The sequence below is a fragment of the Ricinus communis genome, chromosome 5, assembly GCF_019578655.1.
Source record: "Ricinus communis isolate WT05 ecotype wild-type chromosome 5, ASM1957865v1, whole genome shotgun sequence".
NCBI classification, from domain to species: Eukaryota; Viridiplantae; Streptophyta; class Magnoliopsida; order Malpighiales; family Euphorbiaceae; genus Ricinus; species Ricinus communis.
In genome coordinates this window covers 5,639,046-5,711,134 of record NC_063260.1, presented here as the reverse complement: position 1 = coordinate 5,711,134, position 72,089 = coordinate 5,639,046, and the positions used below count along the sequence as shown (strand labels likewise).

The window sequence follows — 72,089 nt, the reverse complement described above, 5'->3', positions numbered from 1 at the left end:
GATATGGTCTAAACATGAGATGAGGAAAAATGTAATATGTATTATATTTAAGGAAAAAAGAAAAGGGGAAAAGAGAGAACTCATCAGCTCAGACACATAATTAGTTTGCTTAAATTTTAAATCACTTGATTGTTACCCAACATTTCTTTGAACCAACTTCAAAGTTTCATACACTTTTAATTGATGGAAGTAATTGAATATGATAAAAGCATAAACAATCAAATTTACTAAAGCATTTTGGCAGAAAAATTTGTAGCTGATACATAAGCACTACATCAACAAATAATGAAATTAGATGCCAGCACAAACAATAAAAAAGTATTATTCAATCTCCCAACAAAATGGTGCAATAAGCATTAAACTCGTACATTTTAAGCATTCTAAGAATACACCATTGCAACATAAGAGAATTCTTGTTTCTCAAGTCAAACAGAAATCTCATATCTCCAACGGAACCAAATTAGTCATAAAACATACATAAGAAGGCAGAAAAGTCCATTACCAGATTTTTTCCCTCGACAATAACTCGATTTTGAGAACGAATGACACGCTTAATAATACCAGTCTCACCTTTATCCTTTCCCCTGATTATGATTACCTGCAAATCTGAACAAATTAGTTAAAAGAGACAGACTAATCATCTGTAAAAGTAAAGAGGAAAAAATAGAGTCAGGATAGGATGTGAATTATAAAACTATTCTTACATTATCTCCTCTCAGTACTTTCCAGTGCCTGATTAGCTTTTCAGCTGCTTTCCAACCCATTTTCAACTGAGAAAGATATTAATAGAAGTACCTGAAAGTATCACAACAATTAACAATTCTTCTGCTATTAATTACAAAAGGCAAAAGATAAGAAACAGGGAACAAAAGAATTCCTCATACTTCAAAAAACTGCAAATACGAAAACAAAAAAATTGATGCTGTAAAAGCTAAAAGAATAGAAAGAGATGAGCCAAAAAACGAGTGCAAGAAAAAGAACCTTGAAAAGAAAGATCTAAGAACCTCTTTTTCAAGTAAGGGATTTTCTTCCTCTAATCCGTGTTGGTGATAATTCAAAGGAAATGGTTAAGAGGGTTAAAGCATTGAAATTCTGCCAGTGGCCTTGCAGTCGGCTTTTAACACCTACTTAACTGGGTTAAAAGGTATCAATAACTCTCCTCGGCAATCATTACTACAGGTAAGCATCAGTTTTTTTGGTGCAGAACTAACTAAACTCCTAATAAACCAAAATCGAACCAAAATGAACACTACAGGAAAGGAAACTGAACTAAAAGTCAAAACCAAACTGTGCAGTTCAATTTGGTTTAGTTTCTTGGATCTGCACTTCCTATCATTATCAATTCTTAATTCTAACTTAAATGCAGTTAGTATTCCAACATCAGGATCACTTAGGCTGAATTCATGTCTAAGTGCCTTTTTTTTGTTAAGAAAAAAACAGTAATACACTAAATAAACAGTAATATTCGTATACCTGCAAACCAACAAATTATATAAATTAATTTTGAGATGGTGATAAAAAGAATAAAATAGTCATCCAATTCTTCATATCCTAGTCCATAAAGCAAAATTGACCATACAGTATCGGTCTATATACAATACAACCCAACAAAAATTATATTTCAAGTATGTAATAGATAAATTCAAGCTTTGTACTAACAATCTCAAGTGACATAATAACATTTAGAAGAAGAAAAGAATAACAATTTCGTCATGAGTATATTCATAACTTCATGCATGAATACCACACAGTATGCAATGTATCAACAAAAGTAGCCAATGGAGAAGAAAAGAATAACAATTTCATCATGAGTATTTGCATAACTTCATGCATGTATACCACACTATGTATGCAATGTATCAACAAAAGTAGCCAAAACCCTAACAAGCTTTGTCAAAATAATTAAAACCTAATGCTCCAGAAGCTAACAAAGAATAAAATAATATAAAATTTGGACTAAAAATCCCATCATGTAAATGCATTTGATTACTTCCCCCATGGCCAATAACTGAGAAATCCATTAGTATTATTAAGATTTGGAAAAGGAAGTGTATACAACAATAAACAATCAAGGCCTTGTTTGGAATAAAAATCAATTAAATTGAATTCTTGCAAACTGATTGTCAACATATAGTATGATATCTTTGAAGAGACTTGTTTTCTAAGTTGAAAATATTGATTCTAGCAACTATAAGCTTACCAGTGATGAGGATTTCGACTAAATATGATTCGACTAAACTGAATTCTTGCTTTCAGTATTACAATTTTCCAAACACACCCCAAAAGTAGGCAAAGGAAGCAAAAGAAAGAAAAGAAAATTGAATCGGGAAATAAAGCAAAGAGCTTACTGAAATAGCAGAGCGAAGCGGGAGAGAGAGACAGAGAAGAGAGTGTGAGACTGTGGAGGCGCAGGTAGGGAACAAAGGAAAGGAAATTAAATTAAAATATATAGTTTAAAAAGTTTTAATTAAAGAAAGAAGGGAATTGGATTGGCAGGAAATTATTATTCAATTTATATAATCTTTAATTTCTTAAGAGATCTAAAAGAAAATTACAATTAATATATACTAATTAGATTTCTAAAGAAAATAGAAATAATTTTGTTTATAATTTTCTATAATTATAATAATTTTAAAGAAAATCGTACAGACAAAAATGCTGCAAGATTTTATTTTTATATATTTTTTTTTTGAAGTTGTATTATAATATTATTTTAATATTCTATTAGTATTTTTTAATATTATGCTATAATAATATTATTTTTATCATTTATTTTTTTCACTATTTCATTGTTATAAGAATTTAAATAGCTGTTAATAATTTTTATTTATATTTTTTTAAATTGTAATATAGTATTCTTTTAATATGTCAATATTTTTTTAGCATCAATTTTTTTAATAGAATTATTACAATATTATTTTTCTTTTTTATTTCTAGTCATTTTTTTATTGTTATAAAATTCAAATAGTTTATTTTTTATTATTTTTATTAAAATTTTTAAATGAGCTTGTTAATGTTATTTTAATTATATTTTCATGTATTATTAATTATATTTACTATATTTTTTAAAAAACACATTAATTGTTATAAAAATATATAATATTATTCAATTTATAAATATTAAATATAAAAATACAGAATAAAAATAATTAATCTATTTCATTTAATTAGTTTTATAAAATAATATTATTTCAGTATTTTTTAAATACACTAAAAATATCTTTATCTAATAAAATTCTGAAAAAAAAAAAGTAATTTGATTACCTGGTTTATTTACAGTGTTTTCGTAATTTCAGTGAATCTCCTGTTTTATGTAATTTCTAATAAGACAGTGTTATTGGATTTGTATGCAATATTAAATAGATGTATGTAATAAAGTAATTTGATTACCTGGCTTATTTATAGTGTTTTCGCAATTTCAGTGAATATCTTGTTTTATGTAATTTCTAATAAGACAGTGTTATTGGATTTGTATGCAATATTAAATAGATGTATGTAATAAAGTAATTTGATTACCTGGTTACTTTTTTGCAGGTTGTATTACTCCCCTAGTTGGTCATTAGAAATAAAAACAATTGTAACTGTATTGTTTTTCCAATCTTTTTTAAGATTGTAATCATTTAATCTAATCTAAAATATAAATTGTTTGGCTTCAATTTTCTTAAAATAATGGTGGAAGTTCAGATGGTCGTTGGTCTTGTTTGTCTAGTAAAATCATTGTTGGTACATCCAATAAATTTTGGCCTTTTTTATAAAAAAGGACTAAAGATGCAACTTCTATAGAGTCTTCAACTTCAATTTGCAATTTATACATGTAGATGATTGGAAAATAATTGTTAATAGGTGAGTTGTAATATTTTTTTTGAAATATATTGAGATGCATATATCTTGGAGTTGGGACCTTTGATTTTCTGAAGCAATCATCGCACCAATAATTGGAATCTTTGTTTTCCAATTTCTTTCTACAAATGTCACAAGCTAATTAGTACCAACCAAAAGTGTCGTTGATGCGCCTTATTCTCGCATTGACAATGAATGTTTGCTCTTATAGTTAAGTGAGAAGGTGTAATGCTACAAAATAATATTTTAGTTAAATATAGTTTTTATATTTTTAAATTACCTGAGTCTCAAATTCATATATGGTTTGCTTTATTTGTTCTATGGTTGTTATGTTTCTGAACATTTATGCTCTAATGGTTTCTCTTATGCACTAGGTGTTGGCAAAATTTTAAAGTTTTTTCTGTGTCTGACATTGATGTTAGAATTTGGTTAAAAAGTAGAGTTTTATAGTAAACAATATAAAATAAATCATTCTAACATGTTTTACCTTCTGCGCAATAATTTAGCTTCAGATATATCTAAATTGATATGGACTCGGCTAGCAGTCGTTAAAGAAAGTGTATATTGTTCTATTGTTTGATAACATTATAATTTAATAAATAACTAGATTGGGAAGAAGGAGTATGCATAGATGTCAAAGTTGTGTTGAAGGAGATTCCATAAATTTCTTTATTGTAGCCGCTATCAGAATGAAAATCCATTGTTCATTAGCATTTGTAATTTTAGTTGTATCTAATTATTTTGCTAAAGCATCTCATAATGTGGCTTTGACTTTGTTAGATCTTTTTTTTTTTGCACATATAAATAGTTTATGAAATCAATATTAAAAGTATATAATAATTGTTTAATGAACTTTATGTGCATATATGTTTACTTATTTAGGTGGTTACCTTTCCAGTAGCAACTCAAGTTCAAATTTTGTTCTTTTTCTACTTTTAGTTTGTATATCTTTTTTTTAGCTCATGGTCGTGAGGTTGCCTATGACATATGCAATCCATGTTAATTTTGATTAGTTAAAATTAAAAAGATGTTTTCTCCTTTATTTCTTAAATCTTTGTAGACGAATTTTGATTAATACCTGTTAGAATCATATTGTCATTGCATCTCTTAATAATGGTAGTATAATCAACAAACTGAAACTTGTGTAAAGGAATGTTGCATTCTGCTTCTTCTTGTCGAATTATTTTTGTAGTAAAGAGGAAATTGATTTTATAATCATTTGCAATGAGCCTATAATTTACCAATGCTGATCCAACCTTAAAGCTCTAGATGACATAAATCTTTTCCTCTTTCAAGTTAAGCTTGTGTCATTGTATTTGGCTTTTGTGATTACTTGCTTGAATTGTTGTGTTCTACATTAGGAGAGATATATGATTAATACATATACTATGTAGCATTAAACAATTGTTTACAGGATATCATCTCGAGACTTAATACTTCGTTATTGTTCTTGGTGTTGATTGCCTCCCATACTTGTAAAAGTCTTATCCTTGTTTGTCATCTGTTTCTATGAGGAGTTAGATCCTTTATGGAAGTGAATGGAGATTTTAAGGGATTGTTATGTAATTTTTTAATTTTTTTAAAGTATTATTGTTGTATGGATATTTATATATTATTGTGTTGGTAGGTATACATAAATATATAAAAAAAGTAAGATGAAAGGTTTTAGGTTAAAATATTATCTTATAATTATAATTATAATGATATAAAATGAAAAGGCTTGAATTCCCTTATTTATTGGTAAATATAATTAGTGATCATTATGAATAATAGTTTCTTAATTACATTTATCATTTATTATCTTTTAATTGGAATAAAAAATATGTCATTGATATAGGAATATTTATATAATGTTATATCCATAAGTATGCATAAATAAATGCTATGTAAGATGAAAAGTTTTTGGTTTAAAATTTACGTTATAAATTATAATTATAATGATAGAAAGATGAAAAGCCTTGGATTCAATCATTTATTGATAAGCATAATTAGTAATCATTATGAGTAATAGTTTCTTATTTTTATTTCATTATTTATCGCTTAACACATTCATTTTCTGAATGCTCATAATTTATTTTGTGCTTTTTTAAATTTATGTTTTCTATTTTTTTTTAAATTCTGAATTATTAAAAAGGACAACTTATCATTTATTTTTTAAATTATTTATTATGTTTCAGCCCATTTTTCTAATTAGTTATATTTATAAGGCTCTATGTATTAAGGCATTTAAACAAAAATTAATTAAAAAAGTATATGAAATGCTCATATTTTTTTAATCTAATTTGTTATTTTTATTATGTCATATATATTTTTGTAAATTACAACAGTATGGTTTTTAATTTTATTTTTCAAATTTTTAATTTTAGTTGATTTTATTTTTATGTTCAAAGGTACTGTTTTATTCAATTTTTTTTTATCTTTAAGTTTATTTAGTGAGCTTATTTATTTATTAAATTTTTAACACTTAATTTTTTGTGACTAATAAATATAAATTGCATATGTTGTAGTTTTAACTTATACCTACTTTATCAATAACCACAAAATATAAAAATTAAGAAGAAGAAGTATGCATTTAATGTGATGAGTATTAATAATGAAATTAATTACTTTGTGAACTTGAAGAGTTATCAAAGCATTAATATTAATATTACTATTTTTAAATATTTCAAAACTTTTCATTTTGTGAGTATTAAGTATGCTTTTAATAAGGTGAGTATTAATTATGAAATTAATTACCTGTAAATTCCAAATAAAGTAAATATTTTTTATATTCAATTGACATTGGGTAACCAATTTTTATTAATTTTCAAGTCTTCAATTTTAGTTGATTTTATTTTTATGTCCAAGTGTACTATTTTATCATATGAAAAAGATTTTAGCGATAAGCAAATTCCTACCAAAGCGAGACCTATCCAAATGAATGAAACCTTTGAAAGCCATTGTAGAATAGAAATAAAAGATTTAGAGAAAAAAGGGTTTAATTACCAAATCCAGATCCCCCTGGTCGTGTGCAGCCTTCTATATCAACAAAAATAGTGAGATAGAAAGAGGAACACCTATGTTGGTGATTAACTACAAACCTTTGAATAAAGCTCTAAAGTGGATTAGATACCTCATTCCAAACAAAAAAAAATCTTCTTCAAAAGCTTCATTATGCTTTTATTTTTTTAAAGTTTGTATATTTGTTCATCCATCTATGAGTTTTCAAAATTTTCTCTTTTCAAAACTGATTTTACTATCAAAACTGAAGAAAGAGATATTCAAATTTCAAAGCCTTTTGAAGAAATTTATCTTTTGAATCCAAAAATCTTCCAGAAGCATAAAGAAAAAGACTGTAAGTACATTCATATAGGCCTTGTTCAGGTAGGACTAAAGCCCCTTACCAGAGAAGGTCTAGATACTTCCATCTTAGCAGTCCTTAGAGATGCTAGGTTTACAAATTTCTATGATTCTTTATTAGGTACTGTTGAGTCAAGCCTTAATAAAGGACTAATTTCTTTCAATTGTTTTCCAAACATTACAATTTCTTTAAATAACAAAAATATTTTAAAGAACATTGTTCTCCAAATAAAAAGACAAAATTACAAAATGCTTGAAGGATCTATTCCAATAGCATTGGTTTTTAAAATACATTACAAAGCCATGATTTCTGCTTTTGGTTCGAAACACAAACTCCACTCACCAAAAGGAGAAACCTTATTCTTCCAAACAGATCTTTCCAAATCCAATGCAACCATTCCAAAAACTATTCAATGGAAGGATATCACTCTTCCAGAAGAATGGATCCTTGAAGGAGTAACCCAACCTGAATCACCAAAGCAAACAGAGCCAAATACAAATCTCAGAAACATAACCCAGTTTCCAGATGGGAAAGTCAAGCTTACATTCAATAGGAAATCAACTTCTTCTAAATTTTCTGATGATGATTCTTCAACCTCGACCATAGATATTTGAAGGGTATCAAAAATATCTTATGTTATTTATGCCCCTTACAAAGAACCAACTCCATCACAAACACAACCAAGATTTTCAACATCTGATATACCAAGCTCAAACACCATATTACAAAATGTTGATTACCAAAGCAATATCCCTATACCTGTTTACAATGAACCAAAAAAGGATGATGATATAGAGACCGTCTCTACCCCCTCTTCACCATCACCATCTGCAATAACCCAAAATCTAGAAGCAAAAATCAACATGATTTCAAAAGATTTTCAAATCAATATAAAGCTTTTACATGAAGATTTCTATTCAAAGAAAAACCATTCCAAAAAACTTTGGTTTTTTAAACATTTTTTACAAGAAAATGATAGTATCCAAGAAAGATACTATCAATTTTGCATACAAAACAGGATCTAAATCAAATTTTTTGATTGGTTTCAGATTTATTGCAAAAAAAATAGTATTCTTTATCCTTTCAAAGAAAAACTTATTAGTCCTGTTACAGTAAGGAATAAGACTCCAGAGTGGAAGGTTGGAGAAAACCAAACCATCTAGTCTGAACATCCTCCCCTTAAGAAAATAACAATTTCTTATGGAGAGAATGAAATAGAAGCTGCACTTTACAAATTAGTAGGAGAAGAGCTTGAAAAAAATATCAAAAATATTTTTCAGCAGAACAATTTCTCGAATACCTATTTTAATACAATAGGGAAACAACTTGTTAGGATAGAAAGCCAAATTCAAAAACCTTACAGTCTTCACCTCTCCAATTCTCAACACTAGTCATCCAAAAGAGATAAGCCAAACAGAAAAGCTCAAAAATCCAGTCTTCAAACCCTACTAGATCTCAAAGCCTAGTCAAGACCAATTTCAGAAGTAAACTGAGTTTGCTAGAGCAGTTAGGAAACAACTTAGCAAATTAGCCACTTCTGAGTCCTCCAAAAACCTAGTACCCGATACTCCTCAAAGCAGTAGGAATATCAGTGCTATAGATCAAGCCTAATGCGATGAATCTAATGATTCAGAGCTTGAAAGTGTCACCGAAAAACCTTCCAACATCAACAGATTGGGATGGCAAGCCCCTAGATTGACTTGGCAAACTTCTAGGAATACTGCCCCAGATCTAGGGATAGAAAATAGAAATAATATCCTCACCCAATCTAGATTCAATGCCTCTTCTGTCTATGAATGGAATATAGATGGAATGTTAGAATACAACATTCTTGGTCTCTTACAACAGATGACCATGGCAGCCAATGCCTACAAAACCCAAAGCGGTACCTCCGATAGTGCCATTGTTGAGCTCCTTATAGCTGGATTTTCTGGCCAGCTTAAAGGATGGTGGAATTACCATCTCACACAAGCACATCATCTCTAAATCCTAGGTGCCATCCAAACCACCATAAAAGGGATCCCCATCTTAGATGAGCTAGGAAATCCTATTGAAGATGTTATGTCAACCTTAATCTTGACGATTTTCCTCCATTTCATAGGAGACCCTTCTCTACTAAAAGATAAGAATGCTGAGCTTCTCAGCAATCTAACCTGCAAAAAACTTAGCAACTTCCAAACTTATAAAGATACTTTCCTGACCAGAGTCATGCTAAGGGAAGATTCAAACCAACCTTTTTGGAAAGAAAAATTTTTAGCTGGTTTACTTAAGATACTAGGTGAAAGGGTTAGGAATACCATAAGAGAAACTCATAATGGCCAGATCCCTTATGATTTCTACACTTATGGTGAATTAGTTAGCCTTACCGAGAAAGAGGGATTGAAGATTTGCCATGACCTTAAACTCCAAAGACAACTCAAATGGAAAAAGAAGAAGACTAGGCAGGAGTTAAGTAGTTTTTGTAACCAGTTTGAGTATAATCCCATAGAACCTTCCCCTACCTGCAAAGGGAAATGCAAAGAAGATTTTTCTAAATCTTTTAAGAAAAAACATTTTTTTAAAAATAGGAAAGCACCCAAAAACAAAGAGAATTTCTACAAAAGGCCATCCTCTTCTAAATTTCCAAAACAAAATTCCAAAAAAGATTTTAGCAAAATTACTTGCTACAAATGCGGGAAAAGGGTCACACTTCAAAGTATTGCAAGTTTTCTAAAAAGTTTCATGAGCTCCAAATAGAAGAAGAAATTTTAGAAAAAATTTCAGCTCTTCTTGTTGATTCATCTGAATTAGAATTTTCGAATAGTGAGGAAGAGTTCCAAATTGATGAAATTAAAACCTCATCCGATTATTCTGAATCAGAATTGATGATATTCCAAAGAATATTAATATGCTCACTAGGCAACAAGAAGCTCTTCTTGAAGCCGTCAAGCATATTAATGACCCTCATATCCAAAAATAAGTTTTAAAAGAAATTCTAAAACTGAAATCCTCGTCCCTTCCTCTAGTAAGAACACCTATGATCTTGGAAAAAGAGAAAAGGTTAAAGAACCCTCTCCCTACTATCTAAGAACTTCAAAAGGAAATCAAAACCATTAAAACAGAACTCAAAGAATTGAAATAAAAACAACAAAATGATTCTGTTTTGCTCCAAAGCTTGATTCTTAAATAAAATAGTGATTCTGATTCTGAAGAAGAAAATGATTTTCAAAATCTTGAGGTTTCTGATAATGTCCTAGAAAACTTCATTAATGTTTTAAAAGAAATAACCTCAAGAAAATATTTGATTCAAATAAAACTCATTTTTCCTGGTGATTTTCAAATAGAAACTATAGCTTTATTTGATACAGGAGCAGACCTCAACTGTATCAATTATGAGCTGGTTCCTAAAAGGTATCATTAAGAAACAAAAGAAAGGCTCACCTCAGCCAATAGTTCAAAAATCAGAATTGCGGGGAAAACTAAAGCTGCAATTCTAAACAACAATATTGCTCTAAAATTTTTTTTATTCTTACAAAGGATTTACAGCAAACTGTTATTTTGGGAACTCCTTTTATCAATTTAATTACTCCTTTCAAAGTAACTACTGCTGGTATCATTTTTAAAGCTAAAGATTTAAAGATTGTTTTTCCTTTTATAGAAAAACCCAAGAAGAGAAATCTCAATCTTATAAAAGCTCACTCAATTTATAATTTTGAGATAAATGCTTTGATTAAAGGAAAACAAACCCAGCTTTTCCACCTAAAACAAGATATGGGTTTAAAAAGAATCCAAAGCCAATTGCAAAATAAATTTGTCCAAAGAAAAATTTATGATTTGCAAAACAAAATTGAAAAAAAAAGTTTGTTCTGATCTTCCTAATACTTTTTGGAAAAGAAAACAGCGTATGGTGGATTTACCATATGAAAAAGATTTTAGTGACAAGCAAATTCCTACCAAAGCCATACCTATCCAAATGAATGAAACCCTTGAAAGCCATTGTAGAGTAGAAATAAAAGATTTAAAGAAAAAGGGTTTAATTACCAAATCCAGATCCCCTAGTCGTGTGCAGCCTTCTATGTCAACAAAAATAGTAAGATAGAAAGAGGAACACCTTGGTTGGTGATTAACTATAAACCTTTGAATAAAGCTCTAAAGTGGATTAGATACTCCATTCCAAACAAAAAAGATCTTCTTCAAAAGCTTCATTCTGCTTTTATTTTTTAAAAGTTTGATATGAAATCAGGATTTTGGCAAATCCATATTCATCCTAAAGATCGGTACAAAACTGCATTTACAGTTCCATTTAGCTAGTACGAATAGAATGTAATGCCTTTCGGATTAAAAAAAATGCTCCTTCTGAATTTCAAAAAATTATGAATGACATTTTCAATCCTTATTCAAAGTTTTGCATTGTCTATATCGATGATGTGTTCATATTTTCAAATTCTCTAGAGCAACATTTCAAACATTTGGAGATATTTTTCTATGTTGTTAGGAAAAATGGTCTAGTAGTTTCAAAGTCCAAGATATCTTTATTCCAAACGAAAATTAGATTTCTTGGACACTACATCTCCCGGGGAACTATCACCCCAATTGAAAGGTATCTAGCTTTTACTTCAAAATTTCCAGATAAAATTTTGGAAAGAACTCAATTGTAAAGGTTTCTTGGCAGTTTAAATTATGTCATGAATTTTTATCCAAATTTGAACTGTTTAGCAAAACCCCTACATGATAGATTAAAGAAAAATCCTCATGCATGGACTGATGAGCATACAAAGATTGTCCAAAGCATTAAAAAGCAAGTTTCTGAAATTCCATATTTACACTTAGCTGATCCATCTGCATTCAAAATTCTTGAAACTGATGCATCAAATTTAGGTTATGGTGGAATTCTCAAACAAGTTCAAAACAAAAAAGAATGCATTGTCCAGTTTACTTCTGCACACTGGAATGACACTGAAAAGAATTATTCAACTATCAAAAAAGAAATTTTTTCGATAGTTTTATGCAGTTAAAAATTCCAAAGTGACCTTTTAAATCAAAAATTTCTTTTAAGGATTGATTGTAAATCCGCAAAAGAAGTATTGCAAAAAGATGTTCAAAATATAGCTTCAAAATAAATTTTTGCCAGATGGCAAGCCATTCTTTCCGTTTTTTTATTTTGAAATCGAATATATAAGAGGAGATTCGAATTCAATTCCAGACTTTCTAACCAGAGAGTTCCTTCAAAAACATGAGTGACAATGCCAAGAAAATCGATAGCAAAAGACAAAGAGGAAAAGCCAACAACAAATATAAAAGTTGTTCAAAGCCCGAAAAATGATATTTTACCCTCCTCTTCAAAGCCTATCAGAACCATCAAAGCTTTACCCTTTTACATTTGCAACCAATGCAAATATTAAGCAATGTGAAAATAGGATTACAAGAAACGTAGCATATAAAAATGATATGTGTTTAAGTTTCAACTGATAGGCAATTTGTAGGCAGAGAGAAAGCTATCCAAGTAATTTATTAATAAATAGGGAGAAAGTGATCTAAAACCAAAATGAGCATGAACCTCTTGAACATGCAAGACATTTGCATTATTAACCATCAACTAAATTCCACAAGAGAATTGAATAGAATAGAAAGGAAATAGAAGAAAATAACAACTCATATCAATAATAATGTTAATTAAAAAAGAGAAAATCAAAGTAAGAGAAAAATATGCACTTGAGACTAATCAAGTGAAAGAGGAAAAAGGCAAAGACAAAATGTGCACAACGCATATAAATCCGTATATACCCAAAAAAAGAGGATTAAAGAAGAGAATCTATCAAAAACCATTTCAGATAGAGCAACTATGTACCAGAAAAAAGAGAGAGAAGAGAATCCAATAGAGTAACTACGAAAGGGAACAAAATACCAATAAAATGAAAAAAAGAAAACAGAACATACATACATTGCCCTACCTATTTCATTTTACACCCATATCAAATAGGCAAACAAACACAATGACAATACTTGCCTAGAGGATTCAAATCAATTAAAATCCATCTCCAGAAACTTGAGATTAAAAAATATCAAAGTAAAAAATGTAGCCACAAAACAACCTAACTGAATCCATGAATTCATAAAAATTCTCATTCTCATTCTCATATCTGGAAAACTGAACCGAAAGATTAAAAGAAAGAAAAATTTGCACACAAAAACAAATTGGCAATAAGTTTATAACTTTAAGATCCACCAAGTTAGTGTAAGGCATTAATAAAACTAATATGAAGCTTAGCAATGGCTCTGTTTCTTGTGCTGTTGGGATTTATTCTAGATGATAAATCCAGAAAAAAAAAAAAATGGAAATCTAAAATTACGTTGAATGATTAAAAGACAAGAATTGAAAGAGTAGAAAAACATTTAATTGAAGGACCTCAATCACTAGTAAAAGATTTAATGGAGAAAGAGAGAAGTAATAAAAAGAGAAAATTTTGGATAGATGTGTCTAAATTGAGAGAATTAGCTTTAAAAAAATAGAGAAAGGGTCACCTAGAAAAGAGGAAACATGTTTCAAAAAATTGTTTTCATATATATGTATATATATATATTAAAGATAGATGATAGATTATAATAGATTGATTTATTATACCTGCAATTGATTTATAATTTCATGTATATTTTGCAGCTGAGACTGACATGAGAATACATAAGAATGTACTCCTATTACTTCTAACTTTCAGGTTTTTTTTTTTATTTTACAAGTGCAATACGTCACAGAATATTTACAATGCTACAAACTTTCATCTCTCACAAATTTTTTGATATCCGCAAATGCAATGCCACAACGAACAGATTTTCGCTCTACCACCTGTCAATCTATGCATCTGTCGGATATTTCTTCCTACAATTTTTTCCCAGAAAGATAGATGTATAAATCATCCATTGCGTCACAAAACTTTGTACCCACTTATTTGTAGCATATGACCGCTGCACCCACAATCTTACAGATTAACTTAATGATATATCTCCCCCATTTAACTGGAATTATCAATCTTTATATAAATTATGAATTTTTACAAAAAAAAAGAAGAAAAAAGGTTGGAAGCCCAGTTCTCACAAAAGGATACTAATAAAATGCGAATGAGACCGAATCACCTAAATGCATATTTCTTTATGAGAAATAGCAGAATTTCTACACCCGGCTTCCAACGGAATTCAGTTGGTGCAATCACACCAAGGTGGTGTGTAACCTTATCACCCCATTCAATATCACCTTATCACCCCAATCAATATTCCATCACGCGCCTAAGGCGTATCGGACATCTCTCGAAACCTAGCAAGGGCCTTCTTCTGAATGAGAGTTTTGTAACTATCGCCAGCTTGTACCTCAAGGCTAGGATCCAATTTCTTCTGCTGACTCCCAAGTCCTGCTCGCTTTTCTGTAGCTTGTGCTTGGACAGGCTCTATCATTCCACTTCCATCCTTTCCCAATCCCTGTGAATCATATCAAACACAGAGAAACAAAAAAGACAATCCCCAGAATGGACATGTTAGAATCAAAGCTGCATACTAGCTGCAAGGAAGCACCAACCGAGCATCATTCACCTTTAGCATAAGGCTCTTCAAGAATAACAAGGCATTATGTATATAAGCAGAGAAAAAAAACATGCAGAAGACACAATTGCTAGTGGAGAAGGCATATCTAACCATGGTTCCTAAAATAATGTTCCCCATTTTCTCTCCCTCAAAAATTAAAAATTAAAAAAGCAAAGAGAAAGAGTGCCGTCTATAGCTGGAGTTTAATGCACAAGCCACAAGTGTAACAAGCATATGAGCAGCAGTCTACCATTAAATCAGCAATTAAAGAGAGCAAAAAGAACGAAATGATACCAAGCCTTCATGCCAGCCCATGCTGCGGAGCATTCGATTGCCCACATTGCTCTCATCAATAGCCTTGTCTGCTGTGATCACCTCATAACTCTGAGTATTGATGCTTGCATCTCCAGCTCCCCGTCCTCCACCCACACCAGGGGGGAAAGGCATCGAATCCAAAGAACCCTTTTTGAATGGCAAATCCCGATCTTCAAAGTTCAAGAATGATAAACACAAAGGATGCCTTACAAGTTAATGGCAGTAATGAGAGATACAAGCAAAGGAATGGATCCATCAACTTCGACAACTGAAATTCTCATGACCAAACTACACCTTGACAGGCATCACAGTAAGATGACAGATTAAAAGAAATGACATGTCTGTTGTTCCTAAAATGATGAGTTTGTAAATGCAATAAAGCGTCATCTCAAACAAATTGCTAATCGAACTTACTCAAATCTCCTCCAATATCAAGCAGATCATCTCCAACGGAAGACGATGAACCATACAAGCTCCTTCTTTCAGCTGCCCGATCCCTGTACATAGTCTGGGATTGCTCCTTGTTAGCAGAAGCAGAAGATAGTGGCATCTCAGAGAACCTCCTCTTGCCACTCCCAGCAGACATGCATGGTGCATAAGAACCCAATGCCGAAGCATCTGTCCTGAAGGGAGTCACAACTGCAGATGTATCTGCATTTGTCAATGAACCAGACATGGCAATGGAGGTGGAGACTCCACGGCCTGATCCTGAAAATGAAGTATCTGATTTCACAACACCTCGGCCTGAACCCCTTATGACACCCATTAGAGTCCCCCCAGAACTATTACTTACAGGTCTTGGCTTAACTGGAGACTCCAAACCAACAGCTTGTGCTGCTGGACCAGTTGTGCCTACTCCAGAAGTGGATACAACGCCCTCCTTTGTGGCGACTGCATCAGATCTAAATTTGCTCTTGGCGGATTGTCCAACTGAATAAGACTTATCATCAGCTAAACCAGATGACTGACTGTCATCAACAGCAACACGGGTTGCTTGCCCTTCGTGGCTCCTCTGCTTCCACATTGTCAATACATTATTCATTTTCTTCTTGCTGGCCAAGATACTGCTTTTTGAAGCAAGCTTTATTTCTTTTGCCTTCTCCTTTTCTTTCTTCTCTGCAGCTAATGCTGCTGTAGCAGCAGCCTGAACTGCGTCATGTAATGATGCAGCCTTCTCAATAGATGTAATGGTAGCAGCTGGTGCAGAGATAATTACTTTTTTACTATTAGAGCTATCTGATGGTTTAGAATGCTCAGACTGTTTATCAGATGCTTTATTGTCATTCTGATCTGTGCATGGTATATACTGCTGAGTTTGGTGGTCAAATGAATACCAAATCCCACTGTTACCATCATAGTAAAGACCTGCATATTATGAGAACATACAACCAGAATGTGAAAAGGGCATCTACCAAACAAAGATCCATTTCGAAGTATCGAACTTCTGAAAGATTTATACATTTCTCAAAATATTAATGAAAATATAGGCAAAATAAAGTTAGTGGTATGTATTTATAAGTATGAAAAACAAGTTTTTCATAGTCCCATTAGAACTAACTTATATACTTATGTTTCTTTCAGATTTACATTGTACGGCATTATCAACAAACTAAATAATTGAAAAACACCCTAAAATATAAAATACTAATATACAGTATACTGAAAAGAACAGTTACATATATGAAAATTAGATAGAAATAAATATAAACGTCATTCTTGTCTCAAAATTTGGAAGGACTATTAATTATCGAAGGATGGAATAGAGTGATGAAAAATTTTCATGCTTTTTTTCCCCTTCTAAAATCTTATTATGTTTTTATTGCATAAATTTATATTCACATTTGCAAATGGTTGAATGAATCGCATGAAATGAAATTTAACTTTTTATTACCAGGTTGAAATTCTATCAAAAAGAATATCAACAAATTTAAGTTATTTCCTTTCTCAATATATCAAGAGGCATTGTACAAAATCCAAGTTGCAAGTGCATGCATTAATTCTTTGGTCCATGATGCATGCTAAAATTATTTGAATTTGGTAGAATACATATTTAAACACTTGTATTTAGTGATTAGTCACTTTAACACCTTAACTTTCAATTTAGTCTGATAAACATTTGAACTCTGTTTTTGCAACCTCTTTTAACACTTTTAATTTTCATCTTAACCTAACAGACAGCTGAACGTTATTTTTTTGCTAACATTTAAACAATATACACAGACATGGACGTGTTGAATGAAGCCACATGTCGAAAAGTGTTCAAATATCACAAAAAAACAAGTTGAGGTGTCTATTAGGTTATATAAAAAATTAAGGTGTTACGTGACTAAAAGACCAAAGTTCAGGTATCCAATTATGCAAGTTCAGGTTGGCATTTGGCCATTTGATTTTTATTTCTACATAATACAGTGAGAGAGAGAGAGAGGAAGAGAGACCTGTATTTCCATCATAGTAAAATCCAGAAGCAGCATCATAGTAATAACCAGACGCTTCATCCCATACAAAGCCAGATTGTGGAGCAGAACCATCTTTCTGAAGTGCAGCCTCAACACCAGCTTGCTCCTGCCTAGTAGATTTTTCATCTGGGTTATACTCCTTTGGTGCCCACCCCACACCATCATACTAAAACCACAGCAAGAAGCAAAGAAAATAATTTAATCATCCAAACTAGGTTATCCAATACACAAAGCAGACAAACCAAAATAGCAGTAGTAACATACTAGCAACAATATTATCAATAGGTTAGTTCAATGGAAAGAAGAAAAAATAAAAGATGGAAAGATCTAATAAAATGATAACAAAGAAAACCATCATAAGTTGTTTGCAGGGTAATAAACATCATCCAGAGAGTGTTCTTTTCCATTCATTTAAGCACAGAAAATTATCAGTGATGCGTGGAGGAAGTTACGGAGAGATGTAATGCCAAGCACAAGTTTTAGTTGGACATGCTGCATCTAAGGTAAGCAATCAAAGCATTTGCAAGTGTTAAGTAGGAGAGCAAAGGAAGAAATTGGTAACACCACTTGCACAGTAATTAATTTACATGAGGTGAACATCTGAAAAATTATCATTTTCATTTAAAACAGTAAAATTTGTAGATAAGCAAGTTATCATGGACCAATTTCTTAATGTAAATGAATTCATTCCATATGCAGGATGGCAGCACCATTGTTGCCCTTTAATAATAGAATAAACTTCAAATAGTGAGAATATTATTTCAAATTACCTGCTGGGCAAAAGCTGCTGCCTCAATTGCAGCAGCCGCTAGGCTGCTTGACTGCGAAGATCCAGAAGCTCCAGACCCTGGACCAAGAATACTCTTCGCATATGCTACTCTTAAAATCTGCCCATTCTTCTCAAGAGTTGTCCCATTAGTTGCTTCAAGAGCTTTAGTGGCATCTTCAACCTGCAAGATATCAACACTTGTGTAATATCATATGTCAAATATTTCAAGCAAGCAACTTTTTGAATTTAACAGGGAGAACACACACACACACGCACGAACTAGAGACAACGCAAAGAGAGAGAGGGAAACACAGGAATAGGATGAGCCTGTTAGAAGAAGCTACACCAAATTTTCCAAAAAGCTTGAGGGAGCATATGGAATTTAGAAAGTTATTTTCACAGTCCAACATCATTAGGTACCCAAGCTGAAGAATCAGCTACATTCAGAGTATCTAATATACCCATGCCACAGGCCATAGCATCAATTATTATATAGATTTTCAGGATCCAGACAGGTGGCTGAAGTATGGTGCCACTCGCTTTGGGTTCCTCTTCTCCTCGTCATTAGATTGGATCTAAAACGTAGCATCCAGAAAATCCTAATGATTTCTATGGTTACAAAGGGTAATATTCCTTTGTGAATAAATCTAATGATCTAGGAAAAGGACATTCCTAAATTATTCAATTTCTGACTTTCAAACAACCATTAGGTTAGAATTTGTTATAAATAAACTGATCGACTACTTTAGAAAGAACTGATTATAAAATTCAGAGCAAGATGTGCAGAACGAAGATGGTAGCTAAGAGAAAATGTAAAGCAAAGAAGTACAGTCTATATTAAAATACCTAAATTAAGTTTTCAGTACTCATGTAATTTTCAGTACAGGAGTTCTAAAAATAGATCTTTATCAATAAGCTTCAGAGTTTTAGTAGGATAGGAAAAGAAAGGATAATAGTTAATCCAAGGAATATGAAAAGAAAGGAAATGAAAGGTTAAGGAGTTTCCTGTATTTGGAAGCTTTAAGGGATAAAATGGTATTTTAAATATTTTTGAAGTTGAAGGAGGGATAACTCTAAAGAAAGTGGGTTTCAAGGGATAACTAATCCCTCCTTATCCTTTTTGTTACACCTTAAGCTCCCAAACAAAGGATAACTCATTTCCCTTGCTTATATCCTTTCCTGTCCTTCCCATCCCTCTACCCGAACTAGCTGTACATGTATGATCTCTTGGATTTCATGTCCTACCTTCAATTAAGAATTGCATAGCAATCACCCCTACTTTGGCTGACAAAATCTACAACTTATTAAAGCTGCATTAGGGACTGCATTTACCAAGCCAGCTTTCGCAGAAAAAAAAATAATAAACAAAAAAATTAATTTAATTACTTTATGAGCTTCAAAAACTCCTTTTGAAAGAAGCGAATAAATTGATTTTTTTCCAAAAACATGTTTGATAAAAGCAGTCTATTAAAAAAAATCAATATATCAATTAAGTCAAGAAAAAGAAAGTTTAACTATACCCAACAAAAATCCCGAGACCCTACATAAAATTGCAAAGTAAAACTACTTTAACCATCAAAAAATTATGAAACAGAAATCCAAGTCGAAACTTTTTGTGCATAGCTCCAAAGAAAAAAGACTGCTAAGTTATCAAATCTTCAAATTAGGTGAAAAGCCTTTTTTTTTTAGGGAAAAACATGGCTAACAAGGAAGCCTTTTCTTTCCCCACTGCACATGGAAAACCTTCTTTTTGCCCATAGCTGCCCATGCTGAAGCAAAGACTATGTTTTAGCTAATTAAATAGCCAAGTGTGTTTTTAACTGATCAAGCCATGACACATTATTGATTCCAAAGCAACACCAGGAAGCAGCCAAAGATAGATGAATCTGGCTAGCAAGTTTCTCATTCTCTTTAGAACTGAAACTGCAAACATCCAACAGGCTATTGCATTTTGAAATGCACAGTGCCTTCAGTATTATTATTTCATAGTCATATTTTCCTGTATCAAGTTACATTTTAGTAATCATAAAATATTATTATCAGATTTATTTAACTCAAATTATCACAACTGTAAATTTATTTATCAACTTGTAGTATCAACATTTAATATTCCAAGATTTCCTCAAAGTACCTCATAGTACCTTTTTGGACTTATACTAGAAATGCAGAACAATCAAAAAATTCCTCAAGAACAACCAAAAAAAACTAATTAATGAGCTCAGCACCAGTAACAAGTGCACATACCGAATGGAAATGTACAAATGCGAATCCCCTTGAAACATGAGTAAATTTGTCTCTGACAAGACGAAGATCCTGGAAAGTAAGAATAATGAATCTCCACACATCCCAATAGAAGTTAAAATATTTTTCATTTCTAACAATTCAACATTTTTGTACCTTGATTGGAGCATGTTTGGAAAACTCATATCGAAGCATCTCCTCATCAGCATTTTCATCCAATCCACGAACAACCAAAACATGAGTTGGACCTAATTAAGTATCTATTAGCAATTACTGCAATCATAATACCTGAAACTTGCAAACTGAAAACAACAGCTCAAACCAACCTGCCTCAAATCCTTTTTTCCCTAAAGAAGTTGGATTTGACATTGCTATATCCGCTGGCGGCGCATCATCAGTTCTTGGCTCATTACACTGCAACAGAAGATAAAACAGATCATTAAATTATTTGATAATGTCAATCTTAATAATAAAATCCCACAAGCATACATGAGATCATTGTAATTACCACTAAGGTACCTGCCATTTCAAATAAATGCTCTTTTATTCCCTCAGTAGCAAAAAATGCAAGATTTAGCCCTCAGGGAACAGAATTATAAAACTTCCACTAGTCCTTATAATTCTTTTACCAGAGGAAAAATCTATATTTCAATGAAAATGAAGACATGTGCAAAGGAATGGAGAACTCCTCGGGGAGAAGGGGAGTTGAAAAGAAGAAAACATTAAATAGCGCAAAAGCATGTAGTGCTCCCTTATCATACTACATAACACTTAGAGTATCCACTAAAGCTCCTTGAATCATACCCCACCATCTTACTCCTTTCCCTATCACCACCCAGTCTCCCCCAATTTACAATGTTTACAACTATGCAACTCTCTCAACCAGCTTTTACCTGCCATCATAACCTACACGGTAGGGAAAAACCTTAATCCTTATGGACAAACAAGTTCTGATACCTAAGCTCTCCGAAAAACTTGTAGGTCTATAACTGGTCGAATTCTAAAAATGGATACCTAAGTTCTGCAAAGGACTTGTAGGTCTATTATAACCTATTTAGTTCTTGCTTTTTGCCAATGGTAGCAATAGACTAAGGAGCATACATTTTAACAAAAACGTAGTATTACTTAGGAGCTTATCAAGGTTCCGGTTCTTTTATCAAAAAATGCTGAAAATATATTAACCTCACCTCTCTAGTTTCAGCCCCAATCCAGTTTTACCACTTCGACAAGAAAAAAGAAAAGGAGAAGTGAATAAGCAACCTAGGGCTAGCTCAAGTGGTTCGAAGGAGGGGGCTATTGTAGAGGTGAAGATTGAAGCCCTATAATCTCAGGAAAAAAAAGGGAAAAGAAAAAAGGAGAAGGTAAAACAAACCTGAAAGCAGGATGTTCGGCGTGCAAAATTGACACAACCACAGATAGTGCACATCCAATCAGATGGCACTGTGATGCTTCTATGGTTCAAATGGCCAGATTTCATAGCACTTTCTTGACCGAAAGGTCCACCTGCCCCCCCAGTTGGCTTACTACTGAAAGACAACAGATCCAAAGGAAGCCAGAAAAGTTTCATAAGGCTTAACATGTCAAAGGGGAGATCGCAAAAGCATATTCATCTTAATATTACAAGTGCACAGGCATAGACAGGTTCCAACAGAAGCCAGAAATATGACAACTGAAGTAAGAGTACATCCAGATTTTACCTGTAAATGATTCAAGATATTTCATAAAATTACAGCATACAGATATCAACATTGAATTTTCATAATAGTGCAATACAGGATTCTATCACAGCTGCAACACCAACCATAATAGGTAGGAAAAAGAAATACCTATACTCAAAGAAAAGTTTCCTGCCATCCACAACAAGGCCATCATCTCCAATCCTATCCATCATAGCACAAGCTGCATCCTGTTTCAGAAAAAGGCAAAAGAAACCCTTGTATTCTATGCCATCATTAAAAGCAAACCGATGAGATAAATACTTCCAAGTGATGTATATGGTACCACAGAAGGAAAATCGATGAACGCAAATCCACGAGAAACGCCAGAATTTCGCTCTTTGATCACGCGAACATGGCGAAGAGGTCCCCATTCAGCCTGGTAGACGGCCACAAGGAAGAACAGTTATGAAAACAGAAAAGAGAAACAGAAACCCAAAGCGAGAACATAGACTGTGACATTACAAGAATCTGATACAGATCTTCCTCTGTTGTCTTTTGAGAGAGACCTTTCACAACAACAGTTGCAGATGGAGCCTACAGCAACATATCTCTCTTGTTAAAATCCTCAAATCCAAACGATAATCACTAAAAGCAATCAAAGATAGTCAAACAAATATACCACTGTATAACTCCCTCGTTGACGCTTCTCATCACGGTCTCTTCGCCTTTCACTCCTATCATATCGACCATCATCATAGCTGTCTTCTCGTTGACTTCGACCGTGACTTCGACCTCGTGGAGACCTTGATCTAGGACAATCATCACGTCCTCGGGAGCGGGACCTTTCATGTCTTCTACGTGGACTTTGATCTCTTTCCCGACTCAAATCTCTCTTATCACGTTCTCGCTCACGGGAATCACGTCGCCTCCAACTTCCATCTCTCCTACTGCCTCTCTCATAGTCTGAATCATAACTCTGACGACCATATTCATAATCCCTATCAGAGCTGACCTCCCTACTTTGACTAGAAACACGGGGCCTGTAATCATAATCATCATATGGATAGTCATCCCGATCACGACCCCCAAACCTAACAGGCCTGTCAAACCCCTGATCACGATAGTTATCCATATTGCGATACCCATCACGAAACTTATCAAGTTCCTCATATGAATCAATCTCCCGGTCACGAAAAGCATCCAAGTCATGGTATGAATCCATGTATGGCTTCTCATGTCTCCTTGAATCCCTATCAAGGGTATACTCTTCTTCATAACTTCTTCTTGATTGAGGCCAAAGACCAATAGCAGGAGGTGGTGGATAGCTCTCCCTTTCTATAGCATCTCGAGGAAAAGCATTTCTTGGGTAGACATTATCCCTTGCATATCGTTCATCATGAAACCTCCTCTCATCATATGAACCACCAACCCTACCAAAAGTAAGATAAAATTGGATAGAAGGGAAAATAAATCTAATATCATGCACTCAAATAAATAAAAAAGCAAAAATAGAAACAACAAAGAAACAAAAAGAAAAACACCATGACCAGAACAAAGGAACACTTGGGAATCATGCACAACTCATGTTGCTTGCAATAAAATATACCAACATAACTCATAGTAAATAAATGTATTCAATTAAAAACTTTTACCCATAAGCACTATTTAACCGTTGACATGATAACAAGCATTGGTCAACACTCACCGGTAGTTTGGCTCATGGACTCCACCGTACCCCTCCAAAGCCTGTGGATTCAAGAGAATAAGCTATGTCAGCAACAAATATCAATCATGATAGGAGGTTAGGCAAATCCATTCCATATCCTCAGTGCCCCACACAGCTTTCTCTTTATTTTTGTTTAACGATGAGATGCCCGAAAATAAAAAACGGACTATCACATGAGCCCTAAATATTTCTTGAATTATCATCCCATAAATGTGATTTAATAAGAGGAAACCACAATTACGCTGTTATTATCCCATCCTTGCTGTAGACCATAGCGACCAGGATTCATTTCTTTGCAAGCAAAATGAGCGTCCGCCAGCAAAACCCCCTCACTGCCTGCGAGTCTCTCAATCTCAGAATGTTCTAAATCCTTTCCCTGTAATATATGCACAAACAAACAAAGTTATATCACAGGGATGCAAAAAGCAGAGTTATACCATACGGATGCAAAAAGCACACGGCAACGGCTAGGGTACCCGCCCATTTAAAGATACTGAACCTAACTAAAATACACATACCCCAATATGTCCAAAATCCATTTAAAAAATTACCTTTGTTATTTGAACCTATCCCAAATCCGAATAGGACTAAGTGCATACTACCAGAACTCAATTAAAACCCGTTTAATATATATATATATATATATATATATATATATATATATATATATACACATGATGGGGAGGGGAAATTTTTGAACCAACTAAAATATCTTTATAATTAATCAGTAATTACTACCCTCATCCTATCCTATCCTATCCTATCCTATCCTAATTCTAAATATAATTAATTTAACTTTCTAATCCTAATAGAATTAATTAGTGATTAATCTCCTAATCCTATAATAATTTCACAAATATTCCTATTCCTATAAGAGCTTGATAAATTACTATATATCACACACTATATATACCTATGATAGAGTTCAAATAATTTAATAAAAAAATTTATAAAAATTGAAAACAAGAAGTTATAGAAAAAAAGTATGATACTTCCAATTTTATTTTATTGACAATATCAATTCATGTGTTCTTATAATTATAATACTTCATTAGTAGAATATTTACTATTTAATATTATATTATATACTAATTTATCAAAAATTTTATGTATAATTTTTATAATAATAATTTACAGGCGTGACGAGCAATACTACTATGTGTATGTGCGTGTGTGTATTAAATGGGTCGCAGGTACTAAAGAAAAACTAGAAGTTAAACTAATAAAACAAAAAGAAATTACAAAGTCTAAACTAATAAAAAATCCAAAATCAAAAGTTCAATATATTAATATAACCCAAACATATAATCATCATTTTTGTTACAAATCATCAAACACAAATTAGATGCAATATCTAATATTCCAATTCCTTGCATCTTCCAACTCTAAATTTAAGATTGCTGATCTACAACCTTTGAAAGAACCACAATTAGCATATTAAATACTAAAATTAGTAATAATAAGAATGTAATGAAATATATATATATATATATATATATATATAGAAATATATCCGCAACTTAAATTCTACATCAGTGCCTTTGTATCTTAATCATATCTGCAAATTGAGCTACAAAAATATGCACCAGTTCACTTGTAGGCTACATCTAATTTGTCAAATCCTATTTATAATGCAGTGACGCTCCACACAAATTTTGGAACATGCAGATTCTAAGATTTTACTAATAGATTGATCAAGAAAACAATACATATGAATATCCAGAAGAAATAAACTCAATTCCAAAACTTTGGACTTACCATATTATTGATTTTGTTAAAATAAAGAGAGCAAATAACTAGCTATTTGAATGATATAAAACCAATATCAAGAAGGTCATGACTCTCAGTATCTATCTGGGTTTTGACATGATCATCTTGACATTGTAATTATTTGTATCATGAAATTTTTTATATATTTTCTCTTGAAATTTTTGCAGACATTAATATCCAAGAAGCAAGATTTCAGATGAAGCTACTGGTATTCTATTCCCCACGTTTGCTACTGGTATTCTCTTGAAATTGATCGATACTAATAAGATCAATGGTGAAATTAAAACAAACAATACCAGATGACCAGCAAGGGTGCAGGCTTGAAGAAAGACGACCGGCGACTGCTACGAGGGTGGAGGCGACTGCTGCGAGGGTGGAGGCGACTGCTGCGAGGGTGGAGGCGGCTGCTGTTAGGGTTTGCGAGGGTGGAGGGTGGAGGCTTTGAGGTTGAGTTGAAAATAGAATTAGGGTTTGTAATTTACAATTTTTGTTATGTCAACAATACCAGATGACCAGCGAGGGTGGAGGCTTGAAGAAAGATGACCGGAGACTGCTACGAGGGTGGAGGCGGCTGCTATTAGGGTTTGCGAGGGTGGAGGAAAAGAGGTTAGGGGGTGGAGGCTATTATGAAATTAGAATTAAGATTTGTTCACAATTTGTGTTATTTGTGTTATTTGTGTTATGTTTTTTCCTTATGGTAATGCTATATAGTTTTAATTCACTTAAATTATATAAAATATTTTTATTTTATTTTATTAGTAATTTAATCTTTTTATATAATATTATTGTTTGTATATTTCTAAAATCTTAAAATTAAAATTTTATATATAAATTTTAGATTTTAACATTATAAAATAGGATTTAAACTATATAATAGTTAATCCTTCTATATTAGATAGTTAATAAATTATAATTCTATTAATTTATTTAAGAAAAACAACTTTATTTCATATTAGAATTTTAGTAATTTTATTATATGATAATTGATGAAATCTAATAGTAACTAATTATTAATTATTATGGAAGATTTTTCAAAGAGAACTATAATATCAACAAGTAGAATATTTTTATTATTAATGATGTAAAAGAAATATGTTTTAGAGTATATGTCTATTTCTTCTCCAATATTTTTCAAATTGAAAGATAAATATTTAGTTAAAACGTAAACTTTTCTTTATTGATTTTTGGTCTATGTAAAGCAACATGTTTTAAATATGTGTTTTTTTTTCCAAATAGCATTTTATATCAAGTAAATTCTTTATGTAAAATAAAGGATACAAGTGATAAAATTAATAAATACATAAACTCAAATTTATAGCCAACCTAGCTAAAGATATTAGCCCGACTAAAAACTTATTTTAAGAAACCATAAAAAATTATGGCAAACACAGACACAAAGAAGAGAAAGAGCCACTTCTATTAATATTACAAAAACTACCCTAATAACAAGAAAACTCCAATAAATACAATTGAAAAAATATCAATAAACTGAACTCATGAGTTAAACTTTAATTAAAACTAGAATGCCTCCAAGATAGGTATGGGAAGAGGTTGTCTAAGCTACTAGGGGAAGAAAAAATCTCAAACAATGGCACAAACATTGTTTCATATGTAATTGAAGCTCCCGAAGAAAATAGATTTATATATATTTATCCAAAAAGAACTCAAGATGATTTATTGTCTTGACTACTACATTAAAATATCTTTATAAATTCATACAGTCATGAAAATTCTTCTATTTTCACCATTTAAAGATCTTTTATGCAACACAGGTGAAAAAACGAATCCCATATTATCAAACCCTAAAAAAAAACGTTAAAAAAATTCTTCAAAAGAGAGAAAAACAAAATATTCATAGAGATAAAGACTAAAATCTAGAAAAAGCATTAAAACTAAAAAAAATTAGAAAAAAAAAAGAGATAAAGAAATTGGTCTTTAGCAAAAAATGGTCAAAAACCACTATCTTAAGACAAAGGAGAGTGGATAGTAGAATAGAAAGAAAGAAAACGTTCATACTTTATTAATTGAGTTCTTTATGCTTTGAATATGTTGGTCAATAACTATATTAAGTTCTCGTTCATTATAACTTTAATAAGTTAGTCTTATAGTAATTTATAATTTATATTCTTTATAAATATAATAAATTAATAATTATAATAGTTAATAATTTTTTAATTCGTCAAATATATTAATTATTAGAGAATTTACTGTATATCAATTGATAGAATTTCGCCATATATTTTCAAAAGCAAAAGTACAAAAGTGAAAGCAATTAGTACATTACATGTAGGGTGCTAAAAATAATTTTTCTTTAACGATATCTAATATTTTTTCTCTTTTTATTAATATGTGATATTTAATTTTCATTTACAGTAAAATTATATAATTTTAATTTTTCTTATTATTTTATTATATATAATATATATATTATGTCAAAAAAATACCTTAAATGATTGGTGGTATAAAAATGAATATGTGATTTATCTCAATAATAAAAAGATCTTGTAATTTTTTTTACAGTTTAGTATTGTGTGACGCAGTGTTAATTTTATTAAAAATTAATAAAAAAGTTATTATTAATTAGTTAAAAAAACTAATACTAATAAAGATTATCTATAAATATAACTAATGTAATATTAGTGTTAAATAATTGTAATTTAATAATGTAAAAATGCTAAGTATTAAAAATAATATATTCTTTTGTCAATAAGTAATTTTTAATTTTTATATGCAACAAAACTAAATAGTTTTAAGCAAAACTTAACAATATTAATTTCTTTATTATTTTATTTTATAAATACATAATGTATATGTATGTCATTTTAATAAAAAATTTAAATAGCTTGGTGATAAAAGGACATTATTTTTTTTAAAAGGTCTAAAGTTTGAATCCCATTCAGAATAAAATGAAGATATAAATATTCTTAACAGATACAAGAGGGTAGGTCTAAAGTTCGAATCTCATTCAGAACAAAATGAAGATATTAATATTCTTAACAGGTACGAGAGGTATTCGTAGGTACCCACCCAATACCCCTTAACATAAATGAGTATCGAGTATTGGATTCGGATACTATGTGATATGATCCTAGACAATCTATTAAATAGAACCAATAATCAATATATTTTGAGGATTTATCAAGAACAAGATAAAGAATACGTAACTAAGAACTCACAACAATCTATTGAAGGAACATTTAGTTATCAATGAACATTCAAATAAGTTCCAATATTCAAAACAATATGCTCTAACAAGAACTTAGAAGGAGAACACTCTCAACTTGATTAAAATCCAATATAAAGTTTTACAAGATAAGACCCTTCAATATATATAGTGAATACTTAGGGTTTAGAAATAACTAATGGATGAAACGCTATAAGCGAGGGTCAGCCTCATCTATTCAAAAACCTAATAATCTTAACTAAGGCCTTAACTAAACAAATAACATAAAAAAAAGTCCTAAAAAAATAGAGTTTTAAAGTAATAAATGGCTTGATGGCCAAACTACTTAAGAGCAAAGACGTAAGAGTAGGTTCGGCCCAATAAAAAAATAATAAGCATTCAAGCCTCTTAAGGCTCATTTTCCTTAGCTTGGATCAATAAGAAGCAATTCGGCTTATTGGACTTATTTGAGGTTTGTTCTTCAATAATGTGGATTATCACTAAAGTTTGAACAAACAAGGTCATTACACTTTAAGCTTCTTGGCTCTTGCTCTTTTGATTAGTCCATTTTCCATGCAAAGAGGATCTTGCTTCCATCACTCCCTCCTTTCTCAAGCAAATTTGTTCTCGAATTAGCACCTTGAAAATCAAAAGGAGATAAATCAGAAACATTAAAGGTTGCACTAACATTATACTCACTTGGAAGATCAAGTTTTTATAAGCATTATCGTTAATCCTATCAACCATTTGGAAAGGTCCATCTTCTCTTGCTTGTAACTTAGAATGCCTTTGAAGAGAAAATCTCTCTTTGTGTATATGCAACCACACCTAATCATCAGGTTCAAATGCAACTTATTTTTAGCCCCTGCAGTGATGACGTGCGGTTTGCTCATTTTGCTTCTCGATTTGCTACCTTACCTTGTTGTGAAGTTGCCTAACATATTCGGCCTTCTTGAAATTATCCAAGTTAGCATGCTCTTATAATGGCAAAGGCAATAAATCTAAAAGGGTTAGTTGATCAAAACCATAAACAACTTCAAAAGGACTATAATTAGTAGATGAATGCGCACTTCTATTATATGCAAACTCTATATGAGGCAAGCAATCTTCCCAAGACTTGATATTCTTTTTTATAATAGCAAACAATAATTATCTTAAGATCCGAATAACCTCTTTGATTTGACAATCCATTTCAGGATGACAAGCAGTGAAAAATAATAGTTTAATACCTAACTTAGTCACAATGTCTTCCAAAAATAGAAAAAAAAACTTTTGCATCCATATCACTAGCAATAGTCTTAGGTATGTCATGCAAACATACTACTTCTCTAAAGAACAAATCAGCAATATGAGATGCATCATCAATTTTATAACATATAATTAAGTATGTCATTTTACTATACATATCAACCACTATATAAATACTATGATTACCATATACATAGACCTTAGCAATCCTAAAATAAAATCTATAGAAACATCAATCCAAGATGAAGTAGGAACAAGCAATGGCATATACAATCAAGGGGACTTGCTTTTAGACTTATCATGCAAACATACAACACAATTGGCATAATATTTCTCAACAGCAATTTCTATTTTCAACCAATAAAAGTGCTCATGCAACATATCTAAGGTCTTAGCAACACTAAAATGCCCCAGCAACTCTCTCTCATGCGATTCTTTCAAAAATAACCTGTGTATAGAACAATTAGGTACACATAATCTATTATCCTTAAACAAGTAGGTATTATGTCTATAGTATTTATCAAAAGCTCCATTCTCGCATGCATCATACACAATTCCAAAATTAAGATCATTAATATAATGTTCTTTAAGCAATTCAAATCCAACCAATTTAGAATTAAGCGTGTTAATCAAGGCATACCTCCTAGAGAGTGCATTGAGCACCACATTGTCCTTACCCTTCTTATATTTGATCATATAAAAAAGAAAAGTTTCTATAAATGAACTCCAAGTTGCATGTCTTTTGTTCAATTTATTTTGACCCTTCAAATGCTTCAAGCTTTCATGATTAGTATGTATCACGAACTCCTTGGGTAATAAGTAATGTTGCCACATGTCCTATGCCTGCACTAATGCAAACATCTCCTTATCATAAGTGTGGTAGTTTAGGCTTGCACCACTAAGCTTTTCACTAAAATAAGCAATCAGCCTACCCTCGTGCATCAATATAACTCCAATTTCAACACTATAAGCATCACATTCAATCTCAAAGTAGAGTCAAAATTAGGCAAAGCAAGTAAAGGAGCATTAATCAACTTATCTTTCAAAATCTGAAATGCCCTATCTTGTGCTTCTCCCTATTTAAAATCTACATGCTTCCTAATAACCTCAGTTAAAGGGGTGGCAAGGGTAAAAAAATCCCTCATAAACCACTTATAGAAACTAGCTAGGCCATGAAAAGACCTAACTTCACTCACACTTCTAGGTGTCAGCAATGAAGAAATAACCTCTACCTTTTCTTTATCTACCTCTATCCCATCAACACTAACAACAAATCTAAGAAAAGCTATGATCAGACTCGATATCATCGAGATGGAATTCATCCCATTGAATTTAGAGGCGAAAGATTTTTTATTTATTATCTCTATGGGATTAAATCCCGAGTTATTACGAAGTAAAGAAAAAGAAACGATGAGATTGTGAAAGTAAATATTCTTGCGTTTATTGCTACTGCCCTGTTCATTCTAGTTCCTACTGCTTTTTTACTTATAATTTACGTAAAAACGGTTAGTCAAAGTGATTAATTTGAATGAAACTTGACTTCTTTCACTTCTTAGTTCTTATCAATGATTGAAGAAAAAAAATGAAAAGGATTCCTTTTTTTAGTCTTAAATGAAATGAGCATACTAGAATTAGCAGTATTCTATGAGATCCGATAATATGATAGAAAGAAATCTATTTCTTTCTATCATACTATCTATTTTTTTTATTCTAGTGTATATAGTTGTACTATATAAAGATATAGGCTTAATCTAGATATAAATTAATCTATATCTATAATATCATCTCATATTCATATGTCTAGATATCAATTATCTATATGGAATGTCCATAACGTCCCAATTCTATTTCTTCATCTATTTGATTTGTGTTGATTCCAATTAATGTCGAAAGGCAACTCTTACTCTTACTTTTAGGATTCTAATTCCTAGATTTCTGATTATTTAAAATATGAATCCTACCATGTACCGAAACAATAAAATCAATCAAAAGGAATTCTATAAAAAAACTTTTTCAAATTTCAACGATAGGAAATTTATTCCAACCCAATTCTTCCTAAATTCTCTATTCGGTAAACTGGTTCTTACCAGAATTATATATGCCCCCCCCCCCCTTTTTTCTGTTCAAAGAGAAACGAAAGCAGTTCTTTTATTAGTTATTAAAAGTGATTAAATTAAGTGAATTTTTTATAGAAAATAAGATAGACATAGTAGTTCTCCAATGAGATACTACGCATACTAAGATATTTTCTTGCTTAGTGCTTAGTTTAGTATTTGTTTTATTATTTTAGAGAAAATGGATTTGTGCTATACCTTATTGATTTGACTCATTTCATATTATGATTCAAAGGTTCAAAATCGGCAGGGTTTACTAATCCTTTTCATTGAAATCTGAAAAAGTTTTTTTATAGAATTCCTTTTGATTGATTTTATTATTTCGGTACATGGTAGGATTCATATTTTAAATAATCAGAAATCTAGGAATTAGAATCCTAAAAGTAAGAGTAAGAGTTGCCTTTCGACATTAATTGAAATCAACACAAATCAAATAGATGAAGAAATAGAATTGGGACGTTATGGATATTCCATATAGATAATTGATATCTAGACATATGAATATGAGATGATATTATAGATATAGATTAATTTATATCTAGATTAAGCCTATATCTTTATATAGTACAACTGTATACACTAGAATAAAAAAAAACGGATAGTATGATAGAAAGAAATCTATTTCTTTCATATTATAATATAATAATCTATATATAGGATACTATATATTATAATAAAATTAAAATATTTATTTAAATATTTATTTAAATTTAAAATGAAATATTCATTTTATTAATTTTAAATATTAATTATTTAGGAATTAAGATTAACGAATTAACGACGAGATTTATTATCATTTTTTGCATGTCCTCGGAAATTTAGAGTAGGTGCAAATTCTCCCAATTTATGGCCCACCATACGATCTGTTATAGCTATTGCATCCTTAAGCTTCATGGCTCTTGCTCTTGTGATTGGTCCACTTCTCATGTAAAGGGGATCTTGCTTGGATTGGCTTGTAGTAGCACTAGGTTTTCCATCACTATATACTTTTACCTATTGACATAATCAGGTTCGGGTGACATGTATTAAAGGAGTTGAATTTGAGCCCGAAATAACTATTAAAATTTGATGCGTGCTACTGTGTTAGCTACAATCTAAGGCAGTGTACCTATCGATGCAGTCTAGCACTAATGGCGAGTATCAAGGTCGTATTCCTTGGGAAAGTGAAAGCCCAAAGTTACTCCTTTATTCTTTGTTATATTAACCTAAAATGAGTGATGAATAATTTCTAAACTAATAAATAGCTACAAGCTACGTTCTAAGGGAGATGCAAGAGTAATTGATAAATAAAATAACCAAGACAAGAAAGCAAACCCAAAGGGAACTTAAACTAGTTGGCAATCAAACAAAAGATAAAGAATTGGTGAGTCTAATTATGCTACCCGTGGACGAATTCTTAACCGAATTCGGTTTCTCTCTCGAGATAACCGAATTCCTAAACCTAATAACCTAAAGTTGGAATCTCTTCCTAATGATTGATTCTTAAATTAGCATTAAGCTTTAATCCGCCTCTATTAAGCTTTGTTAATTCTTAATCCGGCTAGTTAATTATCCTCATCTCTAAGCGATTATTAACCAGTTCTTGCTATTCAAAATTCCAATTGCCAAATGGACTTCTCAATCATACAAAGCAATTTAAACACATAATTCACAACGTCTCATGAATAATACATTATCTTATTAATACTGAAAGCAAGAAGAATATAAAACTAACCCAAACAATCCAACAATATAATACTAAGCCAACATAGTAAAGAAATTCCAATGGATTTAATCAATCTAGATAATCATATTCATTATCAAAATCCATAAAAATTCAATTACAACAATGAGTAAAGGTAGAGAAACCCGATTACACCATTGGATGAGAGTAAACAGCCCCAATTCCTCTTGCTTGAATTGAATCGATTCTTGTTCCTCTTACTCGATTTGAAAATCAATCAACGAACCTCGCCCAATCTTCAATTTTTAAAGGGAATCTGATTGAAACCTTGATCCAAGTCTCCTTTTCCCTTGGTTTCAGCTCAGAAAACCCTTAGGGAGAGAAAAGTTAGGGTTTTGGACGTTCTCCCCCCGCTCTTCTTTCTTTTAATTAATTCCTCCTGTCGCCGCCAACACGGCCGTGTTCCTGGCCATATTGGGAACATGGTTTGGTATTCCTGACTGTGTTACTCTCTGTGGTCGTGCTCCCTAACGCCTCTTCTTCTTTGATGTCTAATGCATCCAAAACGGCCGTGTTGGTGCCCGTATTGGGAACATGGCCAGTGTTGAAACCAACACGGCCATGTTCAGCTTCCTCATGCTCGCACTTAGCTTGTTTCGGCAGCTTTGACGTCCAATTATACTCCAATTCTTCCCTTTATCATTCTTTGACTTCTTTTGAACCTAATGCACACAAACAGACGCATAGAGTGAGTGTTGGGACCAATTCACATCCAAATATCCATAAAATCAATCTTAAAAATCTCATTTAGATGTGTGTATTTTACGTACATTAAAATTCAAAACCAAATTTGTTCTAAATCCTTTTATAATTACTAAAACTCATCCAATTAGAATTTAGTCAAATCGGGTACCCTATCAAACCCATCTTGCCATCCTTATGTACAAATCCTATGCATTTGACTCAGCCTCTCTTTTGTAACTTGAATTCTCAAAATGAGTTAAAACTCCCCAATTATCTCAATATACAAATAGAAGCATCTTGTTATAATAATATTAGTAAAACAAACAATATTAAAACGAGCATTTGAGTAAACATTAAACGATCAAAATGACAATTGTAATTGTCATTAATTTCTACCAAAATAAAAACTAAAGTAAACAATTGTATAAATAAAAAAATTCACTTTTGAGATAAAAAAATTGTTAGCACCAAGAAACTAATCATTTAAGTTTTGATGATAACAAAACATTTAATGGATTGATAACACAAGTAGAGCAAGTATAACACATAAAAACATTTAACAAATATTTCACGCTTTGAGAATTAGAAGACCAAAAATAAATAAAACTAAGCTAGAGTACTTCTATCAGTCATTCATAATTCTCTTTTAATTTAACTTAATATCTTTTTATTTAAGGGCTTTGTGAAGATATCGATAAGTTGGTTACTTCTAGAGTACTGAATGGGGTTCTTAGAGAGATTTATAGCACTAGTGTTGTCACATTTAATGAGAATGTGATCAACTTATCTCCCATAATCTCTTAATTGTTGTTTCATCTAAAGATATGAGTGCAACAACATCTTGTTGCCATTTATTCAGCTTTCGTGATGGAGAGAGCAACTGAAACTTGTTTCTTGCTGAACCAAAACACTAAGAATTCACCTAAAATATGACAAGTTCCAGAAGTGTTCTTTCTATCTAAGAGACTTCCCGCATAATCGGCATTTGAATAACCTATTATGTCAAAAGATGATTCTCTAAGATACCATAGTCCTAAATGCAATGTGCCATGTAAATACTCTAAAATTCTTTTGACGACATATAAAATTATACTCTTCATGACATGATTAAAATATAGCACATAAACACACACTACGCATGATATAAGGTCTAGAGATGGTTAAATATAAAAGAGAATCGACCATACCTCTATACAGCTTTTCATTTACACTCTTACCCATCTCATCTTTTTCCAATTTTATTGTGATACTCATGAGAGTCTTAGCTACTTTTCAGCCATCCATCTTAAATTTCTTCAAGAGTTCTTCTATGTATTTGGATTGGTTAATAAATACTCATTCCTTGTTTTGCTTAATTTGGAGACTAAGAAATAATTTGATCTCTCTCATTATGCTCATCTCAAATTCCCTAGTCATGCACTTAGTAAAAATCCTTACAAAGCAATTCATTAGTAGCACCAAACACAATATCATCAACATAAATTTGTACAATGAGAGTATTATATTTATATTTATTTACAAACAAAGTAGTGTCTACTTTTTCTTTAGAAAATATATTTTTAATTAAAAAAGGAACTAAGAGTTTCATACCAAACTCTATGAACTTGTTTTAAACCATATAAGGCTTTAGACAATTTAAAGATATAAGTTGGAGATTTATAATCTTGAAAACTGAGAGGTTGTTCAACATAAACTTCCTCCTCAATGAAACTATTTAAAAATGTATTTTTCACATTCATTTGAAATAATTTAAAATTCTTGTGACATACATATATTAAAATAATTCTTATAGCTTCTAATCTAACAACTGGAGCAAAGGTCTATGTCTTCCTATTGATTATAACCTTTTACAACCAATCTAGCTTTCTTCCTAGTGATAGAGCCTTGCTCATCTAACTTTTTCTAAAAATCTATTTACACCTAATAATTTGGCAGTCCTTAGGTCTAGGAATAAGTTTCCATACTTTATTTTTCTCAACTTTATTGAGTTCATCTTGCATAGCAATCACCTAACTATCATCATTTAAAGCCTCAATGGTCATTCGCTCAAATTGAGAAACAAATGCTAGATTATTTAAAGCCACAATTTTAGAATGAGTATTTACACTTTTTGATAAGTCTGCAATAACTTGAGTAGGTGGGTGATCTTTCTTGAAGTTTCACACTTTGGGAAGACTTTATGAGTTCTCCAACATTTGGGCTTCTTGAGATGCATCATGACTTTGTTAGTTTTCTTGATTATCCTCAATGAATTCTTCAATCCCCTTTGATAGATCAACAAGATTGATTTTAAGCTTCTTAAATGCACCTACAAGATCATTTACACAAGTATCTTTCCCAAGATCAAACTTTTTTATTCTTAAAAATGACATTCATAGACTTTTCAACTACTAAAGAACATTTGTTAAAGACTATAAGCTTTGCTTGATGTGGAATAGTCTAGGAAAATTCCTATATCAGTTTTGGAGTCAAATTTTCTAGGATTTTTCTAGTATTTAAAATGTAGCATTTGCATCCAAATACTCTAAATTATGAAACCTTAGGCTTTTTTCCATTCCAAAACTCATAAGAGGTTTTATTTAATAAAGGTCCTTTGAAAATTCTATCTGCAACATAACAACTAGTTTAAATTCATTGAGCATTGTCCTAGCTATTTCCATTAATGTTCTATTTTTTCTCTCCACAACTCCATTTCTTTATGGTATCCTAGAAGATAAAAATTATGAGAAATCTCAATCTTTACAAAGAGTTTTAAAGAGATCATTTTCAAATTTTTTTCATGATTACTCCTTATTGAAGAAATCAAATATCATTTTTCATTTTGAACACGTTTTGCAAAAGATTTGAGAACATTAAAAGCTTCATTCTTATGAGCAAGGAAATTAATCTAAGTAAATCTAAAATAGTTATCAACAATTACAAATGCACATGACTTTCCACCCAAACTAGCTACTCTAGTTGATCCATATGTAGTAGTTGGAGTGGTTTAGAAGTACTTATAATGTTCTTTGATTTGAAGGATGATATATGTTGTTTTCTCATTTGACATGGCTTACAAGGCTTGTCCTTTATGAACTTCACTTTAGGAAATCTATTTATTAACTCTTCTTTGACTAATTTGTGTAGAAGCTCCATATTTTCATGACCAATTCTTCTATACCATAGCCAAGATTTATCACTAATAGACACAAAACACTTGAAAGATTGATTAACAACTTTGTGTAGGTTAATTAAGTAGGTATTTCCACTTCTTTCTTCTTTAAAAACTACTTTGTCATCCACTAGGGTAATGACATAGTATCCATTAGAGTTAAAATTGACTTTGTCACTTTTGTCTCACAATCGACTTACACTCAAAAAATTATGCCTTAACCTATCAACTAGAAAAACATCATCAATAAAAGATTGGTCATCCTTATCAATGGAACCAATGTTAATTACCTTACCCTTGGTATCATTACCACATGTGACTTTGCCTTCATCATTTTTTCTTGACATTCACAAAGATGCTTTTGTCTCCTGTCATGTGCCTTGGGCATCCATTATCAATATGCCAAAATTTAGACCCTCTCATTATTATCAACAAAATTAAAAGCCTGTGTTAGAGAGATTGACATAAAGGTTTATAGTAGTTTGTGAATAACCTTTCCTACGTCCACTCCTTAAGATCACACTTGATATTCTACTACAATCTCTATGATTACAACCTTTGGGTTTTTACAAGTTCACCAAATAACTTGGTGTTTTCCAAGGCGAACACTATACCTCTTCCTTAGTGAACTAATTTTTCACTAAGTCTCTTAAGATTTGAGTATTAATGGTTACACAACAACCAATTCCTTATATTTTTAATACCTAGGTTCACACAACAACCCTTTTTAGTTTAGTTGAATATATAGATTCAACTTAATGCACTTTATAAAGAAAGAAATTAAGTGTAGAAGATTGAGATATAAATTTGCAAGAGGTAGGGTATAAAAAATTCATACACATTTTGCTTAAGTCTTTATGAGGGGTATTTATACACATACCAACCTATTAGAGACATTATAAAGGATCAAAGCTCATTTAATTCAAATTTGATGATTTGGCAAAAAATAGCTTTCTGCCTAAAAAATTGGCCTTGTGATTTCTGAAAAGAGTTGTGGGGACTCCAACGGTCTGTCTTGGTGGCTAAAGTTGCAATGATCACTGACATTGCATTAACTAAGAAAATTGCCCCCACGCCATGATATCGCACTTGCGCTTGGCTTAGGCATGCTCCGAAGAGCCTTTGTACTTCTCATCGCATAATCTTCTGTCACGTTAGAGCTTTTGCCTCAAATTAAGCCACCCTTGCACTTCTAGAGGAGTTGACTCATTAACTACCAGGTGTCTCTTCATTCTTGGGGGCTTTCTAGAAGGTTCTTCCAAGTCGATGGTCAACTTTGACTATATGAAAAGCGCTCTCGCATTGTACGGGACTTTTTACAATCCTTGCTTGAAAGCTTAAGGCAATCTTGTCTAGTATTTGAATCCTTAATGCACTGTTAATTAGACACTCAAACATAAAGTTAGCAATACTTAATTTGGGTGTTATGATCAAAATAAAGATCAATTGACCCTACAGAATGACAATTTCTTTAGTCATTTGAATAGATTAATCAAAACAAGGGTTAGACTTGGCATTATTGAAGTGGTTCATGCACAAGGAAAAGGTGTTATTAATGGTGACAAATAAGGGTACTAAAATAATCCATGATGTGTTGTACATACCTGATTTGAGTTAAAATCTACTCATTATTCCATAGATGCTAAAAAATGGGCATGCCTTGTTCTTTAAAGGTAAAAAGTATTATATTTATTATTCAAATGATAACGAAGTTGCTAAAGTATAAATGGTTAATACAAGTTTTACTTTGAGGTGGAATATTATAAATGATTGTGCATATGTTGTCAAACACGATGAAACCTTAATATGGTATAGGAAAAATGGGCATGTGAGTTTAAATTCACTTAAGTCTTTACATGCGAAGGCTTGAATAAAGATTTTCTTGATATTATTGTGTCTGATGATGTGTGTGACTCATGCCGAAAAGGAAACATGCACAGACAAGCATTTCCTTTGAATCAATCTCATAGAGCAAAAGAAAAAACTTAAACTGGTGCATTCTAATGTGCGTGAGAACTGAAAGCATGAATAAAAGCAAGCATTTTATTCTCTTTATTTATGATTTGACAAGGATAATATGGGTGTTTTTCTTGAGCAATAAATCCGAGGTGTTTTCTGTGTTTACCTTTGAATGAATGCAAGCTTAAGACTTTGAGATTAGATAATGGCAAGGAATATACATTAACTAAATTTAATCAGTTTTGCGAACAAATGGGGATTGAGCATCAACTAACAATGAGTTATACGCTAGAACAAAATGGTGTATTAGAAAGAAAGAATAGAACGGTAGTTGAAATAGTAAGGTGCTTGATGCTTGAAAAGAAGTTGCCTTAATCATTTTGGCTGAAGCTATGTACACTGTCGTGTACTTACTAAATATGCCTCCAACGAGGGCACTAGAGAACAATGGAGTGAAAAAAAGCCAACAATAAAGCATCTGAAAGTATTTAGCTCCATTTACTATGTTCATGTTCCATCAATGAAAAGGAGTAAGCTGGATGACAAGGCAAAAATAGGAATATTTCTGGGGTATGCTACATAATCTAAGGGCTACAAAATATATAGTCTTCAAACTAAGTAGATTACTATCAGTAGAGACATCAGAGTTGATAAAGGTGCTTTATGAAATTGGGAGAAAATTGTGGTAGAAAAGGATGTTGGTGGTACTTCTATGATAGAATCTTTACTAGGAAATCATGGAACATAAGCTTGCGGGAATGAAAATCAAACTTTAAGTTCTTAATTCAATGATGACATTTTAAGCATAAATGAAGAAGAACAACCAATGCTCAAAACTAAATCTCTCTTTGAGATTTATGAAAGGTGCAACATTGCAATCATGGAACCAACTACCTACACTAGAGCTGCAAAGTATAAAGTGTGAATTGATGAAATGAAGTGAAAATTAAGATAATTCAAAAGAAAAAAAGACTTGGGAGCTAATTGAGAAGCCTTATAGAACTAAAGTCAATCTCGATGGTTCAATTTAAAGATCCAAGGTAGTAAAGGGTATGCTCAACTTCCTAATGTTGATTGTGATGACATTTTTGCACTAGTAGCTAGGCATGATACCATCAGGTCAAATGGAATGGAAAGTATTTTATCTAGATGTGAAGTCAACTTTCTTGAATGGAGAGTTGATGGAAGAAATTTATATTGATCAAAGTGAAGGTTTTATTATTGTAGGCAAAGAAGATAATGTTTACAAGGTGCATAAAGCTCTTTATGGGCTAAAACAGGCTCCTAGAGTCTAGTACAACAAGATTGATGCTCATTTCACAAATCAAGGCTTTAGGAGGAGTGAGAATGAAGCAACTTTATATGTAAAAAGGCTTCAAAGTGGGCAAGAACTGATTATTTCCTTATGTGTTGATGATTTATTAGTAACTTGTACTGATAGTGCTTTACTTTATTAATTCAAAGGTGAAATGGAGAAGGAATTTGAAATTTCTAATTTGGGGATGATGAAGTACTTCCTTGGAATGGAGATCTATCAAAATAAGGTAGGAATCTTCATTTCTTAGAAGAAGTATGCTCTTAACATTTTTAGAAAGTTTAAAATAGAGAAATACAAATTAACCCCCCCCCCCTACTCCTTTGGTTCAAAATGAGAAGTCCAAATTTATGGTGAAAGCAAAGTTGATTCATCTATGTATAAAAGTGTAATTGGTAATTTATTGTATATTACTGCCACTAAACTTGATCTAATATTTTCTACTAGCATGCTCTCAAGGTTTATGCAAACTCTAAGTCAAGCTCATTTTGGAGCAGCTAAGGGGTTCTCAAGTACCTTAAGGGCACTACAGACTATGGCATATGGTTTATGAAGGTTGAAAATGGGAAATTGCAAGGGTTTATAGATAGTGACTGGATTGGAAACTTGGATGATATAAAGAGTACATCGGGGTACACTTTTTTCCTTTAGCTCTTGTGTGTGCTATGGAACTCAGAGAAGCAAGAAATTGTTGCCTAATCTTCTGTAGAAGCAGAATATGTTACAGTTGTTGCTGCTATGAACCAAGTAATTTGGCTTAGGAAAATCTTATTAGATATGGGATTGGATCAAGTAGGAGCTATTGTAATCATGTGAGACAACAAATCAGCTATCTATATGGCAAAGAATCCAATTCAATATGGAAGGACTAAGATGTAAATGTAAAATATCATGCAATTAGGCAAGCTGAAAAGAACAGTGAAGTTAAAGTGATGCATTGCAATTCAAAAGAGCAGTTGGTAGACATTTTAACTATGGCATTACCAAGGATGAAGTTTGAAGTTTTAAGGGAAATGCTTGGAGTCTCAAAGAAAAGTCTCCAAGAGGAGGGATGATGCAGTTGATATTTTGCTTTGATACTTTAAGTATATGTAATCTTATTAAGTCACTTTTTGCTTATTTTGAGGGATATATTGGGATAATTATACTAATGGTCATTTAACTTGCACTAAGTTTATTTTGGTCATATAACTTTTTTTGTTTCATTACAGTCATTTAACTTTAAGTTGAGTAATAGATTGGTCACTCATTTAAAATCTGGTGGCTTATTCATTGGAAAATAAATCTCTATATCTCTTAAATCTACAACATAAAATCTCTAATTCTATAAAATAAAATCCCTAATTCTGAAGCTTTGAAGCGAAATATTGAATTCTAATTCTCCAAAATTGATTTCAGTGGACTAAAGTAATAGACAACTAGGAGAAAATACAATCATATATTATAAATTCTACATACTCATTATTTTACATTAGCATTAAGATTTAATTGATTTGGTGGTTAGGCACTTATTTGATATTAAAGTTCTTGCACCAAATAGAAACTAATCACACATCCTCAAATAGACATGTGAACATGTTAGAAATAGAAAGGAAATGATAGGGGTATAAAGCATAAATGATATCATAACTATGTCTCTTATATCCATTTAGTAGCTCAACTCAATAATCACACAAAATGGTACCCTAAGTCACTATTAATGAATCAGGTGAGGATAGCTTTATACTTTCTGGTCGTTTTATGTTGATATGGCAACCATATTCTTTTTTAGATTCCACATCACCATTAACTTGTACATAATTAATCCTAGTATGTCTAAAAATTCTAATCCCCTAAACATAATTGCCAGGTGTGAGTTCAAGATAGAAGAGCTAAGAGAATGTTCAACATATAATTAGGATTAGTTATGTCCAAATAATAGGTGATATGGTAGTTAGTGAGAGAATCTAGCTACCACAACTTAAGTCATTGTTGGTCAGTTGGGGTACTATTTTTTGTGATTATTCAGTTGTGGTACCGAATGGATATAATAACCATATAACTTAGCACCATTTATGCATTTTAATCGAAATGATAGCTTAAATACAAAAAAGTACAAAAACATTACTAATTTGTTGGTTGGATACTCTTCGCTTTTTTTATTTTTCACTTTCTTGCTTTCTTGTTTATTATTATTATTATTATATTTTTTTTAGTTTAAAAAGAAAACTTGTTAATTTTCTAAAATATGTGTTAGTCTAACATTGGATGTTTTAGGCATGTCATTATTTTAACAAATTAAAGTACTAGAATTTAGATAAGTGACAAATATGTTAACCAATTTAAAATTAAATGACTTAATAAAATAAAAAAATATAACCAAAATAAAATTTAATATAGAATTAAGTGACCAGTAGTATAATTATCTCGAGATATATTATGGTTGTAAACTTAAAGTGAGATTATGTAATATGTAAGTTAAGGTTCAGCATAGCTGATTAGGTAGCTTAAGTATGGTCTTTTGATGGTCTTAAGCTCTTTATAAAAGAACTTTGTTTTCGTTATGTAATATGAATGAAAAAGGAAGTCTTTCACCAAAAGAAATAAAATTTCGTTGAATTTTGCTTAAAAGCATTTTAGCTCACTAGATTATGAGGTTAGCTCCTAAAGTTGAAAATTATATAGAAATATAAGTTCGTGCATAAAATTAATGAAACTCAAAATTAAGAACATAAAATAAAAATTAATTTTATATATTCAAACAATAATATTATAGTAATAAGATAAGTCAACAATTCTAACATTGACTCAACTCTTTTTTGTTATATCATTTCAATAAATTTGGTTGATAAATTGAAATTAATTTTAAAATATAATGCTAAAAAATTTTAAAACTTATCTTTTAGATTTGATAACAACGACAAAATATAAGTTTTTTTCACAATTAAGTCTAACAACAATAATAATTGAAAAGAATAAAAAAATAAAATGATTGAAGTAGAAAAATAAAATTATTTAGATCAAAGGTTTGTTGGACTAAACATTAAAGCGATGAATAGTACATACTTAATAACTACCAGTCTTTGGTTTCGAGACTCATAGAACTAAAGAGCAAACAAACCATGAAACACCATACAGAAAATACATATTATAAAGAAACTAATAACCAGCAAGTTTCATTAACTTTTTCCAAGCCGGACGGCTAGAAATATCCTCCCACCAGGCGTTCACTTTCTCCCTATCTGTCACCAAATGCCCTAATCCAGCATCATTGACAAGGTATCTAATGGCAGGCAAATGGCTTAAATCAGCAAGTGTGAAGTAATCTCCAGCAAGGTATTTGGTCTTGGACAATCTCTTCTCGTAGATGTCGAACACCTTCTCTAATTTTTGCTCGCAGTTGTGGACTAATTTTAGGTCCCCTGGCTGTCCCATTCGCGGAAAGATCACTAGTTGAAGCACCAGGTTGTACACCAATTCGTTGAAGTTGTGTGCTTCTACTTCGAGCCATTGGTCCACTATTGCTCTCTCTTCCAGTGTTGTTCCTAGAAGGTTTGCCCCACGATCTGCATATTTCGTTGCGTAGTACCTTGCTATGGCTCTCGATTCTTGTGGACAATTTTCAAAACAAGTGAAGACAACTGTGTTAGAAGTTGGGTTTTCATTTGGCATTGGCATAGTTGTTTGATAAATATGTTTTCTTTTTTCCCGGTTCATGCAATCCTTTTATACTTACCATAAAAGTAAAATTTACCTAATATGGACTCCCATCTTTTAAAAGCTAATGTTTTTGTCGTTTGAACTATATGTCTAAGTGTAATAATATGGACTCTCATCTCTTAACAGCTAATGTTTTTGTCATTTGAACTAAATATCTAAGTGTAATAAGAATATTGTTTGCAAACATTATTGAATTTTCTGTATTAGCCATAATAATCAGACCCTTAATTGGTAAATTTTCTTCCAAAGAAAATTCTGCCTTCAATGCCAAAATGATAGTTTGAGACATTCGGGTTCAAATCACAAAACCGGAATGTTCTATTTATTCTCGAAGGAGATGGAACTTTCCAGAGAAGAGACTGGGTGATTGTCAGATTGGGAAGAAAATTAAAGGGTTAGGATTCTTACCAAAAAGCTGAAAATTTCCATCCTCTACCACCGGGACTTGCCCAAATGGCTAGTATTAGAAACAGAAAATGATATCAGAAAAAGCAATAAATATGCAGCTATCGGATTGTTTTTAGCTTACAAGAATCACTCTTTAGATACCAACATGAATTTGCAATTTTTCACCAAGTCACCTTTTCATTTGAACAAAAAAGAAAAATTACTTTAAAATTTCATAAAGAAATGTACTGTTGTTCATAAGCTTCTATATTACGAAGTAAGTTTTTTGATAACTACAAGACTATTTGATAATCCAACTTCATTTTAAATTTTTTAGAATTTATTAATTTTAATATGCTTTGATAACAATATAGACTCAACTTAAAATTTTCATTCAAGTCTAAAATCACTTAAATAGTAAGTTAAAATAGTTAACTTAATTTATACTTAAAATACTAAGTTATTAATTTCTCTATAACTTTTCAGTGGAGTGACATCTATACATTTATTATATCTTTCATTTCTGACTAATTAACCAAAAAAATATTTATTTGACTTTCGTATTTTTAACATGTTCTTAAATTAATTTAAAATTATTTTCATTATATGATTATAATTTTTAATGTTTAAATTTTTAATATAATTTCAAATATATACTTAATAGCTAAATCTTAAAAATTCATATTACAGTATATGATATATGTTCAATAAATTTTTAATAGATAAGATTTATTATTTAAAAAATTCAGCATTTATTACATTCATCTTTTAAAATTCAACACTTAAATTTTATATTTAATTTTCAGTTTTATCATATGCCAAATGACTTAAGGACACATTGTTTCACTGTAACTGTTGGGAAATTTGATTGTAAGGAAAATAATAATTCAAGAAGAATGTATGAAGAAAAATCTCATATATATGCAAAAGAAAGAAAAGAAGAAAAGAAGAAAAGAAAAAGGACCTGTTTGAGAAGGAATTCAGATCGCTTATGCTCTCCAGAATCAAGATCAACATGAACAATTTCGAATTCAACATCTTTCTCCAAAAGGCAAGCCAATACCCTTTGTGGGCAAGCAGCATGCACTGAACCATACACTTTAACTACCATCTTCTCTAGCCTCAAAACAAGAAAAGTTTTTCAGGTCCTAGGCCTTTTCTTGGCCAATTAGGATCAACACCCTTACTTTTATAGCAGAAAGAAAAAAGAAACGTTGATATATTTTAACCCCCATGTCAATTATCAACCCAACCCCCTCCATCCTCCATTCCATGATGCAAAAACTGCCATATCCTATTGTCTGGTCAGAGCAGAATATATATATATATATATATATATATATATATATATAATATAATATAATATAAAGTAATGATGGTTGCAGTAAGATTAGATTAATAGTTAAATTACCATATCTTTAATTTACTCACAATAAGACCATCACAGGGACTGATAAGAAACTGACTGGGTGAGTTGCTTCACTATGGGGGTTGGCACAAGCCAATAAATACTCAAAATGGTGGGTGGAAGAACATTAGGCTATTGTTCTTCAGTGTCGCCCATCAACACTAGTCAACGAACTTTTATTCCTGTCAAAATATTTTATTTGGTATAATAAATAATCGGTACGTGTATGTATATAGAATATTTAAGTAGCATTTTATATTTTACTATTTACCTATTAGACAAGTTTATTTATTAAATCGATAACAAATTATTAAATTTTGGATTGAGTCCGCTCCTAATGGATGGATATGAATATCTAAATTAAAGAGTACAAATAACTATCAAATGGTAGTTACCATATAACTTCCAAATAGAAATTTCATAGAAAAATTCTCTATGTAAAGAGAAATAAATAAATAAAAAGAAAGAAAATTTCTACTTATGTTTGAAAAGTCAACACAAAAAAAGGAAAATTTTCTCTCTTGATTTTTTCTACATCAAAATAAAAATTTGATTATGAAATCAAAGATATTTTTTGTTTATGCTTACATTATACAATTGGTAATTAATCTCTGATTCAAATCGCTTCCGTTTTCAGAGTATATAAATCAATTTATAAAACTGCTCTTATAATTAATTGAATCTAATGTTATATTTGATTGAAATTTATAAAAAAATTCATTTCATTTGAGAAATAGGCATGAAAGAAAAAGCAAAATAGAAATAATTAAGTTAAAAGAAATATTTTGGTGTTATAAAACATATTAACTTCATAATATATAATTATTTAAAAATCCTACCTATTTTATTAGAATTTAGTTTAACTATAACCAATTCCATATAAATTTAATTAAATAAAATTCTATATTAACTTTCACTTCATTCAAAGTACATAAACGTCACATAAATTTTATAAATTTCACTTAAACACATTCGAAATTAAACACCTAATTGATTATATAGCACATGTGTAACACATACTTATTAAAAGTTAAAGAAACCTTTTAATAACCTTTTAAGATAACCACATCAGCTATTACCACGTCAGCTTTTCTTTTTAAGATAACCTTTTAAGTCCTAATTTAGTAAAATATCTTTTTGACTCTAATTTCCTTTTAAAAAATTAAAATCTTTATAAAGTATTATCTTGACCCTTATAATTTTTTTTTTATTTCATAATTTTTATAACAATACTTTTCAATTTGATCTCTTAACTTTTCATTTTTTATAACAGGTTGGTCTTTAATATTTGTGCTGTAAAACACCTTAATCATTGATAGAAACGACACTTCAGTGATTTTGATCGATTTGTTGAATACTTTGAAGTAACAGTTAACTAATAGAATGTACATGAATGTGAAGGATGAAAAGTGTAATTATGAGAAAACACAAGACCAAAGTGCAATAAGGCAAACCTCAAAAAGGTATTTATAATTTTTCTTATTAATATGTTCTTAATTCCACACTAAGAATTAAATTAAAATAAATAGATTTAATTATAGAAAAAAATAATTAAGAATAAAATTAAATTATCCTTATATAGATATTGTAATATTTATTATATGTCTATTCCAGTACAAGGATAAAATAGGAAGAAAATATTAATATTGCATTAGATATATAAAAGTAACAATTAAAATTTTTTTATTTAAAAAAAATACGGCTAATATGGAATGGAGAGGGTATGATATTAATAAATAAAAAATAATTTTTAACATGAATTGTTGTCAAAAAAAAAAAAAAGAAAGTCTTTTATGCTTTGATTAGCTTGTCATCAAAATTCATAACCAAGGCAGAGTAAGTTTAGTTACTTTCTCCGTCCAATTTTGATAAATCATTTTTAACTTATACAAAAATTAAGAAATTCAATATTTTTGATCATTTTCTTACTAAAATATTTTTAATAAAATTTTAGTGTAACATACAATTTAAATATTGATAGAGTTATCAACATATCTATGATTTTTGAGATTCAAATAAAAAGAGTTTTGATTTCGAACTCAATATAAATTTTTATAGTAATCCACAATTTTAAATTCAAAAACGTATGAATTATATATATATATATATATATATATATATATATATATATATATATATATATATATATATATATATATATATATATATATATATATATGTTAACTTCAAAGGTTGGTATCTTAATAGGCATATTAAGTTCATAATCATAACAAAAAGATGATATCACTAATAGGATGTTATCCTCCAAAAGTTGGGTAGACTAAGCTTATTACAGATAGGCCAAGTAAAGAAAATTTAGACAGAGCTGGGGATGAAGGAACTTTGCATGATCACCCATTGCTATGCAATTATCTTGTTCAATTAGGGGTTTCATATAATGAAAAAGAAAAATAGATTTATTACCCTTACAACATAAAATATAAGATTTAAATTTAAATAATAATTGTAACGAAATATAATGATATTTTTATTTATTTTAATAATTATAATGAATCTTCAATTGCTTGTGTTTTGATTTCTTGTAGTTTTATTTAATAATTGGTCTGATATAAAAAGTTTGAATCAATAAAGATTGGAAAACCAAATTTAATGAATTACCAATAAATTTAGATGTCAAATTGCATTTTGATCTAAATTTTAAATTTTCAAATTTTCTCCCAATGTTCTAAAAACGCATTCTAACAGAGTGTTAAATACATTTTAGAAGCATCTTGGCCCGTTCTGGAAATTAAAAATTATAAAATAATTCAACAAAAAGAAAACACAGGTCAAGCAATTCAAGTATCCTGTCGAAGAATGTGTCAAACATGCACACTATTACTTTTAATGCTTCAATTTGCAGTTCCAACCAGCAATGAACCTTTTAAACTTTTCAGACTACAACTTCTAATAATCTGCACTCAATTGACACTTCTTTTATATGTTTTTCATGTTACCAGAGAAGCATCGTTGCTTCCACTTTATCAGTCTATAATGTACCTTGATCCTACTGTTATCAGTCCAAGAAGCTCAAAATCTGCAACTGAATGTGCAGTCCATTCCTTAAAATGAATTGAATTCACTATTCTTGCTTTGAATGAATACTTGCTGCATTATAACATTTGTTAATGTACAGATTATGATCCTTCTTTTGCTCCCAATTTTTCTGCTGTATATGATTTAAACAAATTGATATTCAAGGCTCAATATCTATGCCTTTGTCAAAGAAGGCAGTCTTGCGGGCCCAACAGCTGATCTTGCATATGCCATTGGCAAGAAAGCTAGCTTCTTGGCTTTGCCTACATAAGCTCTCCTTGTGAAGTTGTTATAGTCATTTGCTTCGATCTCGTCTAGTATTTGCCGGTATAGCAGTAAGGACGCCCAGACCTGCAGCCGTCCAGAAACACGTCATTACATGCCACTATTTGGATATGTAAAACAAGAACCGAAATTATTAACAAAACTATGAAAAGATGAGAATATTGCATGTATCTGAACTGCATGCCAAAGAGAGTACAAGCACACCGTGCTACCTATGATCGCTACCGACTCCCAGCACCTTAGCTAAGGCGGCAGCATAGTACCATTAACCAGCATAGGGTATTTGCAAATGCAGGTGCTAATAAGAGCAAGACACGTGGATAAGTTTTATGAACAAATCTGGTGTGAAAGCCAATTGTATCTTGACTTTCAAGCTTCCTTTCTTTTGTTCTGTTGTTTTATCAGGGACTATCATAGTGCTATTAGCATTTGATGAAAGGTTGTTGATTATTTACCGGCCATCTACTTTCAGCACTCAGTTCAGTCACTCCTTTCTCCGCCTCATTGAAGAACATCCGTGCTCTCTTTATTTGATTTTTCATGAAATTTCTCCATTTATCTGTCACTCTTCCAGCAAATATGTCATCGTCTGAAAGCCCTGCCTGCGCTAGCTCATCCTGTGGTAAATACACCCTTCCTCTTCTTGCACTGGGAAGAAAGCGCAGAATAAAAATTAAAAGGCAAGAACTTAGAAAAGAATGACTAACTGTTAGATGAAAATATGCAAATGAGTATGGATATGACAAGAATCAGTCCAATGAAGACAGATTCCAATTATTTATTCTACTGATTACAAGGTAGAGACAAAACATAAACAGTCCAACACTAAATACTGGATACAAGAAACTGCATTGTCAGAGAAACCGTAATTTTTAAATTATAAAACCTTTTCATATCAGAATTTCATGTTCTTTTAAATGAAGCACCCAAGTTTTTAGTGTAAGTAATAATGAGACTTGAAATTTGCAGTGTGAAGCAGTCTGTACTTACTCCTCTCCAACATCCCTAAGTATGTTGGTGAGCTGGTTTGCTATCCCTAATGCCAAGGCAGCATTGTAAACACTCTCAGTTGCTGCTTGTGATTCAGGTGCAATCCCCATGACTGGAACACTCATTAGTCCAACAGTCCCAGCAACATAATAACAGTAAAGATAAAGCTCATCAAAGTTCTTATATCTTGATTTCTTCAGGTCCAACCTCATTCCTTCTATCATATCTTTGAATGGCTAAAACAAAAACCAAAAGAATCAGCAAGAAAATTCACAGGCATGCCGTATATTCAAATGTAATAAGAGAAATAGTATCATCACATTAGAGTTCACCTCAAAAATACAGAAAAAGATGTTCTGGTTAAAGGGTACAACTGAAATGATTTTGAGAAGAAAAAGAAATTACTTTCAGTATCTATTAGTATGATTTAGCATGAAATACTGAGAGATTGACAAAGTGAGTAACCTGGGCTGCCTTGATTTACACATGAGCAGCAACTTGCAAACCCAACTTCAAACAGCCCAGCTTGGCCATCAAAGCAAGATTGCTAATTTGTTCAAATATTTGTTTAATTTTATCAAGATTTTGAGAAGGGAAATATATATTTGAAATTGATGTAGAACAAATATGAGAAACTCAAAAACCAGGAAAGCAAAGTTGAGTAAATTTTCGTTTTCAATGATGTCAAAAATGAATGCTAAAAATATTAATCAGTCACTGAAAGCACTAAAGGAAAATTCAAGCGCACAAGGTTAACCCATTCACATATTTTCTCTTGAAGGAAATGATCTTGATTTTATGTTACGAATGATGACTAGAAGATTAAGTCCAGTTCAATTATAAGCTCTCAATTATTTAAAAGTCACCGCGGTGCAAAACAAATTTACAATCGGTGATAGAATGACTAACAAACATGATTCATGTGCTAGCTAAAATTACTTTCCAACAAGACTTCATTTGAGCTCAAAAATATTGCCTAACCTGAATGTCAACAGGAAATTTGGCAACAGTATCTGCCAAAGCAGCATCCAGCATATCAAATGGACGACCTTGGAAAAGATCTTCTAACCGTGCCTCCCACCTATCTAAAGCTGTTGGAGTTATGTGCGAAGCATTAGGCCCATCGACAAGCTCATCCGTCCTCCTACACCACACTACAAATGCAGAGAATATCATAAGAAACAGAAAAGCAAAACATTCATTTTTCTATGTTTACGGATTTTTAAGTTGGCAAATAATATCTAGAAACTTTTCTCCCTTGATCTTCAACAATGAAAGACTATAAATCTACCTATCTTACGACTGGAATCTGATGGTACTGACACTTGTTCTGGTTTGTGTAGGGATTATATCCCCACACGATTACCAGATTGTCCTCATAATTGTTCAATTATGAAGTCAATTTATCTGAACTTTTCAATGAAAGCAATTGGTATATCCAGTTTCTGGGACCATTCAGCCTGTGGTCAGTCCATCTTATTATGGCAGAATCTGCCAGTTTTCCTATGCTGCAGTTTATCTGTTGAAACCACATAGAGGAGGTTTGGTTAATTTCTTGAGACAATAGCAAATTTCACCTTCAATGTAACACTCAATTAACAAAATTAATCTTGCAAAATGAGGCATTGATTTGGTCTAGAAAGTTCTGTACCTCATACATTTGTTTCTGAGAAGAGGAAGCAATGCCCTTCCCCTTCCTTATATTTAGTGACCAATTCAGAAATCTTACCAGACAGCTGAGACCAAATCTCAACTTTATCAACATTAGGAGAAATGCAGATAAGAGGAATGGCAGGAGGCTGTCCCTCAAAACACCTCCCAAAAACTGGTAATTACTATTTTGTATTGACCTCAATGTTGGACCAATATAAAGAATTTATAGAAGAAGCCCACTTTTTGATTGCTACAAATCCTACATAGTACTTTCTACAAAATCTCAAGTTCATCTTTAACATATTAATTCATGTCCAAAACATTGTCTATCCATAAAAGCACTGAAGAATTCAGATTCCTAAAAATAAAAGTGCCATTCTTATGATTTATGTTACACATTATGCGGATTCCAATCAGTAAGATTGGTCACATGGCACATGAAATTACATGGCCTGTCACACTAATTTAAATTAATTTTTCCTCTGTAGATCCAAGATTCCATGAACTACTAAACAGTTATACTGCAGAATACCTTTTTTTATTAAACTTCCAAATTATTTACTGATTTCAAAATATCATCTTCCAACCAATTTCAGAGTTTAATACATCTAATTTTGACTATTGGGTAAGATTAGAAATCATCTCCATCCAACTTCTCGACTCCCTTTTAAAAGAAAACAAAAAACATGAGCAGTTGTTTCTATTCATTGAAAGGAGCACGGCTTAGAATCGAAGGTCTTATCTCACTCACCATATATTGCCCAGATAGCTCTTCGCCTTTCCGGTGTCATTAGCAAAGTTCCTGAGAAAGTAGAAGCAAATGAAACTTCAATTCCAGAGAGAGAGAGAAAGAGAGAGAGGAGAAGGCGAAGGAGAAGTAGTATAAGAAGACTAACCCAAATAAAATGTTTTCGCATACTCAGCACAAACTTCTCCACATCTGTCATAAGCATCACTCAACAATCCCAGAGTTCCAGGAAGAACAATATCTGGTTTCACATCAAGATCACCGCTAGTCCTCAATTGCCTTTTAATCAAAGCTGCTTGCTTCACCACCACATTATATACCTTCTCCTCAGAAGAAATAGCCATTTCTCCAGCTGAGCTAGCTACCATGCTAGATATCAGAGGCAATTTGCTTCCACTACCTGTGCAATGATTCCTCAAATCAATATTCACAGAACTTGATTTCCATTTCTGCTTCTTATCCTTCTTTTCTCTTCCCTTAAACATCAAATTTCGATCGATAAAACCAAATTTTGATGAATCTAAAACCCTGATTGAATGGAGCAACCCAAAAGAACTGGAAACCTCTGTAGTGGGGTTGGCAATCCATAGTAATGCTACAGTCATGTTCAATACCAAATCTTCTTTTTGCTATATATTTGAAATTCTCTCCTTCTACAATCAAAATTTACTAAAAGAACAGAAGGCAACCCACTTTCACTTTTTAGAAGCAAAGATCAAAAAGCAGCTCTCTTTAAAGAAAACCAACTCTCAACAGCAATGGGGAGCTCTTTCAAAGCTCTCTGCAAGTAAACCAAGATATCAAAGTTAGAATCTTTAACACCAACAACAATTATAACATCTAGAAAACTGAAGTGGAAAAGCAATTCAAGAAGAACTCACAAAATGGGATCTTTAAAGAAAAAAGTTTTGAAGTTCTTAGTATCACAACAACAAGAAGAAAAAAAAAAAGAGGGAAGCTTTAGGTAAGTGTCTATGACCAACTTTATTCATTTGCTAGTCTATTTGTTCCACTAACTAATTGGATTAGGCTCTTTACAAACAGTTGATTTGCACTTTTTTATATCCCCATAACAAAAATATAATATAATTATCACAAAGAATGCATTACATAAAATTAGAGAAGTTACCCTGTTGCTGTTTAGAACCACTCAAAGAAAACCCACCAATAAATCAAGACAATTTTTTTAAATTTACAATATTAAATAAAAACTAACGGCCACTAAACTTTCCTATCTTCCAGGCCATATGAAACGTTTCTTTTCTATTTTTCTTTCTTGTCTACTAGCTTTTTAAAATATAAGAAAGTAATTGCTTTTTAATTAGTATTTCTTGTTTGTTTCTTGACAAAAAAAAGAACAAGTTGGATCCGGATGGCTGCCTGAACCCGGACTTTGGTTTTGTATGAAGATGAATGCTGCTGTTTCCAATTCTATGGCCCCTATTGTAAGAACAATTTGTGTTTTGTCTTTTCCAGTTAAAAGATGTGGTAAAATGATTTTTAGAGTTCAAAAATTAAATTATAATTATCACTAATTTATTTATCTATTCTTTACAACGTCTCTAATAAATTATTATGATGATAAAATATTATTTAAAAAATTTTATATTCATATATTTAAGATTTCAACCCAACAAATTGAAACTTCTCTTGTTATTTCTCACATTATATATTCAATTATTCCATTACCAATTTTAAACATTATGACCAAAGTATTTATAGCTAATTACAAGTTAGTTGGACAAAAACATGCAAAAACCACTTCCTAATGCGCTCTAACTAGGTCTCGCGCCTTGAACCGGGTTCATGACAAGAGGTGAATGATATATTTTAGGTGCTGAATCGGTCTGTCTTTTTTACGACTATTTGGATTTCTCTGAAAAGCCACAATCCTTTGAGCCGAGTCAGTCTATAGAGCGAGTGAAAATCGGAAATACGCTCAGTTCGTACCATCAAGCACTAGTGAAAATAAGTTTCGGCCTGTTGAAACCCAAGAAAATCTTATTAATTGATAAATAAAAATTGATGAAGATGATTTTTCTCATATTTCTATCGTTGTGTATAGTCGATGGAGTGAAGCCTCCAAGCTGGGAGACCTTTAGGATCTGTTAAAACTCAAAAGGAAATTTATTTGCAGAAGCTTTCGAAAGTTTACTCTGTTCAGTGAAGGTCGGTACGGAGAGAGTCTTTCCGACGGCTGTTGCTAAAGAAACACTTAAGGATCAAGTGACCTAACTTGATGGCAAGGTCGACCATTTGGGCGAACAAGTGTAGACTATGGTAGAAAAGCAGTAGAATCAGGAATCGTGAAAGAGATTGAATGACTTGGCAAGTAGCAGATAATAGTAGATTCCACTTTATCGGCGATGGTCTGTCTCAAAACGGAATATGTAAGGGATTCCCTACTTCCGGATAGAAAGGAAGCCCCTTACTCAACCTCTATAAAAAAGTAGTCTCTCCTTTTAATAATAATAAGGTAAGCCGGCAGAATTGCAAATCCTATCTTTCCTTGAAGTAAGTCCAAAGCCAAAAAAAAAAAAAAAATCTTTAAACTAAAATCTACCTCAGCAAGGAAGGATGCATCCTTCAAGAATTCCAGGCTAAGAGCATAGCTACTCGACCAGCCCTTGAACATTGACCTCAGCCATTGGCGGAAATTTCGCTCACATCCGATCCTCAGTTCTTGTTCATCCTGTATGATCGTGTGACTTTAAATATTCATAATTTGAGTTTTATTCGTTTCATTTTAAAAATTACGTCCTTGTGATATAAAATTCTTTAACTATCATTTAACTATAAAATTTCAAACATATTAGTTATTTTGCCTTAAAAAGTTGAATTATATAAGGTAATATTATTTTAATTTTTATTAATGTCGCGAGTTTAAAAATCTAAATTTGATAGTAACATTAGTTAGAAAATAATTGAATAAATATTTTTAATTATAATAATTAAGTCAAATTCGATTCTAAATTTTTTCATCTATCATTACTGATATTCGTAAAAGATATCTAAAAAAAAATTATTCTATTATTCTATTAGTTGTGGATCTTTATTAAATAAAAATATATGTTAAATACATATTATATTTTTGAACTTATATCGACTAGTCAATTTAATATTTTATTTTTAATTTAATTTAATAAATACCCGAGTTTTCTTTTTATTTAATTATTTTTACTTTTCAATTTAATTTAAGATGTATTTGAATGAAGACACATGTCAAAAAATATTAAAATATTATAAAAAGATAAATTCGAATGTTTGTTAAATTTAAATAAAAAATTAAAATATTAAACTGACTAAATGATCAAAGTTCAAAGGTATAAATATATATTTAACTTATAATTTATCATAAAAATTATATATAAATTTATTAAATTTAAAAGTTAAATATTTAAATTTTAAAATTTATAATTTAATAAATGAAATCAGCAAATATTAATTAACTGAAGAATTTTATAATTATTTCTAAAGGGGATCATACATAAAATTTGCCTTAAATATTAATAATATACAATTAATAGAATTAAAAAAAATATCCTTAAACAGAAAATAAATAAATTATATATTAATATATTAAATATTAAAATAAGGTATATATTATTATAACTAGCGTGGCCTTAGCCAGACCCCATAATGTCCAGTAAGCAATCATATTAATGAATAGCCGAAAGCGGGCCGGAGAATGACCCGGAAGATCCGGGTAAGGGAGTGAGACGAAATACGGTCCAGAAGCAATGCATTGACATTGACGATAGGAAAAAAAGGAAGGGAAATCTTATCAGGGGAACACGTGGCGTAACCACCCAATCAACGGAAGATAACCTTATCAAATGGAAAGCAGTAAAGATTGGGGTGGCCGTGTACACGTGTCGAACCCTGAGTGAAACTCAAAGTTAAAACTAAGGATTCATTATATACACACAAAATACATATTAGAAGGGTGATGATGGTGGAGGTGGGGCCTTTGTATGAACTCCTGTAGTGGATGCTACTGTACAATAAGAAAGTGGAAATGTTTTAAGACTTTTCTTTTCCTAAACAAAGATTTGCTAAAATTTAATAGTTCTCGACTCCATATTTGTATTATTTATTAAAATGATATTAATTTAGATATTTACACTCATAAGTTATGAATAAAAGTCAGTTAAGAGTGAATTTGATAATAAAGCATGAGATGCTTTTGAATTCAAATTTTATTTATTATCCATTTAGATTGATAATAAGTTTGAAAAAATATTTAAAAATAATAAATTTATATTATTAAAATAGATTTAAGAGTTTAAAAATACTCTTTTATTAAAAAAAAATTTGAATATATTTTTTAAAATATGACTGTAAGTCAAATTTATATTTGAATTGAAATAAAAATTTGACAATTTCAATCAAGCATGAGTTACATAACATGCAAATGAGAAAAGTCTCCTTTCTATTACAAATGCTTTTATTCACAAAAACAATTAATAAATTATCAATCAAGAAAATCAATTATCTCACACTGGCTTAATGATATAGTCTTGATTGCCCAAAAAACTAAACTTTAAATAATTGGTGCATTTTTACAAAGAAAATTTCCTTTAAAAAAGAAACAAAATAATAATAAAAAGTTGATTGCACGTGGCATTGGTGGGGTAGATTTGTCTTGACATGAAGTGGGAAAAAGTGTGGTATGAGTAGGCCATAAATGTTGAAAATGGAACCACAGTCCACACAAATTGCATGGATGCAGTTTGCCGGTCTTCTATGTGACACGTTGCCCACTTGTGCTTCTTTTATTGCTTTTGTTCTATTTGCTCTTTCTCTCACCTCCAACTCCAGCATCAACATACATCATCCTAATAAATAAGCTCAATGATGTATCAAATTTTATTATTTGTTATTATTAGGAGTTTCATTTGTTTTCTACTTATATGATAATCTTAGATTGGAATATAATATTGACAACTTAAGTGAGTTTGTTAATAAATTAATGTTGTTATTATTATTATTATTATTATTTAGTTAGGAATAATGCATATTTAAGTGTTTAAATTCGATTATTTTTAGTTATTTTAATATTTTTAATTTTTTAATATAGTCTAATAAAAATATTAAATTTTATTTTTATAATTTATTAAACACTTCATATATCTTAATTTATTTTTTGATAATATGTCCAATACATTATGAATGTATTAAAGGAAGTAACGTACTAGAAGTATTTAATTATTATTAGAAAATAAATTAAAATATTTATTAAGTCACATAAAAAATTAAAATATTAAAGTAATTAAATGACTAAAATTAAAATGCCTAAATATATATTTTTTATACATAAAACCTCACTAAATTAAAGAAATGTATAAGATAACACAATCAATATAAAGGTAAATGTCCAAAATACATCGTGACATTGTGTAAGCATCAAATTTAAAAATTTGTTGTTACTTACCGGATTTTAGGGAAGCTTGAATGGTCAAAATATTGGAAAAGATCTAAATGTACATTTTTAGCAATAGCTAGCTCATTCACTGGCACAACATTGAACATCATGCAATTTTATTTCTGCAATAATATAATAGTCTGTTACATAATATTATGTAATATCACGCCATATTGTGCAGAATTGAATGACTATGTAGATTTTTTAAAAATCTTGGTAATTTTGTAAAATATAATTGTGATAATTATCATATATTTTTAAAACGATTTATCTTGAATTATTCTGATTTCTTAGTTAATTATTACTAGTTCTTTTAAAATTATCTTCATATTGATGTTGGATTTAAATAAATATATATAGGAGGGTTAGAAATTGGAATTAAAAAAATATAACATAGATTCCGTTTCAATAATATTATGGACGAAATACTTTGAAAGATTGTAACAGAGTTTTTGAACCTAGCAACTCTAAGAATCGTGAAATCAGGTACATAGATTCAATTTCATAATCTCTTTTTTTCTTTATTCTTTTTTTAATATTTTATACTTTATTTATTTTTTTATTTATCATTTAATGCTAAATAGTAACCGTCTCATTGTTCTTTTGACTGAAATGTATGTTTGGTGAGTTTATTTTGCTAACTCGGAATGAATAGTTGGTTTGCTATACCAAAAGCCGCATAACATATAATAGTGTCTTAATAATAAGAGTATGTTAGCCCCAGGAAGTTAAAAATCTAAATTTTAGTGATAATAAAATCTTGCATATTTTTATATTGTGTATATAGATATATGATAGTGTAAGAATGAAATGGATCGGATTAGATCACCGGTAAAGTAGGAGAGCTCCATCAGATATCTACTTTAATTAAAGAAAACAGTAAGATGCCCCACTAAAGTCTATATATTAGCAATCTTCATTTAGGAATAGTGCATCTTAGATATCTTATTAAATGAATCAAATTGCTTTTTCAAAATAAAAGTTCTTGCACACCATAAAATTTTTTAACCCATTTTGTTTTTGAATTTTGTAAAGATGTATTTTGATTTTTTGAAAATGATTTAGAAAGAAAAAACTCGAATTCCTTTGATATTACATTTTTGAGATATCTATTTTGGATCAAACATCCAAATGATATTTTTAAGGTATTTATCTTTCATCTAGTTTAATAAATCATTTTCCACACACTTACATATTTCTCACATGTGTCCAAACGGCTAGTTTAGATTGGGTGAAGTAGAAGCAATCTCACTGTGCCAACTTTAGTTGTCCGTCACAATGACATGCTTTTTCTGACAGCTTTATGCTGACTATTGACAAAAAGCTATAAAATATGCCAGGTGTTTAAATCAGCAGCTGTAAAATTAAAAAAAAAAAAATTGAAAAAGTTTCTTTATGCATATATCTAAACTCTTCATAAAATGTTTCTAAGTGCTAGTTTTCATTGCACTATAAATAAAATACTTCACCTACCAAATCAACAAGGAAGAATAACATTCACTTCTAAAAAACTCTTAAGAATCGAAAAGCTTTTTATCATTTATCATCTTCGTCTTCTTTTCTTGAGTGTTTGTATTTATGATCTTCTAAGATTAGTTTTCTTGCATTAAAATTACATATGATCCATATAGAAATTCTGTTTATTTATATTTATTACTTTCAAAAAAGAAAATCTCTTGTAAGATTTTCAAGAACCTTGAGTTAAAGCTTGTGGTTTGTAGGGTAACAACCTCCCTTCCAAAAGCTTGTGAAAGGTCCATTTATACCTAAGAAAGCAAGTGAGAGATTAATAGAACTGTAATAACTTCTGTTGGTTAGTCAAAGATGAGATATCTCAGACTACATGTCTTAGCACTCGAACCTTGTAAAGCTTGATCTCTAGCCGTTAATAGATTCAAATAGTTGAGATAATCTTAAGGTGCAATCCTTAAGAACTGGATGTCATAGTACCGAACCATAATAAAGCCTTGTGTTAAATTTCTTTTAACTTGCAATTCATAAGATATTTGTTTTTGATACATGCTTAATTAGTTGTCTGATTTCTTAAACACGAAGGCCATTTACTTAGATATCTAACTATTTTCTAAAAGTCAAACAATATTCACCTTGCATCCTCCCACTCATATAATTTATCAGAGCTTATAAATTACTGCAGTTGAGGTATTAGTTGGAACAACTAGCTTACTACTGTAGGTATCTAACTATGAGTTCTCCAAGTTTAGTTAGATATCTGTGTAGTGAGCTTTAAGCTCATAATAGAACTCCTAAAATTTTTAATTTCATAAATAGTCGATTAAGAAGTAAGGCATCTAAGCTAGAAAATCTTTGAGAAGTCCATTTCATCCTCCCCTCTTGGACATCTATTTCACACTTTCATTTGGTATCAGAGCAGGTTTCTGTAATGTAAGGCTTAACATCCTTGAGTAATGATCAAAGATGGATATTCCATCTCAAACTGATGCACCACTGCTGCCCGAAGGGCAATATGTTACATGGCATCCTTTAATCAATGGGACACATTACTCATACTAGAAAAATAGAATGATCAATTTCATTCAGGTTACTAATATAGTTGCCTGGAACAATATTAGAATTGGACCAAGAATTCCAGTCAAAAGAATTGATACAGAATGGGTTCCTAAAGAGGAATCAAAATATACGAACATTAATTGGCAACAAATAGCTTATAATGAAAAGCTATAAACATCTGACATTGTACTCTAATACCTACTAAGTATAATCGGGTGTCTAGTTGTAAGACAGCTAACCAAATATAGGATAAGTTAGAAGTGACTTTTGAAGGAACAAACTAAGTGAAGGAATCAAAAATCAACTTTCTAACAAAAGGTTATGAAATATTCAAGATGATTGCAATAAGATTTACAGATATAGTAAATCAATTGAAATAATAGTTCATTGAATATATTTTTGGAATTATCTGAATCAAAATTAGATACTGATTATTTAATGAAGGTTGATCATCTACATTTGCCATGAGACACAAGTTGGCTTTTTCTTCCTTATCAAACGTCTCATCATCGCTTGATATATCATCATTATCACTCTATGTCGCCAAGACTTTCTTCTGTTTGTCCTTTTTTTTTATCTTAAGTTTAGGATAGTTAGGCATTATATGACCAGGCTTGTTGTATTTGTAACAAATGACATCAGTAGTCTCCTTCTTTTTAATGTCTGGCTTGGCAAGGTTAGATTTCTGAAAAACTCATTCTATTCCATAGATTTCCTCTTTTGAAGAACCTTTTCATTTTTCTGGTGAAATTCATCATTTCCTCATCTGAAGAGTTTATATCAGTGCTTTCTAAGCTTTTTGTCAGTGCTATTCCTTTCTTCTTTTTCTCTTCTTTGGATGTCTCACCATCCTGCTTATTCAATAACATTTCATGAGTTATTAAGGATCTAATTAATTTATCATAGGTATAAACATTTATATCCTTAAGGAAGTACAATTCTCTACTGACAAAGTTCGTAGGATTACATATTTAGAAATCCATCACTCATGAACTAAATAAATAATTCATTGCATATTGATGTTATGAAGAATAAATTTCTGTGAGCGAAATTTGAAAAACTAAGCAGCTATCTTGTTCTTTGACTCAAAATAGTTGTCTCATTCATAGAAACGAACTGACAAGTTACTACGTGTTGAGCTTAGATATTTCTCTCGTGACTAAATTTAAGGGTGAAAGAGAAAGTTTAATAAAAGTTATGAAGAAACATAAATATTGATTGATTGATCAGAGGAAAGGAAATCTTGTATCCTTTCTTAAGTTCCACAAGCTACGAGAAGACAAAATGTGAGCAAAAAGTGTAGGAAATTTTGGCCATTTAGTCCTAAACTTACAAAAACTGTTGTTTTACCCCTCAAAGTTAAATTTTTTTGATAATTAAGTCCAAATTGATTCTAGAAAAGTAACTTTAATTAAATTATTCTCAATCCTAACTTGGATTCGCTCATCCTCAATCTCCCAAAACTAGAGAAAGATAATAAATTTCATTATAAAGGGTTTCCTGTAATTCCCTCAATATATAGATTTGGAAAATGGATGTTAACAGCTGCTCCCGGTTTGTCGAGATTTATGTAAATAAACTTTAAATAAAATCAAGACAAAACATAAATATCAATGATACAATAAAAAGGATAAAATTTCGAGCCATAGAAGCCACGCTTTGTAAGCTAGAGTTGATGTAAATTTTTGACTTTGATGTAAGGGCCATGCCCACTTGATGAGTCTAACCAAACAAGAGTTAATGAGCATCCTCTTTCACCTCCTAGAATTCCTACACTTGTTCGAGATGATCATAATACTCCAAGTTCATCTGAAATACCTCCTAAGATGACGAGTCTTGACGATATTTATACAAACACTGATGAGATCAACGATGCTGCTCTTTATTGTCTTTTTGCAAGATTGGAGCCTATATATTTTTTTGAAGAAGCAATGCAAGATGAAAAGTAGAGATTTGCCATGAAAGAAGAAATGAAAGCAATTCAGAAGAATGATACACGGGAATTGTCAAACCTTCCATAAGGAAAGCAAGCAATTGGAGTGGATTGGATTTATAAAATTACGAAAAGTGCAGATGGAGAGGTGGAGAAATTCAAAGCTCGACTTGTTGTAAAAGGATTTAGCCAACATGGAATTAACTATAATGAAGTTTTTACACCAGTTGCTCATTTGGAGACAATTCGATTGATCATTTTATTAGTTGCTAAAAGAAATGGAGAATTTTTCAATTGGATGTAGAATCAGCCTTTTTGAATGGATATTTAGAAGAGGATGTATATGTAGAACAACCAATGGGTTATGTTGTTAAAGAGCAAGAAAATAAAGTTATGAAGTTGAAGAAGGTTTTGTACAGTTTAAAGTAAGCACCAAGGGCATGGTACAACCAGATTGATGAATACTTTAGAAAGAAAGAATTCATAAAGTGTCCTCACGAATAGGGCCTTGATATCAAGAAGAAAGAAAATGATGATATGCTTATTGTTTGCTTGTATGTTAATGATCTAATCTTTACAAAAAATAATTCAGCAATGTTTGAAGAATTTAAGAAGGAGATGACTGAAGAGTTTGAAATTACAGATACTGGCCTCATATCCTATTATCTTGAAATTGAAGTAAAGCAATTTGATACTGGCATTTTTGTTTCTCAAAAAGGCTATACAAAGAAAGTCTTGAAAGAATTCGACATGGAGAATTATCAATTTATCATTACACAGAGTATGGAGTCAAGTTATCAAGATTTAATAATAAATATTTTTCTATAAAATAAAATTAATAAATGATGATATTTAATATTTAAATAATAAATATTTAAAATATATTTAATAAATAAAAACTAATAAATATTCAGTAGAAATTGTAAAAGAAATAATACGCAAGTCAGAATCTTGACTCACATAATATATCATGAGTGGGACCACAGTACACTCTGGTCCGGGTACTAGAATATAAGGGCCCCTAGACGATGATAACCAAAAGGAATTACTTTCAAAGGAATCTCTTTCAAAGAGAACGAGTGGAAAAAGTGAGAGAGAGAAAACAAAAGATGGGAGTGATAAGATGAGATTGATGGTATATAGCTAAGATTGAAACAAGGCGCGTCTTTGTAACCAACCCTCCATAAATAGAAACGTGGGCGAAATGTTTCTAAACATATACCTTTCGGTTTGTTTAACATTGAGAACTATAGATATATATATAAGTAATTATGTCTTAAACTGAAACCGAACATAATATTATCAGTGACGAATCATATTAAATTTATGTATAAGTATCTTTCCTGAACTATTTTAATTTTGTTTTGTACCGCTTGGGCTTAGAATTTTGAATCGAAATGAAATGACTCGGTATGAAACATGGAAATCCAAAGATTTTGTCTGTTTATATTTAATAAAAAATTATATATAATATTTTTTAATTTTTACTATTTTCAATTAACTTAAAATCTATTAGCTTTTAAATTAATGTTTTAATAGAGTTTAATAAAGTCTGGATGACATGAAAATATAAAAATTTAACGAGATTTAAAATAACAACTACATAGTAAAATAACATATTGTGATGCTCTCTTATTTTAGTATTCATTGCTTATTTAAATTTGTAAAAATATATATAAGTTAAATTTGTTTGTCACGAAACTTCTTCCTATAACGAGATTTAATACTTGAATTCCTCCTGCAAAACGTTTCGGTTTTTTTTTTGGCAAACATTGATTTATTGACTCTTGTGTTTATACATAAATTAAAGAATTTCATTTTTAATTTCTGCTTCTCAAATCAAATTAACGATTTTTACTTTTTAAATACTAAATTAGTAAATTTTTATTTTAGATGATTTGCCACTTTAAGTAATTTTCTATTTCGAATATTTATTTCACTTCGATAATCTTACACTTTTGTAGTTATCTTTTGAAATAGTAATTTAATAATTTTTCACTTCAACAAATAAATTGATAAATTTTCATTTTGAAAAGTAAATTTAATTTTCAACTTTAGAAGTAAACTAATAATTTTCTGGGTATATGCTGAGACGGTGAAAGCCAAAAAGGAATATTTTCTCAGGGATGTCTTTCAAAGAGATTATGACTGGAAAAGTGAGATAGAAAAGACAAAAGATGATAGTGATAAGATGAATTGATGATATATGGCTAAGATTGAAAACAACGCGTGTCATTGTGACTCTCCACAAGCAGAAACATGGGCAAAATATCACTAAACTTTTATCCTTTTTGGTTTGTTTAACATTGAGAAACTAATAGCTCTTGGCTATAGATATATTTTTTTCTCAACTTAAACCATAAAAAAGAATCTATTAGAAAATTTAAATTGAATACAAAAAAAAAATAGTAATATTGTATAGAGATAAATATAAAAAGGTAGAACGTGATTTTACTTTTTTTATAATTTTTAATATGTATTTTTTCTAATAAAATAGAAACATGTATTTATAGATTGTGACAAAAAGAATCTCATTGTTAAGAAATATCTCATCATAAGGATTCAACCATTTTTATTCAGATCAGTCATTATTATTATGTTATCCGTATATGATAACATGCATTTGAAGTTTAACAACTTCAAGTTTTATTATTGTTCAACTATCAAATTACATTTTAAGAAGTTACTAATCCGATAAAATAATTTGATGGTTAAACAATTATGTTTTGAGTTGTTAAGTTGTAAATCTATATTATTAAAGACATGCAATATAATAATGATGGATGAGAATCACTTTTTAATGGCGAAATATCTTTTTCTTTTGTTAAAATTTGTAACCACGTATTTTTTTTATCTAAGAAAATAGGCTATATATATAAATGGCCCTCTAAATTTATCTCAGTTTTACAATTGGCTCTCTGTGTTAAATTTTGGTTCAATTGGACCTCTTAACTTTATCAGTTATTATTTTTAATCCCTTTAATCACATACGTCATCCGCATGTATTTTACGCCATCTAAAACACTTATAAGTTAGAATTAAATAATTAAACAATATAAAATAAAAAAATAAAATGATAAATCTTAGTTATTGAACAAAACTCACCATTTTATTATTGTCTTCAAGCCTCACCTATCAATTTTTAGACAGTAGCGACAACAATAACAAAGTAGAGCCTTTAAATACAATATTCTCTAGTGCACGCACTGCTTCATCTGATAAATATTTTCTTGCTATAGTTATTGGTATGGGTATTGCCATGAGCATAAAAAAAAGTCCTTGATGGCAGAAAAATTGAAGGATAATAATGATTCATTTTAGTCCTTTAGAAAATATTTTTTTATTCAATAAAATTAATAACATAATTCTAATGTGCAATAAAAAATATATTACAACTAATGAAACACATATTTTAGAGGAAGTTAATCTAATGAGCTTAACTTCCATTTATAAAGGATTTAAATATAACAACTCATGAAGTTCATATGACCAATTGAATTAAAGTTGACTTTAAGAGGCCAATTAAAAAAACAAAACAAGTTTAAAAGCTCATTTTATTAAAAATAATATATTACTAAAAATTATAAAATAATAAAACCACGTTGTACTTATTTTATATTTATTCCAATTATATATTACATGTTTCTCTTAATAATTACATAATAAAATAAAATAAAATATTATGTGCTCGTTTCTAATATAGATGAATATTGTAGAACTAAAATATACTTTGAAGCTTATAATTTAATTTTTAATATTTTAGAGTATGTACTTTGTGGATGGCGGTTTCGGGCGTGCACCCAAGTGTCTTTAACGACTATGGCACTACAAGGCTTTTCAACTTAATCAGGAACATGCTAACTAGACACTGAGACTAGAGCGGAGATGGAAGTCGCCACCCAGGTAATTACCTAGACGCTTTTACTAATGAGTAGAATTTCTCAGATTCCATAAGAAAGCTTAAATGAGTAGAATTTTTTAGATTCCATAAGAAAGCTTACGCCACAAAATCCATAAATCGATCCGGAAATCAACTTCCTTATTTGTGTATGTTAGTCTTTGCTTTTATTGTTTAATAAATTATTCCCTATAAACACCAGTAATTTATACAAAGACATATCAAATAACACATGTAATTCGTCCAAGTCTAGCCCGTTTTATTCAAAAGCAGCCTGTATTGAAGTTATTAGCCTAATTTACTAGTTAATCATGTAGCCATCTAGTCTAGCTCAATTACATATTATGCTTTAGATTTTTGACCTTTAGGCCTAATGGACTACTTATTATGATAATGCTATAATGAAGCCTAATCCTAATTGAAACATGCCAAGACCTACTAAGTCTACTTCAGTTTTAGAGTTTAAGCCTAGTTAATGTTGATTAGCTTATTGGACCACAATTTTCGTGCTAGGTCTAATTTTAGGCCTATGTCTATGTGACCCGTTTTAATTAATCAATCATAGTAACATGTATTTAATCAATCATACAGTAAGCAAAATAAATAAAATAAAAGACAAGAAATAAACCTAATTATTACAATCCGGCCTACAACTAAAACTATAAAGGAAAATACTTAAAGAAATATGATACAATACATGAAACACGACCAAAATAAAAAATCTGGTTCAACATATTGCACAACTGATTGGCTCTAGGGTTCCGAGCGGGTTTTCTATCGATTCGTTAGTGTATTTCACTCGAATTTCACATGCACAGAAAGTAAGATTAATTAGATGTGAAAGAAATGAAATAAAGAAATAAAATAAAAGAAGTAAGAATCAATTAACTGATCAAAAATTCTAAAAATTGATAAAATCCTAGAAAATTCATTAGACATCCTATTAAACATATTTAATTACTGAATCCTAGTGAGAATATAAATCTAATTGTTAATCCTATTGCATGTGTCTAATCAGATTCAAAATCCTAATTGGAAAAATTATTAGATTGAAGACTCTAGTTTTCTTATTATCATATTTCACAACCAAATTAATATGCAGATTCGAAGAAACCCTAATCTAATCATACTAATCATAAATAATAATAATAACTTTAATCATGTTTATAAAAAATAAGAAACAAAGAAAAATTAAAGGAATATAGAAACTAGTTTAGGATGATGATGGATGCATGTTTGGAGGAACCTTCAAGTTGTCACCATAATTAATGATTCTGCGAGTCTCAGATGATGAGGATGCAGTTAAGTCCAAGACTGATAGGGAATCTAGTGCTGGAGAGAGATTGAAAATCTTCTGTTGATTAAAAAAACAAGTTTCTGAAAAAGAGATTTTTTTCTTGAGTGGCTTCTTCTTTTTTAGTGAGTTGAGTTTTCTGAAGAACGACGGTAATTTTTCTCTCTAGCTTTTCTCTTTGAATGTTCTCTATTATTTTTTTTTCTCTCTCATTATTCCTCATTAACCCTAACCCTAAACACCTCTTTCTATTTATAGAGATTGGAAAGAAAATCCTAAAAAAGAGGATAATCTCAATTATTTTTAAAAAATAAGCTGATAAATCCAAATTTAATTCTTTAAATTTAAATAATTATCATTAAAAATCCATGATTATCATAAAAAAGACCTACTAGAATTTGTATCCGAATATAAAATCGTCGAGAAAAATGACATCAAAGTGCAAAAGAAACTCAATCAACAATAAGTAGAGCCGATTGGCTCTACACAAGGAAAGTAAAAAAGCTTGCAATTGAGTCCCTGAGTTTCTAAAAACTACCGTTTTGACCCTCGAACTTTATTTTTCTTGACAATTGAGTCTAAACTGAACATAGAACAAGTAATTCCAGCTGGATTGAACTCAACCCTAGCCTCAGATTCTCCCATCCTTCCTATGCCGAGACCCGAGAAAGTAGTAACTTTCATCACATGGTTTTTCATATTTCCTTCGGTATCTAGATCCGGAAAGGGGGTGCTGACAATTTTATTCTTTGTGCATATGAAATCCACTGACGAAGCGACATAAAACCTGCCTAGAACCCTAGAGTTGATCAATTGTGCAATATTTTGTTCGAGATTTTTTTTTATTTTGGCTGTGTTTGATGTAGTATGATGTATTGTATCATATTATTATTTAGGTCTTTTCCTTTAGAGTTTTAGTTGTAGGCCGAATTGTAATAATTAGTTTTATTTCCTGCCCTTTATCTTGTTTATTTTTCTTATTGTATGATTAATTAAATATTTATTACTATGATTGATTAATTAAAATATGCCACATAGATATAAGATTAAAATTAGATCTGGCATAAAAACTATATTCCAATAGGCCAATCAACATTAACTAGGCTTAAATTTTAAAATTAAAATAGATTTAGTTGGCCTTGGCATGTTTTAATTAGGATTAGGCTTCATTATGATTAAGTTCACACAGAATGAGCCTTATCATAATAAGTAGTCCATTAGGTCTAAAGGTCAGAAATCTAAAGCATAATATGTAATTAGGTTAGACTAGGTGGACTACATAATTAACTAGTAAATTAGGCTAACAACTCCAATACGCGCTGCGCTTGAATAAAACTGGCTAGACTTAGGTGAATTATGTATATTATTTGTTATGCCTGTATATAAGTTGCTTGTGTTTATAGAAAATAAATTGTTAAACAATAAAATTAAAAATTAATATACAAAAATAAGGAAGTTGGCTTCCGAATCTATCTCTAGATTTTGTAGCATAAGCTTTCTTGTGGAATATGAGAAACACCACTCATTAGTACAAGTGTTCGGGTGATTACCTAGGTAGCATCTCCGTGCTAGTTTCAATGACTAGTTAGCATGTTCTTGATTAGGTTGAAAAGTCTTGCAGTGTCATAGTCGCTAACGATACTTGGGTGCGCACCCGAAACTGCCATCCATAGTGGCGACTCTGCTTGGGATAAAAGAAGCTGATTCTAGTGTATGTTTGTCTTTAATTTTATTATTTAACATATTATTCTTGCATCACTTCATTATTTTTTCACACACTGTACACTTTGGTCCCTATAGCCCTGATGACATCGGTTAGTGGTTCTTTGGTTCCACTGGAATGCTAGAATTGTGACACTGACTAACCATCATATACAAGTAATGAGTGATTTTTCTTTGTTGCATGGACCCTTGAGTGGGGAGACGAGCCAAAGAAGAACACTTTTTACTAGTGGGAGTCTTTATCCTTATCTAAGACTTAACTCATGGTAATGACCCTAGTAATCTCCCTTAAGAATCATGTTGCTTGCTAATAGATGTTTTTCCTTATAAATGTCTTAAAGCCTAAATATTAAAAGGCCTTAGCTCAAAAATGTTGAACCAGGCTCTAGACCTAAAATATGTAGGCTGTTATGCTTATATTGAGAAATATTGCTTTGATTGTTTAAATCTGCTTTGAGAACTTGTGGCATGCTCGTCGAGTCTACTGTAGGCGGCGGTTTTGGGCGTGCACCCAAGTATTTTTAGCGACTATGACACTACAAGACTATACACATGCATAACAAATAATACACATAATTCACCTAAGTTTAGCCAGTTTTGTTCAAGTGCAGCGCGTATTGGAGTTATTAGCCTAATTTACTAGTTAATTATATAGTCCACCTAGTCTAGCCTAATTACATATTATGCTTTAGATTTTTGACTTTTAGACCTAATGGACTACTTATTATGATAAGGCTCATTCCGTGTGAACTTAATCATATTAAAGCCTAATCCTAATTAAAACATGCCAAGGCCCACTAAATCTACTTCAATTTTAAAGTTTAAGCCCAGTTAATGTTGATTAGCCTATTAGAATACAATTTTCATACCAGATCCAATTTTAAGCTTATATCTATGTGGCCCATTTTAATTAATCAATGATAGTAACACGTATTTAATTATCCATACAATAAGCAAAATAAACAAGATAAAGGGTAGGAACTAAAACTAATTATTACAATCCGGCCTACAACTAAAACTCTAAAGAAAAAGACCTAAAAACAAATATGATACAATACATCATACTACATCAAACACAACCAAAATAAAAAATCTGGACCAAAATATTGCAAAATTGATCGGCTATAGGGTTCTAGGTGGGTTTTCTGTCGATTCATCAGTGGATTTATAAAAAATAAAATTAATTAGTTGTGAAAGAAATGAAGTAAATAAACAAAAGAAAAAAATAAGAATTAATTAATTAATTATTGGAGAGGAGAAGGAGATTAAAAATAACTTTTCTATTTCTTCTTCTTCTTTTTTAATACCCAAAACACACAACTTACATCATATTTATACTAACAGCAAGACTTAATACATAAGACAAGACACTTCATGAACCTAACTTTTGGCTTTCTAAATTCATAAGTATTGAGTAATTATTTCAAAAACTAGACATAAAACCTTTCATATAACAAGTGACTCCTAACATTCTAATAGTAAATACTCTAAAGATTAATTAATTTGAGTTTAATTTCCAACACCCTCCTTAAACTTAAATTTTAATTATTTCAAGCCTTGCTCTTAATCTTACAAAATCTTCAAACTTTAAAGCCTTGGTGAATATATTAGCAACTTGATCTTGGTACTTCACATACTTCAATTCTACTTTCTTCTTGTTAATGCTCTCTCTAATAAAATACTATCTTGTATTTATGTGCTTGCTCTTATAATGAAAAACAAGATTCTTCCGTATTGCTAAGACTAACTTGTTATTAGCAAAAATTTCGGTTGCTTTTTCTTGTGGAACAATCATATCCAATAACTTTTTTAACCATGTAGTATGACAACACATGCAGCAACTACAACATACTCTACTTCGTAAGTTGAAAGAGTTACAATAGATTGTTTTTTCAAACTCTATGTAAACTGCAACATCTCTAACATAAAACACAAAACTTGTAGTACTCTTTCGTTCATCAATATTTCCTCCCCAATCACTATCGCAATAATCAAGCAAACTGGGATTTTTAAAAGAAGTGTAAAGTAGTCCATAATCTAAATTTCCTTGAACATATCTCAA

At 30.8% G+C, this 72,089-nt stretch overlaps 4 protein-coding genes across 11 annotated transcripts in view; all 4 read right to left on the bottom strand.

Annotated features, from left to right (window-relative positions):
• The window catches only part of LOC8276582 (50S ribosomal protein L24), a 4,490-nt gene extending 2,001 nt beyond the window's left edge, over positions 1 to 2,489 (bottom strand). Inside the window, exons 1-3 of one of the 2 annotated variants that reach the window (XM_002532925.4) lie at positions 2,349 to 2,489; positions 705 to 795; positions 503 to 598 (exon numbers count right to left, since the gene is read on the bottom strand). In XM_002532925.4, coding sequence (XP_002532971.2) covers positions 503 to 598; positions 705 to 764 — 156 coding nt within the window. In that variant the 5' untranslated portion in view covers positions 765 to 795; positions 2,349 to 2,489. The other variant, XM_015727690.3, reaches the window with a different exon arrangement.
• Positions 2,490 to 14,165: 11,676 nt separating this feature from the next.
• On the bottom strand, positions 14,166 to 26,336 carry LOC8276581 (SUPPRESSOR OF ABI3-5). 6 transcript variants are annotated; one of them, XM_015727691.3, is made up of 16 exons: positions 25,960 to 26,336; positions 24,135 to 24,269; positions 23,873 to 23,913; positions 22,847 to 23,597; positions 22,690 to 22,761; positions 22,511 to 22,603; positions 22,336 to 22,415; positions 21,882 to 22,035; positions 20,836 to 20,923; positions 20,666 to 20,757; positions 20,513 to 20,581; positions 18,270 to 18,449; positions 17,479 to 17,665; positions 15,458 to 16,408; positions 15,023 to 15,213; positions 14,166 to 14,626 (listed from the first exon to the last, which is right to left on the bottom strand). In XM_015727691.3, exons 2-16 carry the CDS (start codon positions 24,180 to 24,182, stop codon positions 14,438 to 14,440), a joined length of 3,186 nt encoding a protein of 1,061 aa, XP_015583177.1. In that variant the 5' UTR covers positions 24,183 to 24,269; positions 25,960 to 26,336; the 3' UTR covers positions 14,166 to 14,437. The 6 variants fall into 6 exon arrangements, with proteins under 6 accessions (XP_015583177.1, XP_015583178.1, XP_048230674.1 ...); XM_015727692.3 differs by having other exon boundaries at positions 21,882 to 22,032; XM_048374717.1 differs by having other exon boundaries at positions 14,166 to 15,213.
• Positions 26,337 to 43,975: 17,639 nt separating this feature from the next.
• Positions 43,976 to 46,347, bottom strand: LOC8276579 (glutathione S-transferase F11). The gene is made up of 3 exons (XM_002532928.4): positions 46,071 to 46,347; positions 45,128 to 45,176; positions 43,976 to 44,607 (listed from the first exon to the last, which is right to left on the bottom strand). Exons 1-3 carry the CDS (start codon positions 46,215 to 46,217, stop codon positions 44,159 to 44,161), a joined length of 645 nt encoding a protein of 214 aa, XP_002532974.2. The 5' UTR covers positions 46,218 to 46,347; the 3' UTR covers positions 43,976 to 44,158.
• A 3,194-nt stretch (positions 46,348 to 49,541) lies between these two features.
• LOC8276580 (phytoene synthase 2, chloroplastic) lies at positions 49,542 to 54,505 on the bottom strand. Of its 2 annotated transcripts, none has more exons than XM_015727693.2 (7): positions 54,356 to 54,505; positions 53,375 to 54,007; positions 53,230 to 53,280; positions 51,807 to 51,979; positions 50,826 to 51,061; positions 50,291 to 50,483; positions 49,542 to 49,901 (listed from the first exon to the last, which is right to left on the bottom strand). In XM_015727693.2, exons 2-7 carry the CDS (start codon positions 53,829 to 53,831, stop codon positions 49,725 to 49,727), a joined length of 1,287 nt encoding a protein of 428 aa, XP_015583179.1. In that variant the 5' UTR covers positions 53,832 to 54,007; positions 54,356 to 54,505; the 3' UTR covers positions 49,542 to 49,724. The 2 variants fall into 2 exon arrangements, with proteins under 2 accessions (XP_015583179.1, XP_015583180.1); XM_015727694.2 differs by lacking the exon at positions 54,356 to 54,505 and adding an exon at positions 54,108 to 54,268.
• Positions 54,506 to 72,089: the final 17,584 nt, after the last annotated feature.

What these genes read in the sequence shown, in the direction of transcription:
- LOC8276580 (XM_015727693.2), bottom strand. Translation starts at nt 53,831, where the DNA reads ATGACTGTAGCATTACTATGGATTGCCAACCCCACTACAGAGGTTTCC. An exon ending in AGCTATCTGGGCAATATATG is followed by an intron (nt 51,980 to 53,229) that starts GTGAGTGAGATA and finishes CTGCATTTGTAG; the next exon opens with TGTGGTGTAGGAGGACGGAT. An exon ending in AATTTCCTGTTGACATTCAG is followed by an intron (nt 51,062 to 51,806) that starts GTTAGGCAATAT and finishes TTTTTGTTTTAG; the next exon opens with CCATTCAAAGATATGATAGA.
- LOC8276579 (XM_002532928.4), bottom strand. Translation starts at nt 46,217, where the DNA reads ATGGTAGTTAAAGTGTATGGTTCAGTGCATGCTGCTTGCCCACAAAGG. An exon ending in CTGAATTCCTTCTCAAACAG is followed by an intron (nt 45,177 to 46,070) that starts GTCCTTTTTCTT and finishes TTCTAATACTAG; the next exon opens with CCATTTGGGCAAGTCCCGGT. An exon ending in TGGAAATTTTCAGCTTTTTG is followed by an intron (nt 44,608 to 45,127) that starts GTAAGAATCCTA and finishes ATTGTCCACAAG; the next exon opens with AATCGAGAGCCATAGCAAGG.
- LOC8276581 (XM_015727691.3), bottom strand. Translation starts at nt 24,182, where the DNA reads ATGAATCCTGGTCGCTATGGTCTACAGCAAGGATGGGATAATAACAGC. An exon ending in GTCCATGAGCCAAACTACCG is followed by an intron (nt 23,598 to 23,872) that starts GTGAGTGTTGAC and finishes TACTTTTGGTAG; the next exon opens with GGTTGGTGGTTCATATGATG. An exon ending in TCATCGATTTTCCTTCTGTG is followed by an intron (nt 22,416 to 22,510) that starts GTACCATATACA and finishes TTTCTGAAACAG; the next exon opens with GATGCAGCTTGTGCTATGAT.